The sequence below is a fragment of the Brassica napus genome, chromosome C9 (genome assembly GCF_020379485.1).
Source record: "Brassica napus cultivar Da-Ae chromosome C9, Da-Ae, whole genome shotgun sequence".
Classification (NCBI taxonomy): domain Eukaryota; kingdom Viridiplantae; phylum Streptophyta; class Magnoliopsida; order Brassicales; family Brassicaceae; genus Brassica; species Brassica napus.
In genome coordinates, this window is record NC_063452.1 from 15,319,781 (window position 1) to 15,391,869 (window position 72,089).

Genomic DNA, 72,089 nt, shown 5'->3' on the forward strand with positions numbered 1-72,089 from the left:
TATAAAAGGTCAGTATTCCATTTGACCAAAACTTTGACTTCGTTGAATAGGTTAGTTTTGTGTTTGACCAAAAAGTTTAAAAAGCAATCAAAAATTTATTAAATTGTAGACTTCATATGTAGTCTTCTTATCTTAGAAAAAAAATGTAGACTGCGTATAAATTGTATCTTTTTATTTTGGTCAATTGCAAAACCAACCCGTCGGATTTGAGAGTAGACTTCACAAGAGGTCTACACCCACGTAGACATTCATTTCAATCTACTGATTGGAAGTCAAACTTGGTCAATTGCAAAACTAACCTCTTTCAAAAAAATTCAAACATGTAGACTGCATATGAAGTCTAGTTCTGAAAGTCAAATCTTGGATGAATTCTGGTCAATTGCAAAACCTAACCTTTTTAAATTGTAGACTGAAATGAAAGTCTACATGTACAAAATCACAACTTTTTTTCAACTATAGAAAGCAACCCGTAAAATGGTCAATTGCAAAAACCAACCCAAAGCGTAGACCTATTTGACAGTCTACGTCTGTAAACTGAAAAGAACGTCTACATCTTCAGAGACTGAATATTAAGTCTGCATAGAAAAATCTATAAAAATGTGAATTTGTGTATTATTCATTAAGTTTTTTCTAGTTTTATTTGTTTGAAAGTGTGTGTTAGTTAATCCTAATGGGTTTGAATGATTTTGAAAAGATTTTTTTTTATAATGGTTCAGGTATAATTCATTTGATTTGACAATGTTGTTTAGCTAATAATTGTAGACGTATTTGTAAGTCTTCGTTTATAGTTTTATGAAACATGAAATATTTCTTTGCTGATTATGTAAACCTGTATTTTTTGCAGAAAATGGCTCAGATACCTGTTGTATACGGAGAATGGGTGGTGAAAGGCTCTTTGTGGGAGTTTGTGGTCAATAATCGGAAAGGAGGGAGAATGTTTCTTGTGCCGGATGGTTGTACACATGGTGAACTTCATGAAATGGCACTAGAAGATTATGGTCTGGACAAGAAAATCGAGAAGGTGGAGCTAACATATTCCTTACCAGACGTCATTTTACAGCAAATGGCTCCGGATACTCCTCCTATGCATGTCACGAGTGATAGACAAGTGCGGAACTTGATCGAGTTGGCTAAGACACACTTTGTACGCCTTTGTGTATCAAGCCAGAGCCATGTAGAAGCTGGAGTTGATGATGATGCGGATGTGTCTGATGGTGATGATAGTAATTTTGCTGATGAAGAATGAAGGAGTTATGCTAGTTGCTGCTGCCCAAGATGATAATTTTCAGATTTTCCATTGGCTTTTGCGATTGTGGATGCGGAAAATGATGAGTCGTGGGAATGGTTTTTTACCCAATTGTGGAGATGTGTTTCAGATCAGTATGCTTTGGTGATAGTTTCTGACAGGCACGATTCCATTAAGAAGGCATGTGAGAAGGTTTTTCCTTGGGCAAGGCGAGGAATATGCTATTATCATCTACAACAGAACATAGTCCAAAAGTTCAAGGGAAAGCACATGTTGTACTTGGTCAAAGGCGCTGCTTATGCACATACGCTTTTCGATTTTAACCGCTACATGGATGAGATACGGAGTATAAACCCAAACCTTGCAACATATTTGGAGAATGCTGACGTCTCTTTATGGTCATGAGTTCACTTTCAAGGTGACAGATACAACATAAAGACTAGCAACATCGCAGAATCCATCAACTCCGCACTTAAGCCAGCCAAAGGATTCCCAATCTGATTCCTTCTTGAATTTATACGCGAGAAGCTAGGAAGGTGGTTCTTTATAAGGAGAGAAGATGCTTTGAGTCTCACTTCACATCATAGTCGGGGAATCGAAAACTTGTTGGCTATTCGTGAAGAGTATGCAGATATGATGAATGTGGAGCGTATTGATTGTTGGCGATTTGTTGTGAGAGGAGGACATCGAGATTGTGTTGTTGACTTGGAACTTCGGAGGTGTCAATGTGGTGTGTTTGATATTGAGAAGATACCTTGTTCACATGCCATTGCAGCTGCAAAGGATGCAAATATTCATGTCACTACACTTGTATGCCCATCCTATTCAAAGAATTATCTTTATGCAGCATACGCGGCAAATATATATCCCAAAAGTGACGTTTTGGAAGCTCCCAACACTGATGACACATCACCTGCCAATGAAGAAGAAGCTCCCAACACTGATGACATAACACCTGCTAATGAAGAAGGAGCTGATAAGGCACGCAAATGTCTTCCTCCAGAGGTCAAGCGTGGAAGGGGTAGGCAAAAGAAGTCGAGGTGGCAGTCTTGGCTAGAAATTTCCAGGATGAGGGGAAACCAACCGCGAAAACTGCACAAGGATTATAGTTGCTCCTAGTGCAAACTACCGGGCCACACTCGTCCTAACTGTCCAGGTTAAACCGGTGTTGTCTGTCTTATTGCTTTAGATGTTGTCTTATGTATTGTGTGGAACTTACTAGTTGTATTGTTGCTTTGGATGTTGTCTTATTGCTTTGGATGTTGTCTTATTGCTTTGGATGTTGTCTTATGTCTTATGTGTGGAACTTATCAGTTGTCTTATTGCTTTGGATGTTGTCTTATGTCTTATGTCTTAATGTGTTAGTCTTCTGTTACAGAACGCAGACTTCTTTTGTAGTCTTCTTTTCCAGAACGCAGACTTCTTTTATAGTCTTCTTTTACTTACCGCAGACTTCTTTTGTAGTCTTTTTAAAAAGAAGACTAATACGTAAGTCTCTGAGTTGTCTCGAAGTTGTATTTTTGGTCGAATATGAGCTAAAAAGGACTAATATACTGATAAAAAGATGATGCCTAGATAGTAGTCGAGTAGCAGACTTCTGTAAAAGTCTTCTGTAAAAGAAGACTAATACTTAAGTCTGCTGCAAGCAAATTACATAAGTTTGTTACAACCAAAAGTGTGCTACATCAGCCTGTTACTCACAGCACAATACAATAGTCTGGTACAAAAGCCTACTACATCAACCTACATATATCCGATGAGGAAAGTCACCAAAAAACTTCATACTTTCCCTCAATTCTACCCAAAGAAGTGGATTAACCTTAGTCATAGAGACCGAGATGCTTGTAATCACGTTTCTCTGTGCCGTTTATCCTGGTCTCATCAAATATCTCACTCGCCATCTGAGACCTGATTGTCTTGATCTTCTTATCACACAGCTCATGAGGTGGGAATGGCATGCCAAGTGCATGACATTCTATATACTTCAAGCAATACACTCCACAGTCACCACTTTGTTTGTTTTGTGGCACCCCAGATTCACGCTCATGTGTGAAATCAACTGTGTACAACTCCCTCTCCGCACCGGTAGATAACATACGCAGCATATACGGCAGCATGTGTGCAATAGGATTCACGGCCTTAGCAATTTCTGCATCCGTAGCGTAAGCAAGATCACTATCCCAAATCACTATGCGTCTCCTCGGGATTGATATCCAGAAAGCTACCCAATGTTCGTTCTTAACCAATAATGGCACATATATATCATCAATCTCTAGTGCCTATGTCTTATTTGATCTGTTATACGCTGGTTCCTCGCCTGTGTAGTAGTCTAAGGCGCCAGGAGGGAGTAGTTTACCTGAGCCGTCAGGATTGGCAGGAGAGGCCAGAAACTCTGAGTATTTTGCTGTCCACATTTGAGTAAATACAGCATCCAAAATGCAAAATCTGTCGGACCTAAACCATTCAGGGTGCTTTGTGTATCGGAGCCTTAAGAGATTAATGCCAGCATCCATGTGCTGCATTTACAACATTAGAGACTTCTACATCAGAGACATCTACATGCGAGAGAAGTCTACATGAGAGAGAAGTCTACATACCGTGTCAATCAACCATTTTGTAGGAGTTAGTAGTATGTAGAACCAATGACTTGAAGAACCTTTGACCTTCTGTCGCCATTTGCTGTCAATAATCAAATTAAATAAATAAAACACTACAAAGTCTTTATATAAAGAGCAATTTATTTAGGAAATAGATGACTTACGGGTCAAGTTTCACCCAATCAAGAAGAGCAGAGAGCTTTTGGCGATCAGAATTAGCAAATGGGTTATATCCCTGGCCTTGCTTCGGCTGGTTAGGTATAATAACCTTTGCCGTGCTGTTTCCATCAAAAGGAGACTGCTGAGTTGCAGCAAGCCTACGTTGCCGCTCACTTTTAGCACGGGCCACAATGCGAGCAGCTCTCAGGTACATCAGTAGATGAATCAGCTTTGGTGTGGTCTTCCTTCCAACCTTCACGCACCATCTTCTCAACAGCTCCCACCTGAGTTGTAAGGCCCTCAATCATGCGGGATTGTGTTTTCAGAGTGTTCTCGCATCTGCTCAGCCCCTCAACCATATTAGAAGTCAGGCCAGTTAGCCAACGAACTATTTCTCCTTTCATGGTCTCCACATCCAGGCCAGGGGACTCACGAGCCTTCTTGCGTGATTCTGCATCAGACTGTGTGCGAGAAGGGGACACTGTCTTCAAGCTTCGCACCATCTGACCAGCTTCTGTCTTCATCGGAAGGATCTCCACCTTCACATTTGTCCACAGTTTTGTTCCAACAAGAGGCCAGTGACTTTGTTCCCATCCCCAGCCTGAAGAAAACACTGCCTTCACTATGTTATCAGCCTTCTCATCTTCCAGCTCACCATCCCAGCGAGAGAACATTTCAGAGTAATCCTTCATAGTAAAGCTCTTAGTCTTAGTCTCCAGAAGATAAAACTATTAAGTTAGTATAAAACCACTTTATATCAAATTAATGCATATATAAACATAAGAAGCATACCTGTTTCAGCATATTCTCCTGGAGCCTTCTCTTGCCTTTGCCACCTAAGAAGGCAAGTAGAGGTGGGGTCGGAGAACCTTCTATAGGGTGACCAAACCCAGCTCCGAATTCAGGGAGACAACAGTAGACCCAGACTTGAAGAACCTGAACAAAGCCTTCAATAGCATACGTCTTTGTCAAGTCTACACCCTTCACCGACTCCATCAAGAATTTAAAGGCTACTCTTCCCCACGGATAATCTTCAAAAGCATCTAGATCCATCACTAACCTAGTCAGGCTAGCCCGTGTGGGTGACGAGGTTCTTGCTGCTTCGATGAAGCCAGCGTAGATGGCTAGATACCCTAAACGCAGCCGATCATCTCGAGACCATGTTCTGCACATCTGACACGCTGTAGTTAATTCATCAATACTTGGCCCCCGGTCGAAATTCACTCCCATCTGCGCCCAAAATGCTTTCATGTCAGTCGTTACCTCAACCAACGGATTCTCGAGATTCTTCACATACTCGCAGTTCAGGCCAGTTATCTCTTCAAATTCATGCAGAGAAAACCTCAATGGTTCAACACCTACGAGACTCCACAACTCAAACTTCTTCTTGCAGTCAAGCTGAAAACACAGTATATAGTGCACCAGCCTTGAAGCCCATCCAAACTTCATTTCGTGGAACTTTAAGAACACTCCTACTCTCGAGTTCTTGAGCTCCTCCCATTCATCTGCCTCGAGTGCTTCTTTAAGAGCAGGGAAGAGCTTGCTGTCATCGCTGTAGTAGGCAATGCTTTTATTCGGAAAAGGTTCCTGGCCTACACTATACAGCCTCTGTGGGAAATCAAGTTTATCCATTTTGAAACCTGCAACAAAAAAGCACAAACAAAAAAAATTACACAAGAGAAGTCTACAAACGAATAAAAGAAGTCTACACGAGAAGTCTACAATTCAAAATGAATTCTATACGAGAAGTCTACAATTCAAAATGAAGTCTACACGAGAAGTCTACAATGCAAAATGAAGTCTACCCGAGAAGTCTATAAATCAAAATGAAGTCTACACGAGAATTCTACCATTCAAACTAAATTAATAACCCAAACTCTATCATAAATCGAGAATACGAAACCATCTAACCAAACTAAATTTGTCATCCTTCAACGGAAGCCAAAAACAGTATACAACAATTCAAAAAGATGTCTACATATCAACAATGATGTCTACCTTAAAGTAGACTGACTGGAAGCAGAAAATGGATTAGAGAAGAAACTAATAGGTTAGTTAACAAACTAAGAGAGAGGTTACAGGAATATAAGTCAACTAGTTAGGTTATTAGTTAAACGAGAGAAGACATAGAGAGATGAAGTACCGTTCGTTCCCTGGAAAGATGAAACACAGTTTGTTCGCTCGCTAGAGTAGAAGCCGTGAGACTGATAGGAAGCAGAGATTTGGACGATAAGCACCGTTCGCTAGAAGTCGCCGGCTCAGATCTGAAAAAGAAAAAGGTAAAGGTGGTTACTTTTAGCAACGGAGCGGACGAAGCCGAAGACAAGCCGGAGACATTTAACTTACCAGAGCGACGGAGTGGACAACGACTAGTTTAAGCGGCGGAAACGGTGTGGCTAGAGTTCGCCGGAAATCTCCCCGAAAATCGCATGAGAGAGAGAACGGCGGGGATTAGGGTTTTTTTACCCCAAAAAGCTTAACAAATCGTATTTATATTCTCGGTAACTTTTCTGGTTAGGTTAAAAGAGGTTTGGTTTAAATTCGATTTGGTTAATATTATATTGGTTAAATCCGGTTAGGTTAAATTTGATGTGTGGACTTCTTTGTAAGTCTACAACGATTTTTTTCTTTCCCTTTATTATTTGCGAAAAAAAAAAATAACTTACTAAATTTGTTTATTTATTTTTAATATTTATAATATATGATTTAACATTCTTATTCATAAATATGTAAATTTAATTTAAAATAAATTTTATGTAAACACCAATAAAATAGACTGAAAAGGACGTCTCCAGCTAATTAGACTTTTTTGTAGGTCTACGAAACCCTAAACCACAAATCTCAAACCCTAAATGTTTTGTTTGATAATCAAAAAGTCTCAATTATACAAAATATAAACTACTAAACATTAATATGCAGATTTAAGTTAATAAAACAAAAAAAAAACAAAATCTAAAATCTAACCCTATGAAATCAACCACTAAAAGACATAACATGTTAGAACCTTTTGTTTCTAAACTATGAACATTGTCTACCACATGATAACCAAATTAGTATATATTCTTGAAAATTGTTTAATTATATGAAATTTTAATCTATTTAGTTCATATTATCCATTATATTGATGATTAGCTAAAAATATCACTATAATTATTTTTATACATTTTCAAAATTAAATTTTTTTGATCAAATTAGAGTGTAGACTACAAACTAAGTCTGTAAGGTAGACTTTTTAGAAAGTCTAAACATTTGTAGACTTCGTTTTTTACATGTAGACTTCCAAAGGATGAAAACGTAAAATACATTTCTGTTTTTTTGTTTGGTCATAAGGGTTAAATAGTACTTTCACTACCCTTTAGGTTGGTTTTGCATTTGACTGAAAGTGGGGTACACTTTTAGGTTTGACTTTAATATTTGGGTTGATTTTAGTAAATGTCCCTGTTTTCAAACAGTACCAAAAGATACTTCAGTTTTAATAATATAGATATTCATGTTTCCAAACAGTATAAAAAAGTACTTCCGTTTTAATAATATAGAAATATACAAGATATAGTTGCACAAAAAAAAAGATATATACTAGATATTAGGTGTTTTCGTGCACTATGTGCATAAATATTTTTTAAAAAAATTTAAACTATATTTAAAAATAAATTTTTGTTAATTTGTAAATTTTATTATTTGCTTACACTATTTAATTTTAAATTTGAATCAAATTATATGTAAAATTTAAGAGAAAATAATATTTTATTTAGATTTATATTTATATTTCATAATATATTTGTATATATTTAAAAATTATAATATTGGAAAGATTTTTAATCTATTTCTTTTGATTAAAATATATTAAGTAAAATTCTATGAAATTAAGAGAAATTTTTTTCAGGTATATAACTATCAAAATGTAAAACGAATAATATTTTTAAAATTTGTAAATATTAAAAAGAAACAAATGGTATTGGGATTATAAATTATATATATTTTTTTAAAACTGCATATAATTTGGAAGAATTGTTTTAGGTGTAAAAATGAGATAATTATAAATAATACGATTAAATAATATTTAATTTTTAAAATATTATTATATATCTGTTTCTAGTATTATATTATTTATTGGTATATTAATGATTACCATATTTTAAAAGACTAACCAAAAATATAAATCAACATTAAATATAAATATCTATATTACAATTAAATGTAAATATCTAATATTATACTATTTATTGTTATATTAATGATTACCATAATTTTCAAAATCATTGTGGTAAAGACACATGTAAAATTAGTTCTCAAATAATATGTAGGAGATATTTAAGCTAAAAACTGATAGAGAATATCTTCTCTGAGATATGCGTATACGTTCAAACACGAGAACATTCCTTGCTTTCCAAACTTCATTGGAATGTTGGACTTGTTACTACAGTCTACAGTCTACAGTCATACAGGTAATGGAGTTACAAGATGGTACTGTTAGGAGAAAAGCCTGAAGGAGGCAAAGGGATCCGATACCTCTATGCTTTTGCAGCTCTCGTACAAGAGAAGAGTACATGGCATATCGTCCCCACGGAAACACAAGCATAGTTAACGTTCAGACCTCTTAATATCAGACGTTCTTTGACAGCCAAGGCACCAAAAATTGTTTCCATATACAGTGTTTCAGATTCGAATAAGTTTTTGATTTTCAATAGATTCCAATGCTTGTTTAGAATCTTATGTTCACCTGAAATGAGTACAAAGGATTCTATAACATAGAAAGTTACCACTATGGAACTAGGTTAATTTTATTATCGTGTTTAGAGTTTAAGACGTTGCTTGATTAGAATACCTTATCTGTTTATCTGCTTGTCAGAAATGAAATGATTTTCCTGAGAATACCATTCCTTAGCGCCTTCTCTATTGGTTTACAACCTCGTGTTCACTGCTATCTTTCTTATTTACTTTTATTTGATGTCCTTAGTCAAAGAAAACCAAACGAAACCTCTTTTATAGCTTTATCTAGTAGCTTGTCTATTTCTCTACTTGTAAACATTGGTCATTGTTGATTTGATTACATAACAATATTGCTTACTTTATTTTGCAACTGCAGTTAGTTTATCGAATTAAAACCTGAGTGATCAATTTCTCACGTCTGTAGAATTGAACTCCTTTCCAGAATGCACTCTTCTTTCTCACCATCGCAACCGCTGACATGGGTATTCTCCAAGAACTCGAGACATTTTCCTGTGCATCATGAATAGCTACGGTTCCTCCTCGTTTGGCAAAAAGGAGTTTGTAGAGTTGGATGTGTGATCAGTGAACAAGGCACTAATATTGCCGGGGTTACCTTGTTTAACAAATAGTGAAAAGGGAGAAAACGGTTTGAGTGTTGTACATAGAGACACCATAATTCTCGAGTACAGATTTTACCAAGTTGCGCCTTTATAAAGTTATGGGTGACTTATTTACCATTAAAAGATATTTAATTAGTTTATTTCTGATACAAATGATGACATATTTGCTTTAATGTTGCTGGGGATCACACCATGGTAACAAAGTTTGAGAGAATTATTAAAAGTTTATATGCTAATTTATGTAAGGACTTAAGGATCAGACCAAAGCTATTTTCTTCTTCTGAGCGTCACTAGGTAGCTTTACGTTAGTGGCCAAACCAATAGCCTTGAGAAAACTAATGATATACCACTACAAGAAAACAGCGGTATTCTGACGGACATTCCGACGGAAAATGAAATCCTCGGAATATCCCGAAGAATTTCCGAGGATATTCCGAGGAAACAAAAAATTTGGTTTCCTCGGAATTTCCTCGGAATATACCGACGGAATTCCGAGGAAATATCAATCCGTCGGAATATTCTTATGGAATACCGAGGAAAAACGTATTCCTCGGAAAAAACCGATGAATTCCGAGGATATATTATAGCCGTTAGACCGTTGGGGGATTTTAAAAATTCAGAGGAAATTCCGAGGAAAGAGCCGTTGCCGTCGGTATTCCGTCGGAATTTCCTCGGTCCGTCGGCATGATTTCAACTATAAATACAAGCACCCCTCTTCCTCTTCATTCACTCCATTTCTTCATCCTCCCTCTTACTCTCTTTACACACGAATTTGATTCATAAAAAATATGTCTTCTTCAAATTATTTTCGTTCTTGGATCGATCGACCTCATTTGGATCCGAACACGAGATTGCTTACGGAAGAATACTAACGAGGTATAACCGAATTCATGGGGTTAGTTCACCGACAACCGGAAGCAAAAACAGGTATGTTAAGATGTTCTTGCTCTAATTATAAAAATAGAAAGGTTATTAAAGAGTGGGATGTTTGGACTCATCTATATTTGAGTGGATTTACACGAAGTTACAAAATTTGGTATCATCATGGGGAAACTGATTATGAACATTGTAGTACTAGCGAACCTCAGCCAGCGGTTAGATTAGAAGAACCAATTAGAACGGATGTAGATTATGGTGTAGGTACTGAGCAGATGGTAAATGATCATTTTAGAGGGGAAGATTTACCCAATGCACAAGCTAAGAGATTTTATGATATGTTGGATGCTGGAAAGCAACCATTGTACGAAGGTTGCAGAGATGGTCATTCAGCTTTATCATCTGCTACAAGATTGATGGACATTAAAACAGATTATAATTTGGCTGAAGACTGTGTGGATGCGATTGCTGATTTTGTAAAAGGTATTCTACCCGAGGATAATGTAGCTTCTGGTTCATACTACGAGGTTCAGAAACTCGTAGCTGGTCTTGGTTTATCGTATCAGGTAATAGATGTATGCAGCGACAACTGCATGATTTATTGGAGGGCGGATGAACAGCGGGTTACATGCAAATTTTGTGGAAAGCCTCGTTATAAAGATACGAGTGGAAGAGTTCCAGTGCCATATAAAAGGATGTGGTATTTGCCTTTGACGGAAAGGTTGCAGAGGTGGTATCTGTCTGAACGCACAGCGCAACCAATGAGATGGCATGCGGAGCACTCAACAGATGGTGAGATCAGACATCCTTAAGATGCAAAAGCGTGGAAGCATTTCCAATCAAAGTATCCCGACTTTGCGTATGAGAGAAGAAATGTCTACCTTGGTGCATGTACTGATGGTTTCAGCCCGTTTGGCAAGAGTGGAAGACAGTATTCTCTATGGCCAGTCATTCTTACACCATACAACCTACCCCCAAACTTGTGCTTGCGACGAGAGTTTTCTCTCGATTCTCGTTCCCGGACCAGAGCATCCTAAGAGATCACTTGATGTGTTTCTTCAGATACTAATATATGAGTTGCTACAACTATGGGCTCAAGGTGCTGAAACATACGATGTTTCGTGTAAAGAAAACTTTCAAATGCGGGCAATACTAATGTGGACAATGAGTGATTTTCCAGCATATGGTATCTTATCTGGATGGACAACGCATGGAAGGCTATCATTTCCATATTGTCAAGATAACACTGATGCTTTCCAACTAAAACACGGAAGGAAAACGTGTTGGTTTGACTGTCACAGGAGATTCCTACCACCTGATCATCCATATCGTAGGAATAGGAATTTATTTACGAAGAACAAGAGGGTATTTGACAGTCCACATTCGGAAATTTGTGGGAAAGATTTGAAGACACAGCTAAGAGATTTTGGTGAAGAAAGGACGTCAGACGTCGGTGGACATGAGCGTTTTCCGGTAGATGCTGTTGGAGACCTACATAACTGGCACAAAAAAAATATTTTCTGAGATCTGCCATACTGTGAAGATCATCTGCTAAGGCATAATTTAGATGTCATGCATATTGAGAGGAACTTTTTTGACAATCTCATGAACACGATCCTTAATGTTGAAGGTAAAACAAAGGATAATTTGAAGTCAAGACTGGATTTAGTCGATATATGTGCTCGTTCAGAACTTCATGTTGATGAGAATGGTAGAACTCCTTTTCCCATATACCGACTTGATGCAGAGGGAAAAGATGCGTTCTTTGATTAGATTTCAAACGATGTGGAATTTCCAGACGGTTACGCATCTAATTTGCGTAACTGTATCGACATAAAGGAATGAAAGTTTACTGGCTTGAAAAGCCATGATTGCCATGTAATGATGCAGCGCCTCCTTCCGTTTGCCTTCAAGGAACTATTACCACGAAATGTTCATGAAGCAATTGCAGGGATAAGTGGTTTCTTCCGCGATTTATGCACGAGATCAATGACTCTTGAAGGTATTGAAAATTTGAAGACTAACATAGCCGTGATTCAGTGCAACCTTGAGAAGATATTTCCTCCCTCATTTTTTTGATGTTATGGAGCATCTTGTTATTCACCTGGCAAGAGAATTAGAACTTGGTGGTCCTGTGCAGTATAGATGGATGTATCTGTATGAGCGGTATATGTTCCATTTGAAGAAGATGGTGAAAAATTTAAGTAGGGTGGAAGGTTCTATAGTCGCACAGATGATCAATGAAGAAACTTCAAACTTTGTCGAGTACTACTTTCCAGCAGAAGTTCAGACCAAAAACAGAAGACCTGCTCGGCATGATGATAGAGGCGAACAGGCAACATATCATGTTACGGTTCCAGACATTTTCACAGACGTTAGACGACTTAGCGGAAAAGCAAAGGACCGTCGACTTACTGAGCAGGAGCGCAGTAATTTGCAAACATATTTGCTCACCAACTGCGAAGATGTTCTTCAATATGAGAGGTAAATAAATTAGCTTACAAATTTTTATTTTAACAAGTTGAAATTTAAATTTAAATTAATTATATTATTGTCATCATATGTACAGGATTTTCATGGAAGAAAAACGGTTTGAATATAGATACGCCACAGAGGACGAACTAGAAGAAATGAAGCAGAGAAAATTTTCTGGATGGATGTTTACTTATGTGAGTGCTTTAAACAAATTAAAATATCATTTATCACATATTTATACTAATTCACATTTATTGATATAACATATATATGTGCTATTAATAGGTGTCTGCTGGTTTGGCCAGAGGTGAAACATTTGACGATTGGATACACGAGATGGTCGTTGGACCAAACTTTGTTGTGAAGTCATATCCGAGATTTTGTACTCGAGGATATGCATTCACAACTCAGAAGAGGAGACGTTCGAGTACGACTTATGATGCTGGCGTTTGTTCTGCATCAGGAGATGATGTATAATACAGACACATACATGAGATTTTGGAAATCAAGTATTTGGGCATGGTTGGATTGCGCTGTACTGTTTTCTATTGTGATTGGCACGACAACACTCTGGATCGAGGTGTGAGAACAGATGCATTTGGTGTTACATCAGTAAATTCGAGGCAAAAGCCGCAATATTATGATCCTTTCATTCTTGCTTCTCAGGCCGATCAGGTAATTAAATGTTAATTATTCAGAATGATTCATCATCATGTGTATTAATTTATAATTTTACTAATAATCCCCTAGACTATATTTGCGAAGTGATTTTGCCACATGTCCTTTCTACAATCAATTTCACAAAATAAATATGACATGGCTACTGAAATTGATGACATGTCATATAGCTTAATATGACATGGACAATTGCATTTAATGTTAATTTATTTTTTTGGTAAACTTTTTAAAATATGGTAATAACTCATATATTACATTTAATGTAAATTTATATTTTTGGAAATTTTTTTAGAATATTGGAATAACTCATAAATCATCATTAAAATAAATATATTCAAATATGGCATTATAAATTTCGAAATATAATTTAATTATATATTTTCAAATTATACAATTTTATTACTAAAATTTTCAAAAATGTATACAATTTTTTTAGAAAATTATAAAAATTTAATCGTAAAATCATTATTTTCCTATATATCTACAAATTTTATAAATATTGTTTAATTTTAATTTTTGGTAATTATGCAACTTTTACAAATTTATTTAGTATATTTAATTAAAATAAATAGATAGAAAAATCTATCTAAGATTATAATTTCAAATATATACATGCATATTCTTAAATATAATTTTTATGTTTAATTAAATCAAATTTATATTAAAATATTGATACGAAAATTTTTTTTACAATATTAATGAAATTTTATTTTAAAATATAATTTATATTTATCTGTTAAAAAATATTTTAAATTTTTTTATTGCACATGGTGCAGGAAGACACCTAGTTTTTTTAATGTTACAGGTTTGTTATATCAAGTACCCCCGGGTAAGGAACAAAGATGATCCATGGGTTACTGTTACAAGACTCAACCCGAGAGGCCGAGTTCAGGGAAGTTCTGAGCTGGAAGACCCACTACAACCAAGCAAATCTGGCAACTTAATTAAGTGCAGCAGAAGATTTAGCTGAAGTTGGCCTTGTAGTCGATTTAACCGACTTCGGAGAGGAAGCCGTCGTTCATGTAGAGGATGAACCAGTGATTGGAGAGTTTCACCAAGATCCAGATTCAGATTCATCTGGTGATGATGACTCGGAAACAGACTAGCATCGATTTTTTTTTTCTTTTTTTAATAGAAATACCGAGGAAATTTTGAGGGAAGATAGGTTTTCCTCGGAATATTCCGACGGAATTCCAAAGAAGATAAGGGTTTCCTCGGAATTCCCTCGGAATATTCCGAGGAAATTCCGAGGAACTAGGGGTTTTTAACCGAAAACAACGTTTTGCGGATTGAATAACACGTATATAACCTTCATTACGTGTCTTAACCAGATTATGAAGTCAAACTTTGATGTTTTACCCAATAACAAACACTTTTACGATTGCATGAACGAAAACCACACAACATAAGAGAAACACTTATACACTTTAATAAACGGTAAAAGGAATACTTACAATTATTTTTGAATTTTTGTTATTTCATGGTTTATGATCATCTATACAAAAATCCTCAATGGTATGCATTACAATTGTATAAGAAATGAAATACGGCAAAGAAAAAATTGATGTTTTGAAACCCCAAACCCTAGTTCCTTGGTATTTCCTCGGAATATTCCGACAGAATTCCGAGGAAGATAAGGGTTTCCTCGGAATTCCCTCGGAATATTCCGAGGAAATTCCGAGGAACTAGGATTTTTAAACCGAAAACAACGTTTTGCGGATTGAATAACACGTATATAACCCTTATTAAGTGTCTTAGACTGATTATGAAGTCAAAAATTTGTTCATTACCCTATAATAAACACTTTTCCGATTGTATGAACGAAATCCCCACTACATAAGAGAAACACTTATACACTTTAATGAACGGTAAAGGGAATACTTACAATTCGTTTTGAAATTTTGTTATTTCATAGTTTATGATCATCTATACAAAGATTTCTCAATCGTATGCATTGCATTTGTATAAGCAATGATATAGGGCAAAAAAATTTGATGTTTTGAAACCCCAAACATGTGTTCCTCGGAATTTTCTCGGAATATTCCGAGGAAATTCCTAGGAACAATATAAACCAACAGAAATACATGCATAGGAAACCAGCCACGAAATATTTCGCGAAAATTGAAATTGAAATTCTGAGGAAATTCCGACGGAAACTATCCGTCGGACCCTAAGTTTTATAACGACGAAACGCTTCTTCTTCCCCATTTCTCTCTTCTTCCTATTCGGCTCCTCTCCCTCCTCTCCGGCGATCTCCCCCTTCTCTCCCGACGATATCTCTGGTGAATCCTCTCTAAACCTACACAAATCATGTAAGGACTCTATCCCACTCTCTTAGGTTCTATTTGTTAGGTTTTTGTATAGATTAGATATATTTTTGTTAGGGTGATTGATTAGGATTGTGATTTGGTTGTATAATAGGTTTAGAATTGTGATTTGGTTGAATAATTTGTTTTGTTGAATTGATTTAGAATTTTTTTATAAATTTTTTATTATTTTTGTATTTATAAAATCGATTTTTGTATATAAATTCGATTTTTGTGTATAAATTCCATTTTTTTATTTTACAAAACGATTTTTGTATATAAATTCGATTTTTTGGATTTTACAAAACATTTTTTTTATATAAATTCTATTTTTTGGATTTTACAAAATATTTTTAATATCTATAAAATTTTTTGTGATTAAAAACTATTATTTGGGATTTAAAAAAAAAAAATATATATATATATAATATAAATTTCTATATTTATTAAACATTTTTAATATTACTAAAACTATTTTTTGTAATTATTAAACTATTTTGTATTTATTAAAACTATTTTTTGTTTATTAGAACTATTTTTATATATTTATTAAACATTTTTAATATCTATAAAACTTTTTTGGTGATTAAAATCTATTATTTGGGATTTTTTAAATAAATATATATATATATATATATATATAATATGAATTTCTATATTTATTAAGCATTTTTAATATTATTAAAACTATTTTTTGTAATTATTGAACTATTGTTTATTTATTAAAACTATTTTTGTTTATTAGAACTATTTTTATATATTTATTAAACATTTTTAATATCTATAAAACTTTTTTTTGTGATTAAAAACTATTATTTGGGATTAAAAAAAATTATATATTTCTATATTTATTAAATATTTTTTTTTAATTTACAGGTCTAATAATGATCAGACCTGCCCTCGACAGCGTCGTGGTCGTGGTGGTACGGGGAGCCAGTCTCGGGATTCCAGCCATTTTCAGGATTCCCCTTCGCCCCACAGCTCCTACCATACATCTCCCTCTGCTGCACCCGCTCCTGCTCCTCTCGCTCCCGCTGCTGCACCCGCTCCTGCTCCTCCGGGTCCTCCGGGAGTGATGAGTGTTGCGGAGTTGGTTCGACAGCCCGGTCGTGACCATCTTCCCTATCTCACTCCGTATCCACATGGACGGGGTCAAACATGGTAATTAAACATATTTTTTTTTTCATTAAAATTTGATTCATTATTAAGCGTTTGTTCTTTTTATTAGGTTCAACCGATCCGAGAACGGGATCAGCGCATGGATCAACCGTATGATGTACTCGGCCCTCGACAAGAGACATCCGACTTTCACTGACTTCCCTACCGACAAGCAGCATCTGTGGTTTCGTCAGTTTGCGGTAAGTATTCTAATTTTTTACTTATATTTTTAATCTTTAATATAAATTTTCTACTAATTGTGTTTTTTTTTCAGCAAGAATTTAACTGGAATTCCGATGAGACGCTCTTTATCTATCACCACTTCGTCCATAAAGTTATGGACAACTATGGGAAGCAGATCCACGAGTGGAAGAAGAAGTGGGAAATCAACAAGGTTATTTTTAATTTATTAAACAATTTTTTAATTTATTAAACTATTTTTTAATTTATTAAACTATTTACTTTCTTTTATTAAAAGGTTCCAAAGTCGATAAACAACACGGTCTGGACGGAGTTGTGTGCGCATTGGGATAAGGAAGAGACGAAAGAAACTTCTTCTACCAACTCGACCAACCGCAGGAGCGACCGTAAAGGGAAGGGCGTCTTCAAGCATAACTTGGGTGCTCAATCTATTGCCTCTCTGGGGGATCGCATGGTAAGTTCAGCCGTTTTTTCTTCAATTATTTAAGTTTTGAAATTTTATTTTTTGTGCATTTCTTCTAATTTCTAATGTTTCTTTAATTTATGTTTTTTTCAAGGCGGAAGAAAATGATGGCGAGCCGGTTGATGATCTCGCCCTAATGAAGAGGGCGTATACCAACAAGAAGACCGACCAGATTGATGACGGTCTTGTGAGGGAAGTGGTCACCATGTTCCAAACTCTGGTGCAAGACGAAGTGTCTCATCTTCAAACCGAGGATGACGATTCGACGGCTTCGACCAACTTGTCCCGGTTTCGAATCAACGAAATCGTTGAATCCGTAAGTTCTTTTTTTTTTAAGTTCAATTCATTTATTTCTTGATTTAAATTTGGCTATTTTCTATTTCAGTCGGTTCCAAAGAAGAAGGGACGTTTGGTCGGTTTGGGTCGTCGCACCCGGTTGGTTCCTCCTTCTTCTGCACCACCGCCCTTTGTTGATCCAGAAGTACTTACGGCTCAGTTGAAGGACAAGGATGATCGCATATCTTTGTTGGAGACCCAGATGGCGGCTCAGCAGGCGGGCTATGAGGCACAGAGGAGGCTGAACCAGCAAATGATGGAGATGATGCAGAGGATGTACCCGAACGAGGTGTTCCCGAACGTGCAAGACCCGTAGTTTTTTTTTTTTCAAAAACTAGGAATGTTTTATTTTTATTTGTACAACTTTGAATATTATCTAATATGTTTTCAATTTTAATTTAATTTTATATTTTTGAATATAAATTTCAAAAATTTTATTTTTTTAAAAAAAACTAATTTTTTTTGAAATTCCGAGGAAATGTGCCTCGGAAATTTTCGAAGAAATGTTCCTTGGAAATTTCCGAGGGTTCATTTCCTCGGAATATACCGAGGGATTTCTTCCTCGGAATATACCGAGGGACCCATTCCTCGGAATTTTCCGAGGGCTCTGTTCCTCGGAATATACCGAGGGACTCATTCCTCGGAATTTTCCAAGTGCTCCGTTCCTCGGAAATTCCCGTTGAAAATTCCGAGGAACATTTCGTCGGAACTTCCGAGGATTGGACCATCGGAAAGTCCATCGAAATATCCCGAGGAAGTTCTCCCTCGGTATATTCCGAGGAGCTTTCCGACGAACTGGTGGTCCTCGGAGTTTCCTCGGAAATTCGTTTCCTCGGAATTCCGTCAGAAATTTTCGAGGGATTTCCGAGGAAAAATGAATTTCCAAAGAGTTATTTCCGAGGACTTGTTTCGTCGGTATGTCGTCGGAATAACGTTATTCCGACGACATACCGACGATTTTTTTCTCGGTATGTCGCTGTTTTCTTGTAGTGTACCAAGTAACGTCGAGCTGCCACCACTCGAGTCCATGCCTGGCCGAGAACTCAAATGCATGATGGTTGTTATGCCATCCCTCACCAAACATTAGAATGGCTAGCAACCTGATTCATCACAAACTTATTGTTATTCTCTCTGTTTCTAAATCATTTTTTTCTAAAGTGTTACACATATTAAAAGAAAATTAGAAATTTATTTATAAATATTTTATTTTATGATTAATTATTTTTAATAATTTAAACCAATAATAAATTCAGTTACTTTTTGAAGTATAAACTTTATCATCATTAACTAGTAAAAATGCATGATATTTAAAAAAAAAAACTGAAACAATTTTTTCGTAAGACATTTATCTTGAGAAAAGCAGAGTAATATTTAGTGAAATTACATAGACACATGTATATATATAGATAGTAGTACCAATTGTTTCTTGAGAGGTCAGGTGTGTTCCAAGCTCGTGTTCCCCATGTATGACAAACTGAGTTCACCAGAAACGTCGAGTGGCTTCGAGCCACATTTGACACACCCTGATATTGCCAATTCTCAAATAATTTTAATTTATTGATGTAATTTTTTTTTGTCAGCAACCTAAACAGACTCATGTAGACTCTGCAAAAAAACATGTAATTTTAAATTATTGTTAATTCTCAAATAATTTCTCAAATGTTTTTATATGAAACATCGATTTGACACTCAAGGTCTCAAACTGACTTTTCCCATTCTGTTGGGACAGTTTCCAAACCTCAGCTGTCTAAAATTAATTCCACTCTACTACTCCCTCAGTTCGGTTTTACATGATGTTTCAGAACAATTTTTTTGTTCCAATATATGTGATGTTTTCCAGAAATCTACGTAAAATATAGCAGTAATGACTTTATTTACCCTTTACATTATTCAATTCATCTACCTTCTACGTTAGTTTTTTTTTTTTTTTTTTTTGACGTCGAACGGCTATTCTATTACTCAAGCTTGAGGTGGTCTGGGTAACCAGACCGGAATAGAACAACCAATGAAAAGTAACTCTCTACGAAAGGTCCTAGCAGTTTTAGCCAAAAAAATCAGAAAACTGGTTGCGCACTCATGGCACATGGGTGATTTTGAAGTCCGGGAAGCAAATCTGCAGCGTCTCTATCTTCTCCAATTCTGTCGCGAAACTTGGCCACTCTTGGGGTTCCTTTATCATTGCTATCAGCTCCTTGCAATCTGTTCCAAAGCTCTGGCATGGCGAGTGTTGAAGCATATTCTCCATCGCCCATCGCAGTGCTTCTACCTCCGAATGCAATGCTGATTCACATCTCATGAAATTCCGTGTTCCCATAAGTTGTGTGTTCTCCCCGCTATCTATCCAGACCCATCCACATCCACTAAAGCGATCAGAAGCTGTCCAAGATCCATCTAATAAGCAAATATTACCCAAGCTTAAGGCTTGGCTTTCCTCATTATTGCTGACCTGAACTACTGGTGGTATTATGTCGTTTGCATTAAACCAGGCTTGACATTCACTTTCTGCGTATCGAACTAGTTCCAATGGGTCTCTGTCTATTCCCCTGAAAAGTTTATCATTACGAGCCTTCCAAATATACCATATTATCCAGGGATAAGGATCCATGTCTTGGTCTGGTTCTAAGATTTCATTCTTCCTCCAGAATAGATAGTCCATGTTCGTGTAGACGCTTGCCACTGGAAATATATCTGGGCTTGTAGGAGTTGCTGATAGGGACCATACTTGGAGTGCTGGAGGGCATTCAAATATTGTATGTGTTACAGATTCTTTTAATTCTCCACACCTTGGGCAAAAATTATCGCACCTCATATTCCGCCTTACTAGGTTCCTCGTTACTGTCACCTAACCCGTTATCAATTGCCATATAAGATGGCACATCTTCCTTGGTGCTTTTAACTTCCAAGCAAAGGCCTGAAGTGTAGTGATACTTGGTTCCAATATTTCTTTTACCTTCTACGTTAGTTAATGAAAGAGGATAGTAAAAGAAATATACAATATGTCTTGTTTTATGTAAAAAATCATAGAACGTCATATATATAAAAACGGAGGAGTACTAGTCATGTTATTATATCATTAAACATAATATATATGGAAAGGTGTGTTGTGTGTGCTTACCATTCCCCAGACAAGGAAGGGCATGCCTCCCCAAATATAGAGTAGAAATCCAAAAGCTATCAGATGCAAATATAAGGTTCGCTGAAGAAACCGATAGAAGGGCTGCCTCACAAGGTCATTTACATTCTCCTCTCCGCCACACTGCGTGCATACATGCACCCATTGATTTAGTCATGTCAGTCTCACCCACATAAACATCTCCAAACCACACTTCATTTTTCACTCAAAAATGAAATTTAGAATAAATGATTTTCCACTTCCATTTCATTTTTACTCTATAATATAATCAAACGACATTTTTTTCAAACGACAATAAAATAGGTTTTTCACCAAAAAAAAAAAAAAAGAAACTGCCCAAAATATATTTCATTAAAAAAAGTAAAAGATCATTCTACCAGTACTTTATTAGATATATAAATATAAATAACAAAAAATATTGTAACAATGTATGTGAGTTTTATATTAAAAAATGCAAAATACATAGTGTGAACACATTTGTGGATATTGTAATGAACGCGTTAGCATATTTATTATCAAATCATTGTGAGACTGTCACGTGTCTATTATAGTGTGAATGTATTTATTACAATGTTTCTTTTTTAATATCTTTTAATATATAAGGGATGTTGAATATCTTCGGCAATATTGTAGAATTAACGAGGCCATCAAAATATTAATTGGGCAATATTTAACGACTGATATATTCCACTGTACCTTTTTTTGGATAGAACCGAAATCAGATATCCAAGTGATGTGACTAAACCAAAAACCTTGTATAGGGCTGTGTGGGTCACGTTGTGTATCACGATGCTTATGATGGTACCGATGGTTGCTCACCCACTCTATTGGGTCTCCCTGCACAAACAATTTACAAGTTACGACTAAAGATATATTATAGTGGTCATGTCAAAGAATCACCTTCGGAATATATGAAAGTAGAACCTGAAAAGCCAGAACGCCACCATAAGCAAATAGATACTCGAGCCATTTCGGTAGATCGAAACTTCGGTGAGAAAGATTCCGGTGATAAGACAAGGTGATGCAGATTCCGAAGATCGTATATAACCAAACGGAAAGCCGAAAAGCTGCTCAACTGAAGTACAATGGAGCTGAGAGGCTTAGCAAATGGAACCCACCCATTATGACTACATTTCTCACGTCCGTAGAATTCCAACTCCTTTTCCAAAATGCACTCTTCTGTCTCCCCTTCACATCCTCCGACAAGGGTTTTCTCCAGGAACTCTCGACCGGATCCGGTGCATTATTATGGACAGCTAGAGCTCCTCTTCGTTTGGGCCGAAAAGAGTGTGTATAGTTGGATGTGTGATAAGTAAACAAGGCACTAGTATTCATGGAGTAACCTTGTTTAACAAATGATGAAAAAGGAGATAGCGGTTTGAGAGCTGTACACAGAGACGCCATGGTTCCTGAGAATAGGTTTTTCAATTCGTTGCCTTTACATGCATACCCAATCTATATATATACTACACATGACTATAAAGTTGTGGGTGGCCTTTTTTTTACCATTAGAAGATATTTCATTTGTTAATTTCTGATACAAATGATTGATATATTTGTAGGACCACAAAAATTATGTTTCTAAATTCTAAAACAAAATCGATTGAAATTAATAGTATAAACAAAGGTTTTTTTTTGCAAAATGAATCAAAACAAAAATAAAATACAAAACTAATCCATGATTTTTTTTGAAACTTTCATTTTCTATATTCACCCCAAAAGTTTGTAATATTTATGGAAATACCATTACTTTTTATTTTTATTTTTTTCGAAAATTTTGTTTTATTCAATCATCCTAACCTCTCTCTTTTATTTATAATATTTCAATTATAATCAATACACCAACCACCATGAACAACAAATTTTAAGCTCTAAATCCACCTAAAATTAACATCAACATTTTTATATTCTTCTTTCTTACACACACAAACCATTTCCCTTTCACTTCCTTTCTTATTTCATTGCAAAATCTAAATTTTTTTATTTTAAAATTTATAAGCTTATTAGAATTATTCAAGTTTATAAAGGGTAATTTTCATTAAGAAGTGATGTGTGCTTAGACAAGCTAACACATGAACCTCACTGGATTTTTTACGGAAGTTTTGGATATGCTCTTATAAAGTAGAATACAAAGAAATGTTTCTTCTATATTCTACCGTATAATTGAGTAATTTTATTATAGTATATTCAATTTTATAATATAGTTACTTTGTTTTAGTGAAAATATAGAGAAAAAATAGAATTGCATCGGAGAGATATTATACTTATAATTTTTACAACCAAATCTAAATAATATTCAAGACAATTATATTTAGAAAAATTAGAATACTTTTTTTCTCTCTTATTTTAATTGGGATAATATGAATTGCTTCTCACCCTCATATCCTACAGATAAGATTGGTGACAGAGACATAATTGTTTACAAAGATTTTTTTTTTGTAAACGATTGTTTACAAAGAATAAGGGGAGGGTGGGGGGGAGATATTTTTTAAAAACGTCATGTAAGCATGTGACTAACACAAACGTCACTGTTAAAACACGTGGCTAATACAATTGTAAAATATCTACTAGATTCTGCAAGTATATTTTTTGTTTTACATATTTTTTTAGTGCATATTTTTATATCTGTGTCTTTCTTTGTAACATATGTATGTAAAATATCTTTTTTTTCTTAATTATTACTAAGATTTTTGATAATTGTATTGAATTAGTAATGTTGCATAACTATATACTACTTCAATAGCCATTTCACACATTAATTTTGCACTTTAATCGTAAATATATATTATTGTTTTTTAAAAATAACAAAGTATAATTACAATTTTTTTTAATTAAATAGATAAGATTATATGTTTTTCATTAAAGTTTAAAGATGATTATGTTTGGTCCGTATTACTAGGAAACTGCATAAAAGATGGTTACGTTATTAGTTATCATTATTTAATTTTTGTTTTTGTTTGATTAAATAAAATATACTAGCTTCTGATCCGCGTGCATGTAAGCTTCATGTAAACACGTGGGGGGAGATATTTTTTAAAAACGTCATGTGACTAACACAAACGTCACTGTTAAAACACGTGGCTAATATAATTGTAAAATATCTACTAGATTCTGCTGGTATATTTTTTGTTTTACATTTTTTTAGTGCATATTTTTATATTTGTGTCTTTCTTTGTAACATATGTATGTAAAATATTTTTTTTCTTAATTATTACTAAGATTTTTGATAATTGTATTGAATTAGTAATGTTGCATAACTATATACTACTTCAATAACCATTTCACACATTAATTTTGCACTTTAATCGTAAATATATATTATTATTTTTTAAAAATAACAAAGTATAATTGCAATTTTTTTTAATTAAATAGATAAGATTATTTGTTTTCCATTAAAGTTTAAAGATGATTATGTTTGGTCCATATTATTAGGAAACTGCATAGAAGATGGTTACGTTATTAGTTATCATTATTTAATTTTTGTTTTTGTTTGATTAAATAAAATATACTAGCTTTTGATCCGCATGCCCGCGCGGATGTTTTTTTCCGATAATTACGTAAACATTTCAAAACACAACAATTTAATAGTTTCATTTGGGTTGGATCGGTTAGGATAATGTCGGGTTTGGATCAGTTTTCTATTATTATAAAACCCGAATTAGAACCGAATTATAAATAAATTTGGTTTGGTTAAAGTTTAAAACCAAAATCCCAAAAACATCTAAAACCTCGAATTAAACCCAATAAACTCGGGTAATTCAGGGGTTTTGGATATCTCTTACTTATGAATATCCAAAACCCCTGAATTCGAATAGTTAATATTTTATCATATTTTAAATATTGAAGTACCTCTTGGTTTTGGTTTTTCGAGTTTAAATAAATAGAAATCGATTGGTTTTTTTTTTTATGTAGATGATATATAGATGTCGTGAATCATGAATAATACTTCAAATCTATTATGTTAAAGAAAAGTGCATAAATTATTTCATGTGTGATTTTTTAGTTGAATCATCATTTTTAAATTTTATTAAATGTATCTAATACTATTAAAACATGAGATATTTTTAAAAATAATATTAAAACAACTTAAAAAAACGTCCTCTGCATTTTGAAATATAAGTTAACTAACATTTCAATTTCTATAATTGTATTTTATTATAATATCAACTAACTTCCTCCTATCATAATAGATTGTATGACCAAATGTAATACGTATAAATCCACTAAACTATATTTGCCAAGTGATTTTGCCACATGTCTTTTCTACAATCAATTTCACAAAACAAATATGACATGGCTACTGAAACTGATGACATGACTTCCAGAAAAATATGACATGGATAATTTCATTTAATGTTGATTTATATTTTTGGTAAATTTATTAGAATATGTTAATAATTCATATATTACATTTAATATTGATATTTCTTTTTGGTAAACTTTTTTAAAATATGGTAATAGCTCATACATCATCTGTAAAATAAATATATTCATATATAACATTTCAAATTTTGAAATATTATTATTTTGTATACTTATACAATTTGTATTACTAAAGTTTTCAAAAGTTTCTACAATTTTTTTAAAAATTATATATCTATTCGTTAGATCATTAGGCTTATATATCTACAAATTTTATAAATATTGTTTAGGTTAAATATTTGATAATTATACAATTTTATATTATTTTTATTAGTTTTATACAAATTGATTTAATATATATCAAATATATATTAAATATTAGTAAAAAAATAGTAGAATCTATAATATTTAATAAAATTTATTTTTAAATATAAGTTAGATTTAAAAATAATTTTACTGCACATGGTGCAGGAAAACATCTGCTTATACATTAACAGAAAGTTGTTATGCATATATCAGTTGAACAACATATATTGCACTACATAAACAGAATTGATTCTTTTAGGAAATAATAATAATTGATTCTAATGTATTTTGATAAAACCGACCTGGTTCATAACTTTATGCATATATCCGTTGAATTGTTATTTCCTTTTGCTACAATACAATTTTCAAGAAAACCAAATATCATAAAATTAATAATAATTCATAAAAATATACTGTAAAACATTAAATCATTTTTAAATAAAAAATTTAATAGGCTAATATATGAATATTACAATTACATCAAATTGCATCAAGTTATAAAATTATAAATATAATATTACGTACAGATAAAAAATTATTATCAAACTTCTATATTATAATATAATATATTCTACTCTAAATATATTTTTCAAAACATAAAAATATAAATGGACATTTTATAAAATCAATAGTTTATAAATTCACATTGAACGCAAGTTAAATTCAACATCCGTGCGGAGACGCGGATCAAGATCTAGTACTCTATTAAAATAGAGTCCTAATCAAAATCTACCATACTAAGTCTACATGGACCTATTCATTAGTAACTTAGCTAATCTCTTAACTAACTGTGCGATAATATATTAGATACCGTATTATATCAAATGTTGGTTTCATATATTATAGCGTAGATATATATGTCATAAATAGTATTCAAACGTTGCTAGGCTTAGACATTTAGATCGTAATGATTTGTATTGATTATTGAACACAATTCGTCGATGTTTTTACATAATATAATATTTTTATGTCAACCTATTTCAAAAATTTACACACAAAAAAACTATTTCCAAAATGTTATTCTGATACAATAAGTTACATATATTTTTAACCACATGTATCTAAAAAATGTTTAACACTATATGTTTTTAACCACATGTATATTAAAAATGTTTAACACAATAATTAATGTTGATTCTAAATATATCATCTACTATATATTTTGTTTGGAAATCAATCTTCATATTATATGGTCATGCGATTGCTATATATTTGTTTAAATTCATATTTTGTATTGTATCTTCATATTTAATGTTGGTTCTTAATAAATTATTTAATTTCATATCCTTTTCAAGTTTTCATAAATTTTTCCAATTATAAATTTATATTTGATTTATAAAATTACCATGTAAAACTATTCTATTTAAATCTCGACACTATATCTAATTTAAAACTAAAAATTTGAACAAATTCAATTTCAAAAAAATATTCATCCGAGATTTTCTTTAATTTAGTTATATGTAAACAAACAATTACTACCAATTCCTACTTCCATAATCTCTTTATACATATATTTAATAATAAATGTGTATTATATATGTAATTGAACTAAACTTGCTTATACAAAACCTAATTAATATTTCAAGTCATTTAGATAGGTTTATATAAGAATATTTACAAATGTCTCCATTAGCTCATTTATAATATATTCAATATGTGCCATGTTTCGTCGGTCGCAAGAGAAATTTAAATGTCTCGATTTTTTTTTTGTTTGGAAAAGATAAAATGATTACAAAATACATCTTTAGTGTGTTAAATGTTTTTACATGTATAACATTTTGTTAAAAAAATTGTATCTCCAAAAAGGAACTCTATTTTGAAGTTTCCAGAACTCTATATTTGAAGTTTACAGGTATTCTTCTCCAATAACAAAACTTCAAACTCAACTTCAAAACTATTTGTATTTTATAATATGAAGATAATATTTGTCATAACTAATTTGAATTCATAAAATTTTTGTAAATAATTAGCATATATAAAAACATATTAGAACAATATTAATTAATAAAATATTCTATAAAAATTTAAATAAAAATAACTTAATTAATATTTAACTTCAAACAAATACCATATTATTACATAAAATGATTTTTCGTAATGCATATATTATCTATTAGTGCATTTCGAAGTAAAAATGACTCTCCTCATTTTTACTTTGTAAATTACAAGCTAAAATTTGTTGAAATCGGATGATATTGATACTTGTAAATACAAAAGATTGGAACAAGAAAGTAAAAGAGAAACATAAAATTTTGCTAAAGACAAATTTTTGTCGATGATATTAATACTCGTGAATATATTCGATATGAACAATAAATAATTGTATGAAAAAGACATTAAAAACAACAACAACAACTATCTTCAGTTACACAAAAAAAAATTGGACAATATTTGAAAATTTTGAAGGTTCCGGATCAAACTTACCTGACTATTATTGTTGTTGTAATATTTAAATTTGTGTAATTGTTATGTCTTCATGTAATTTTAAAAAAAAAATTGTTAAGTTTCTTTTGTATATTATTGTTGTCTAAATCTAGTTTAAAATATTTTATATCTTATTTTAAAGTTTTATTTAATTTTATGTGTAAAATTTTAAATCTGTAAACAAAATATAAAATGTATATGAGATATAATTTTTTTAAGGTTTAAAACAATAAACAAGAAAGTATTTATGAATCATAAAGGTGATGTGTGATTGTAGAGATTCAAATGCAAATAAAAATAGTTTTGAGTAGTGAAACTTCAAATATAGAGTTTCACTCTTCAAAACTTCATATTTGAAGTTATAGAGTGTCTTTTGGAGATGCTCTAAGGGCATCATTAGTAGTGTCATGTTTAATAGACTAGGGGCATTGCCTCCGCGCAAGCACGGGGTGCAAGCGCGGGGTTGTGGACAGAGTTCTTGTTTCATCTCAATATTTGTTAGGGTTATTGTAGTTGTGAATTTTGCGGTTTGAGTTGTTTTTCAAGTTTTTTTTATTGTTATAGGGTTAGAGTTGTGATGATGAACTGTGTATGCATTGTTCTCCACTTACGAAGGACTAAACTGTGTTAGTAATGTGATTGATATAGTTTGTGGTGTTGTTTGCTGTGTCACTGAGACTTATTGTTTGTTTGTCTTTTTAATTTGTTTTTTTACTATTGAGAGTACATAAATTATATTAAAGTTGTCGAGAGTACCTTTTGTTTCTGGATATTTTTTCTCCAATTTAGTTATGTAAGTTGTGTGTATTATGTTTGTTATATGTTTTTATTTTATTTTTAAACTTGTTGCTCTTACCGGACCTTTAAAACAAATACATGAAGACTTGTAGAAATAACTATAAAATGAGTGACAGTTCTAAGGGTTTGAATTTGTAACCAAGGGAATGAAGATGAACACTATATTCCTTAACGTTCCTCAAAAATATTACCATTCATGAGGAATATTTTTTCCTCTTCATTCCTTTTCATTCCCTTTTTTGTAGAGAATTATAATTCAAATTTGTTCCTTATTAATTTTGATAAAGAACCCTCATTCCTCATCATTCCCAAAATTTTATTCCTATTCATTCATAATGTTCCTCGATGGTTACCAATCACACCCTAAGTATTTGAACCTTAATGGGTTTTAAACGAATTTATGTATTTCTCATAAGAATACAATAGCATTGACCTGTTGACATTGGGCATGTAAGCTATTTTTATAAGACAAGAGGAGTGAGCAGTTGAAGATGTTGTTCCCGCCTTTGTGTCTGCCGGGATTGTCTCTTGTATCTCCTGATGTGGCTGTGTTTGTTTATCTTTTATTTGATGGGTAATATGTAAACAAAAATAATTGTTAGTTGCATTTATCAGAGTTCGTAACTTACTCTGTTTTTTTGTTTAGGTAATTTCAGTGATCTTGGTTGTCGTCTTCGTCTTCTTCGTTGCGAAAGTAAGTTTGTAAATTGTTAAATAGCTGGCCGTGTAGTTTGTATTTGTTTAGCTGACTCGATGTATGTGTCGTTGAGTTTTAGTTGAGGTGATTGGTTTGGTATATTTGTTTTGAAGTTTATTTCCAAGATTAGACAAAAAAGAGAGGTGATCATTAATGATTCGTCTTTTTTGGTGTTTTGATTGTTTGGGTTGTTGTGGTTTCATTTAAGCTGTAAAATAAAGGCTTGTGTAAAATTAATTTGATAAGTAAGGAAGATAAATAGACGACCACAAATTTTGGGTAGGAAATATTTTTGATTATTGATGTTAGCACAATATAGATAATAATATAAAGAGGATTGTGTGTTGATTGTTTCTTACGGATCAATGAGGAGACGGATAACTACTCGAGTTGTTTCTCTGGTAAGGTCAGAGCCCTGGACAGAACGGATTTGCCCAACCACATCTGCGAGTTTAAATATCAGTTATGATATCAAAACATAATATAAACCCAGATGCAATATGATAATATACCTGATAGTTCTAGGTTTGTGTTCGCAATCACTTGGAAATTATCGAACAGTCTAATTATGACTGGAGATTGATCTCAGGAGCACCCGTGATGACTTCATCAATAATAGTTGGTGAGATGAAACAAATGAGAAATGGATGATCAATTATCTTGTACATGCTTGAGCACCTAGCAACCTCAAAATGATCGACTTTCACAATGGAACCGTCTTTCAAAGATGTCATGTAATGATTAGCACGTCCGGCGGGAATAAACCCATGAATCACGAAATCTGCAAATAAAATTATTCAACAAAGAATCAGGAAATCAATTAAAAACAATTTTATTAAATAAGTGTGATAAATCTAAGATTAACTTACCTTTTCATCAAGGAAGAGAACCGTGATTCCCATAAACTCATTGTCTATCTTGAAGTTCAGGGAATCCCAGAAGCTAGGAGGTTAGATGCGATGCTCTGACTACTACGACCAAGATGGAGAGACTCGAAGGTTGAGTGACGGATGCCGGGGACGCCGGTTTGAGGAACTGGAGAGACATAGAGAGACATTTTCTAGAAGATGGTTAAAGTTAAGAGGAATCAATGAGTTTTATGGAGATGCAGATTGGGTTCATCAAATATGAGAATCATATATATAGGCTTTACAGAAGGGCTACAAATCAGGAACATTAATGATCAAGCGATTTAAGATAGGGAGATGAAGAGTTCACCGGTGAAAAAATAAATTACGAACAGGCACACAGCGCAACTCTGTAACTCAGACTTGTCTGAGACAATGATGAAAAAAACTCTAACTCATGTTAAACGAAGACAATTTACAAAATGGAAAACCTATAATTGTTGCTTTTTCATAAAATGTGATGAATCTCATTGATAAATGAAACTCATAATATACTTGTAGGCCCGACCCACAGAGAAAACCGATGAAATAAGGGCTTCCGACCTTCATAAATATATATTAGGTTTGGCTATCAATGTACAAAGTATCCTTTAGTTTAGGAGAGACTTACACAAAGAGACACTTTTTGTCTTCTCTTTTCATTTGAAGACACATTGTACATTTGAAACACATTATAAGGACAACTGTCTTTTTTGAGACAAAACTAGCCTTGCTTTTATGTAAATAGAAGGATACAATTTTTGAAAAAACAACTGTGAACTAACCAAATTTGGAAATGTGTTGAGCCAGAGAACTACTATCGTTAGACTCTACTTCTTTTTCAACAAAAAATAATAATTTTATATTGTAATCAACTCTTTATTTCCTTGATATATTTTAGTTGTCATTATTTTATATTTCAATGTATAAATAGATATATAAATATACATAACAAAATACAGTTTTTTTCTTTCTATTTTGATACCCATATATTCATATGTATTTTAAAATTTTAAAATTATAGAATTTGAGTTTATATTTTGCGTGCAATGTTTTGTGGATAGATTTTTATGGACAACATTTTGTTATCTGTGGATATGTGTTTTGTAGATACTTCTTCTAAGTTTTCATGGATGGACAATATTTGATTGTCCATAGATCTTTCAACATAAATTTTAATCAAATCCATATGATTGTGTCCGTATGACATGCTACACAACACTAGTTGTTGTAACACAATCCACAACATCCTAGAACACCCTAATCTCAATGAAGAAATTATTGTAATTTATCCACAAAAATCCAACCCATCTCCAAATAAATAATAACAAATACACTAAAACCACATTCAAGGATAAACAAAGATGTCGTGAAGTACGATTTCAAAAAAAAAGTTATGAAACTACTGTGTAGACAAACCAGATACACTAAAAAGGATTTGTTCATTAGATACAAAGAAGATATGAATATAAGGCAAACAACAAACCGACAAACACTGTGTTGTAGACACTTAACAGATACTTATGGATGGATAGGAATGGACACAATGCTTGTGGTTTTGGTGAACAGTTGACAGGGAATAAACTATTCTTCTCTGTTCTCTGCTAATTTTAGAACAAGGAGACGAAAGTTGAGATTTATCCTTAGAAACAAAACAAAGCTAAAATGGTTCGATTTTGAAGCAGAAATTGCACCTTGCATGTCAAGTGTTTGTGGACACGAAAAGTTGTGGACAGGTTAGATATGAACATACACATTGTGGATGGTAAAATTATGGACACGGGAAAATGTGGACACATGAATCAAGGTTTTGTGGATGAAGATCTTGTGGACGAGGTCTTATGTTCAAGGTTTTGTGGATGAAGATTGGGCAGCCACCTCCACCAATCACCACCATTGTATCCATACTCACGTCTTCCACCACCGCCTCCATAACCACCACCGCCTCCACTGCGGTATCAACCGCTTCTTCCACCACGCCCTCCACCGCCACCGCCATCGTTTCCACGGGACTGAGCCTCGTTCATGGTGATGTTGCGACCGTCAAGCTTCTGTCTGTTCCTCCCTTCAATAGCATCCATGTAGAAGATAGTCTGGGAAACAACAGAAGAACAGTCGGCAGTGAGGAAGAAAAGGAGTTTGGGAAGACCACGAAAGGAGGATTAGGGGACTAGGGACATTTCGGATCTAGAAGATTATGGTTCAGTTTCTCTAGCCTCTGATGTCGGAAGACCGCGAAAGGAGGATTTTGGTTTCGAAAAGATGTCGAAGGAGAACGGGACCAAGGGTTCACTTTGTGAGTTTTTTTGTCAATTTAGGGATTTGAAGAGATAAGGTTATTATTTATTAGTTGGTAAAGAAAAGGAAGAATAATTGTTTTTGTTTTGAAAAAGCTAAAAGAAGATTAGTTATGTCTTAGTTAGAAAGGCCAACGAAAGAGACATCCCATTAGTGATGGAGGTTATCTTAGTAATATTGCTAGAAGAAAGTGTGTCAACTAGAAATGTGTCTTCTAATGTAATTGAAAACTCAAATTGTGTCTTCGAGAGTAAAATTTTCTTAGTTTAGTGGTATAAATGTTGGTGTTTATATCTCAATAACCCGGGTTTGAGCCATGGGTTTACACTTTTTCACACTTTTTAAAAGTGTGGTCCACAAAACGCTGACGTGGCGCGCTAAGGAGAGAGTAAAAACTCAACTATTATAATATAGATAGATTCGGGTTTACGAAATACTTTTAACGCGGGTCCTTACAATTAAGTGAACATTTGTTGATTTCCAAAATGTCCCGAAGCTTTAATTGCTGGCATTTTATATTTAGACTAGATTGGGATCCGCGCTCTTGCGTGGGGTGAATATATATCAAAAAATTTGTGTTATAAATTTTTGAAAATTTATATTATACTATATTATACTAATAAAATATTTCTTTCATAATCCAATTGTATGGTGTTATAATTTATTTCGTGTCATATCATTATATGCTTGCTTGCAAAGTTGTGAATATATGATTGGAAATACCAATAAAACCTTAAAGATATTCATATAGAAAGAAACCAGCTTGTATAGCAAGTCAAAGATTTGTTTTTATCATTGCAAGTTTGCAACGTTTTATGAAGGTCAATTGGAATTTTTAACTTTGTCAATAGAATGATTCAGGCTTACCAAATTAAATTGGGTTTTCTTAAATTTGAATTTAAAAAAAAAATTCAAACTTTTGTAATGCGTTTGCACTCATATAACTTTGAAAAGTAATTTTAATAAAAGGTTCCATACGTAATATATTTTGTTATGAATCATCGTGGATCAATGTTTTATATTTGTATTGAACATAAGCAATATGTCATCTTAGTTTGATCGAATTGTTTTCTCTTTGAAGATGTCTACTCCATCTCATCCTCGTGAGACAACACTCGACCATCAAGTGATTATGCTTTCTTTATTTCATCATGTGTAAGTGTTTTTAATAAACCGTTCGTAACATGGGAGGAGAATCCTATCGAAAGTTTGTTATTTTAAAATTACGTAGACGCATTTCTAAATAAATAATGATTTTGTAAAACAGTAATTTAATGTACTTCGGACCAAAACATTAATGAATTGCATACTCTTGCAATTTTTCTAGTAACCAAAGAAGCATTAAATATTTAACCTGAGAATTGATATGGTGTTAGACACATCAACATTGATACAAATGTTATAACTTAAAAAATGCTTGTCAAATAATATATAGGAGATTAAAATTAAAACAAAATAAAACATGATCCGCGTTCAACGCGGGTGATTAAGCTAGTTAATGCTAAAAAACGTACGGGTCAAGCTCTAATTTTAAATTAAAAACAAAAAAAAGAAAAAAATGACGTATCTTGGCCAAAAATCAGTTAATAATTTTCCTTTTCCATTAAATGATGTAAAATGAGAAACTTGGGGTTGTCACTGACTTAAACGTGTGTATATTGGGCTTGCGTAATTTGAATGAGAACTTGGCCCGTAGCTTGTGAAAGCTGTGATTGCTCAATACTAATGATGTGTCTATACGTTTCTTCTCTTTTGTTTTAATGTCTCTTCGATTAACGTATAAGTCGGGGCAGTCCTGAAGAAAGCCATTTCTTGTATATGGATCTATGTCCTCGTTTAATAAAGGCTCCCACGTTTTCAAAAAAAAAAAAAATATATATATATATCGACATACATATTAACAAAAACAATTATTACATTTACACCTATAAGAAAGGGTATAAAAATAGAATCTTGGTGGGATCTTAATAAAATAAAATAATAATTATTTTTAGCTGGATTCTTTTTAAAAAATTTCCAATACTTAAAACATCATATTGGTTGAGAGATTCATCAGGTTTCTCACGATAATTCTTAATATTTAATATTATTGATTAATGAAAATTTAACCTTTTTTTAGCAACAATGAAAAATTAACAAATATGAAAAAAGCTTTTTAAAGGTGTGAGAAAGTAACAACTCTGGAAACAAAGCATCAATCTTGTTTTGATTCCAAGTCTGCGAGTTCTCATGTTAGGGATGCCAATAAGCCGTCTTTTGAACCATTACGGCGCCAAGCCCATGATATACTCACTCCGATCGGTGGATAACCATGAGTCCTTCAAGATTTTCACCAATTCTACGTCACCTAAGATGCTTTGAGATGAGATCTCGGCCGACTATTATGCCACGCAATTAATGAGAGCAATTAACAGTCGCTTGTACCTCTACAAAGGTTCTACTAAGAGAAACGATGTGTTGGTTAGCAATCTCCAACATAGTTTTCCCAGTAACGCTTCACTGAAACTTTGAACGTCTCAAAAGCCTAACCTCATTCGCTTTTAGCATTTGTAAGGCTATCCCAAGCTGTCCATGACATCTTGCGTTGATTAGGTTTACAGTCCCATCAAAAGCACATTAGCGCAGATTGGATACGATTACAAAGAAACATTTGGATCTTAAAATATCATTGCCGTCAAAATGCTCTTCACCATAACTAGCTTCCCCGCCAATGACAACTGTTTTGAGGCCCAACTAATTGTTTTTCTCAAATCATGTCTACAATATCGGTAAATAAGTTCTTTTTCCTCCTCTCAAAGCTCTCGGGGAGCCCTATATACTTTCCTACACACTCCTCATTCTCTATTTGTAGCTCATTCTTGATTTTCTCCTTCAGGTTAGGGGTGCTTTCCTTGAGAATGTGGTTACTTATTTTTGATTAGTAACCTGCTGCTCCGAAACTTGCCCATACAACCTTAGAATCTCTTTCAGCTCTGAGATATTTTGTGTATTTGTTCAACAAAAATATATTGTATCATCAACAAATGATTTACTCTCGGGATATTCCTTTCCACTCTAATTCCTTAGAGATTTCATGCAGTTGTGATTTTAAGCATATCCTCGATAAAGCTTCACTATAAAAGATGAAGAGATAGAAAGAAAAAGGATCCCCTTGTATGATTTCTCTTGATGGAATGACCGTCTCTTTTGCTGATCAAATAACTAAGAAGGAGAAAGAAGCAGTTCTGACGCACTGCATGATCCAGTTTATCCATTTCCAATGGAAGCCAAGCCTTTTAAGCACCATCCCTACAAAGTTTCATTCTAGCCTGTCATACGCTTCACTCATGTCGGTTTTCACGGACATCAAGCATCATTTACTAGCTAATGACGTCTTGAGGAAATACATAACCTCATGTGTGATTAGTACATTGACGGAGATACCCCCTCTATATATAGTACAAAAGCTGATTGATTCTTTGAAATCAGCTCGGACAGGATAGGTTAGCATCTTTTTGTTGGAAGCTTGGAGATTATTTTGTAGAAGCATAACATAGTGTATAGTGTAATTGGTATATAGTCTAAAATCCTGCTTGGTCTTTGCGTTATCAGGATCAATATGATGTGAGTGTCGTTTATTCATGCTGGGAGCCGACCAAACCAATCGTGAAGAACTCTTTCACTTCCTTGATTGCATCCTCTTGAATCATATGCCAATTAGCCAAAAAGAAACAGCCGACAAACAATCAGGCCCTGGTGCTTTATCAGCATGGATAGAGAACACAAATTCTTAAATCTCTACTGAAGTCGGTTCTTTAGTTAACCTTTGATTCCGGTGATACAACAATGTATCCCGGTTCCATATATGAAGTTGAGCCTCACCGCTGAGAAAATGAACACAAAAGATCTCTATTACTCTAATCACATCCCAATAGTTCCATTTCCACCTTCTTTTTTCGTTTTCCCGGTTCCGTTTAAGTTAGGCTTATAAGAAGAAGGGAATGTATAGGGGTACTGTTAGGATTTTTTGTTATTTTATTTTTCAACTAGGGTTTTGTACTCTCTGGAGAAGTTCGGATGAAAGAAAAAGAGGGAGTAACTTGAGTAAAGTAGCTATTTTTATATGTTAAAGAACTAGAAATGGAGATGTTGAAGTGGGAAGATCTTACCTTAGCTATTGCCAACATACCGTGGAAATCAAGGAATGAAGTGAAGATAATAGAAAGTGAGGACTTCTTCATATTTTCAATTCATGTAGGCCATGTTCGCTTTTGTATCCAAACGCTGCATCTTGATGCAAATAATATTATAACCCCGGTTTCAGATTTTTTTACAGAAACTAAAAAATAATTAAATGTACTGTATTACCTCTTACTAATGTATTAATTTGTTTATACTTTTTCCGTTTTAAAATAATGTATATTTTAGAGTTTTCACACATATTAAAAATTACTATACATTATTTTGTGATTAACTATTTTCACAATTTTAACCGGTCAAAATTCAATAAACATAATTAGTTCTTTGAAGTTTATAATTCAACGTTATTACCTAATAAAAATGCATTAAAATAGTGTTGTATACCTTCATAAGCGATTGTGACCTGTGCTGGTTTATGGTCTTAGTTATTGGTTCTGTTTGCGTCTTGGTCTTGCGATTGTTCAGCCGAGCTTGTACTCTTTGGGTTTGTGGTTGTGACCTGTGCTGGTTTATGGTCTTCTCAAGTCTGTGGTTCTTGTGGTCAGCTCGAGCATCTCTAGGTTCTTCGTAATGGTCGTTTGATTGTCGTTGCTATGGAGTTCAATATCAGTTTCTTCGCTTCCGTAAACACTACAAGTGGTCTCTTTTATTTCAGTATGTGGTTTAGTTTCATATTTCGAATGTGTTAGTAAGCTTCTCCATTATGGGGCTTTGTTCTCAGGATGTGCGGTTTTTAATTCCCGACTTTTGGCTCTAAAAGGATTGCATTCCTTGTCAGCTTTGTGTTGTAACAATGGATCAAATGTTCTAATAAATTCAACAGATGCCAAAAAAAAAATCTTCATAAGCTCTTCGGGTAAAGCCAAACCATGGCCTCTGATTTTGACTGCTACTGCTAGTATAAGCAGCTAGTTTACTCCTAGAACTGCTAGCTATATCGATAGTATAGGAATTCAATAAATTCGCTTTCCTCCAAGGCACTAACCTCCATAACTTATTTACCTACGCTGGAATCTTTTTCGCTTTCTCTTGCCTCGTTTTCTGAAAACGTTCGGTTTGAGTCATAGAGTATCGGTTTCATTGCTTTCAGATTCCAGACTCTGAAGCTTGGATTCCGATGACCTGAAAACAGAATATTATAGCACAAATGATTGAACATTTTTATTCAGTAGAGACACAAAAGACATTAGCTAGAGCTCAGTGATTAAAAACAAGTGCTTACCCGACGGAGCCTCCGTGCTCAGCGAATCTTCAAGCAACAGATGCAAAATCGCCGCAAGGAAGGAACAACTTCGGCAGATCTGTAACCTAATTTCTCAATTTGTTTTACTTTTCCGATAATATGTGTGAGAGAATGTATGTCATGAAGACAACAGAGGAGCGAAAAATAACCTTTCTTCTACATGGAGATCAACGCAAACACTTCCTCGTGCCGAAACAGTTGACTGTACAATTGTACCGAACACTGCTACAAGCTTCAAGGAGACGCTTACATGCCTATAGAAAAAGATGAAATGAAATGTGACTTTGCTGAAAGACATAGTTGCTTTCCTCTGTTCAATGAAGCATTTTATCTTGAACTCAAAACATATCCAATGCAAGAATTTCTGTTAGAATACTTAATACTGATCACATCTGCTTGAACCTGTTCCAGTTTAAGTGAGTCAGCTCTTTCTAGAGATCTAAGCATTACAAGAACAGACAAAAGTAATCTACTGGGATACTTGCAGAGTAATATGACAACTTTCTCAAGGCATTGAGCGGAGATGTTGAGTTCATACCTGAACTGCAATGATATCTATAAATGGAGATAAAAAGAAAATGTGAAACTTCCAAGGGAGAAAATGAGATTGCAAGAACAACTTACAAGTGCTGCTGATGGAATAGAAAAGGAAAGGGAAGATTACAAGGAGTTTTGTCAAAGCTGTGGAGACAGCAACCAGGGAGACAGGATCTTTCAATATGGGACAGATCTGGGTTTAGTTCTTCAATTGCTCATGCATGGAGCTTGGTGAATTAGGGAGTTGTGTTTACATATTGAAGCGTGGATTTTTAGTTTGATCGTGATCCAAAATAAAAATCCTCTGTAAAAGTTCTTTTTCCTAAAAGCATAAACCATTGTTTGAAAAAGATACAAACACTACGAGAAAACGTAAGTTTTACGAGGGCGATTTTTGATGTTAAGAGTTTTCAAGGCTCTTCAGACAAATGTTGTACTATAATTGATTGCCGAACCAGTTTTGAGGGATATCAAAGCACCGAGAATGCAAGTACTCACTTAATCTAAGTGCAACCAATGATTTAGATGGGTTTTAAACTACTACTAATACTATAAAACAATTACAAAACGATACTTTCTTGACTAAGGGAAAAGAGAACTCATGGGCATAGGGATTAGACCTTGGGTGATCAAGTTTCAAACTAAGGATGGCAAATGATCAATCAAACTATCAACCTTAAGCCTAGACACAATTCTAAGCAAGCTCTATGTCTAGATGAATGCTCATTTGCTAACATATCTCAAACATCAAATGTCTTTGGTTGAATAATGTGAAAGCAATCATTACTAACAAGTCTATTAGCTATCTTAGCACCTTTAACAATAAATGTCTTTGGCAAAGTATACTAAAAGCCTAGGAGAGTTGTCTCAGGCATTTCATCAAACATCTTTTGGGTGGGAAATGCCTATTGATCAACTCTTGAGTGGCCAACTCAGAAGATGCATTATGAATATTCTACTAGCAAGGAACAAGAATGATTTACACTAAAACATCCTAGAACTAACCTAATCACCTTTGATCTCCCTAATCCATGAATTCAAAAGGTGATTACTCACTAATCTCCATGATTTCTCTTAAACCCATATTGGATTTCAGATTAATCATGTAGAGGAATAGATAAGAAATCAACAAGAACACAAGATGAAAGCAATGAAATCTGAATCAAAAGAAGTTTTACTAGTTGTTCTCCAGAAAAGAGATAATCTGCCTGGTGGCTACCAAAGATACTTAAAACATAGGTTTTGAAAAGTAAAAACGTGCATAATGAAATGACCAAAAGGCCCTTGAGAAAACATGAATTCGGCCAAACAAATAGACGTGGAGCGACCTTGGCATGTCGCTCCGACAAGTCACTTCGGGCTTTGGGAGCGACCTCAGTGGGTCGCTCTGAGAGGTCGCTCCGGCTCCATTGTGTTGTCGTCACGCGATAGAAATGCGAGCGATCTCGGGGTGTCACTCTGGCCAAGTCGCTCTGGGCTTCGGGAGCGACCTGGAGTGGTCGCTCTGATAGATCGCTCCGGGTCAGTTTCCGGCTTCCACCGGGATGAAATGGCGAGCGACTTCTCGGGGTCGCTCCAGCGAGGTCGCTCTGAGAGGTAGTTTGGAGCGACCTCATGGCGTCGCTCCCATGCTCTGCTCGTCCAATGATCACCTAGATCACCTCTTTTGAGCTCCAAATGCATCCAAATGTCTCCAAGAACTCTATGTGGTACTCCAATACCTAATAAAGACTCATGTATGCAAAATGCAACCTAAACATGGCTAAATCCTAGTCTATATGATCAAAATGCACATGAATAAATGGATAAAACAATGTAAATATGCAAGATATCAACTCCCCCAAACTTATTCTTTTACTTGTCCTCAAGTGAACTTTCTAGAACTCATAGGGAGAGAGGTTTGAAAGTGGGAGCTCATAGCCAAAAGAAACACACAAAGCACTCAAATCAATATCTAAATTCAGCATTAGTACACCCTCTCTTATTGTACTCTAGCTTCTCTAGGCCTATCTCAACTCTTTTTATCCCTACACTCATCATCATGCATTCACACATGCAAATCAACCAAATCTCACAATCATTAAGCATAAAACATTAAGTGAATTCTTGCAAATGGTCAATTGGTCCAAATCATTTGGTTGAGTAAGGGAAGGCTTTTATTCAAGTGGGTCAAGAGGTTCAAAATCCATGATCTTTTAAAGTGGTTTACTCTCAAAACAAGTAGCCTTGACATTGCACATAATATATCTAAGAAAGGGACCAACTCATGCATACAATGCTCAATCTCCATTGTTCTACCATTTTTCCAAACGTACAAGTTACACAATCACTTCTCAATGTCAAACCCAACTCCCATCTCTCACCAAAAGATCCCAAGAATACTTTGCACATAAAACTCTTTTTCTTTGAAATCTATAAAGGATTTTCTCAACTTCTAAATAAATCTTAGCTCTAAACAACTTTGCTAGCCCTCTTTTATTTTTTTTTATTTATTTTTAATATATATATATATATTTTTTTTTTCGGGGGCCAAGACTTTTCATAAACTCGAGCCAGACGTTTATCTATTAATTCCAATAAGATTATCCATTTAAACACAAAGAGTCTATTCTTTTCCTTCGAACTTTTCATGCTTCCAAACCATAGTCACAACACTCACCCCCACCTATAGCTAGAAAATAGAGTGTCTAATCTAGCAAGAATGAAGACCAAGCATTGTCGTTCCCAATACTCTCAACATTATGCACATGTAAGGCTTTCCGAAAAAGGCCTCACTCATCAAATAATGAAAGGTCAAAAGGAGGGAAGGGTTTTGGGAATGGTGTACCACTCGAGTTTGTCAAAAAGATTGGCATAAAGGATGTGACAACTCAAGTGTGTATATCCATGACTCAGTACACAAGGGACCATAAGCAAGAAACATTAAGTTCGTTCAGTTCAAACAAGGTTGTAGTTGGCTTCAAATGTTGAGTTTCAGCAATCAACAAGTTTCAGGAAGAGTTTTCAAGGCTCGAAGCATACAAGTCTTTTTGAGAGGTGCATAAGCTACTCAGGTGCAAAGTAATGTTCTTTACAAGGCATTTCAAATCATTGCTCCCAATACAAGTAAATGCAACCTATATGCTCTAGACTCTCCTAGAAATGCGAATGATGCAAACTAAATGATTTTTTTTTGTGTTTTTCAAATTTTTTTATGCAAATAGGTATGCAATGCATGACTCAATGAAATAACATCAAAGCAAACATGATCAAATACTTGGTACCTCCCCCAAACTTAAATGACACAGTCTCTGTGTTGTCAAGGAGAGAGAGATACCCAAAAAGAGAAAACTAATATGCAAAAAGGAAATAATATATACAAAGGAAAGTAGTGGGTTACCTTCTATGGGGAATGAGTAGAGGGAGATGCTCCCTCGTCCTCAGGTGGTAACTCTTCAAGGTGCTCATCAGCAGGAGTGCCCATCTCTTCAATGTAGAAGGCTTGCCCGAACACAGTTGGTTTCTTCATTTTCCCCTTGATGTCAAAGTGGAGAACATGCCCTTTACCCAAATGGAGATCAATAGTGCCCTCTTTCACATTAACAATTGCTCCTGCTGTAGCTAAGAATGGTCTTCCAAGAATCAATGGGTTTTGAGCCTCCTCACCCATCTTAAGCACCACAAAATTTGTAGGTATCTCATACTTTCCAATCTTCACAGGGCGGTCCTCTAAGATGCCCACAGGGTACTTCACTGAACGATCAGCTAACACCAGAGAGAGTCTACACTTCTTGTACTGAGTGAATCCAAGCTTTTTGCAACAGACAAAGGCATCAAGCTGACACTAGCTTCCAAATCGCAGAGACATTTCTCAAATACCATAGGTCCAAGAGCACAAGGTAATGTGAAGCATCCTGGATCCTCTAACTTCTCTGGAACATCAAGCCTCTGGATGATGGCACTGCACTCATGGGTAAGAATCATCATGCCTTCCATCTCCTTCTTCTTTGCAGCTACAACATCTTTCAGGAACCTGTTGTATTGAGGAATCAACATGAAAGCATCGATGATGGGCATTGCAACCTGAGCTTCACTCATTTGCTTCTCAAACAGAGCTTTGTACTTCTCTAACAGCTGCCTCTTGAATCTACCAGGGAATGGAAGTTTGGGTTCATAGGGAGGAGGAACAAAAGAATTCTCACTTGCTGGAGCAACAACTTCACCATCTTTCACTGTTTTCTTCTCTTCCCCAACCTTTCCTTTACCTTTAGCTTCCATAATCTTCTCCAAAATCTCATCATTGGTCTTCTCATCAACAATTAACACATCATCATCTAAGTTGATGGCCACCTCCTCACCTAGTTTCTCAGCATCCCTGGTGAGGGTTGTAGGAGATAACTGTTTACCACTCCTAAGGGTGATAGCTTTGGCCTCCTTGGGGTTTTGGTCAAATTTTCCAGGTAGAGATCCTTGCTGGTGATTCTGGTGAGTGTTCATAGAAGCAAACTGATTCTCTAAATTCTTGACTGTAGAAGCAAGATGTGAGAACTTGTTGTTGAGCTCATTGTAGCTCCCATCAATCTTGGAATGAAGGTTCTTCAACTCATAACCAACATGCTTCTCACTTCTAGTCTGAGACTCAAAGATTTTTTCACTAAGGTATCAGTGCTGCTCTCTTGAGGAGCAGAGGAACCAGACGAGGGGTTTTGCTGAGGCTGATAGCTGACTTGCTGGTTGTTTCTAGGCGGATAATCACTCTGTTGGTTATTGGGATAGGATTTCTGTTGGTAGTTGTTGTACTGAAAGTTGGGCTCTTTTTTGTACCAGCTACCATTGTTGTTGATGAAACACAGCACTTCGTGACCTTCCAAACCCTCAACCTCATGGACAACAGGTGGTGTCTCTTGGCTTGGGTTACCAACAAAGTCCAGCTGCTCTTGGGTGGCTTTATCAGCAATGAGGATGTCTATCTTATCCTGTAGAGATTTCAACTCCTTCCTCGTCTGCTTATCATCTGTTCGACTGCCTCTGTCGTGGTCTCCACTATAGACTGCGTCACTCTTTACCATGTTGTCAACCAACTCCTCTGCATCTTCCTCAGTTCTTCCCAAGAAGAACTCATTGCTAGCTGTATCCAATCTGGCTCTGTACTTAGGAAGAGCTCCCCTGTAGAATGTGCTCAGCAGGCTTTCCTTAGAGAAACCATGGTGAGGGCATTGAGCTTGGTAGCCCTTGAATCTCTCCCAGGCTTCACTGAATCCTTCCAAGCCCTTCTGTTGAAAGCTGGAGATCTTATTTCTCAGCTTAGCAGTTCTTGAAGTAGAGAAGAACTTCTCCAAGAATGCTTTGCTTCCTTGCAGTCATCCCAAGTGGTGATAGAGCGCTGGGTAGGGACTTCTCCCACTGACGCGCCTTATCCCCCAAAGAGAAAGGGAATAACTTCAGCTTTAAGGCATCCTCTGACACACCATTGGTTTTTGACAACCCACAGTAGCTGTCGAACCTGTCCAAGTGATCGAATGGGTCCTCTAAAGCCAAGCCATGATATTTGTTGTTCTCGATCACGTTGAGGAGTCCTGACTTGACCTCAAAGTTGTTGGCTACCACAGCCGGTGCTTGGATTCCCAGTCTATGACCATGAATGATGGGCCGGTCATAAGTACCAATGGGTCGAGCTGCCCGCGGTTGGTATTCTGCCCCTTGCGGTGGATCTGCCATATCAATATCCAATCTCTGCAAGTGGGCTTGTTGTTCTTCTTCTCTTCTAGCTCTAGCACACTCCCTCTCTAAAGCTCTGATGTCTGCTACTATTGGAACTAGGTTTGATGGACCCCTGCTCCTCAAGTTCATACACCTGAAAGTTAAAGGTAGGTGAAGAAGAAGAATGAGTAACAAAACAAAATTAAAATGACTTTGGCAACGGCACCAATTTGATGTTAAGATTTTTCAAGGCTCCTAAGACAAATGTTGTAGTATAAGTGATTTGTCGAACCAGTTCTGAGGGATATCAAAGCACCGAGAATGCAAGTACTCACTTAATCTAAGTACAACCAATGATTTAGATGAGTTTTAAACTACTACTAATACTAGAAAGCAATTACAGAATGATACTTTCTTGACTAAGGGAAAAGAGAACTCATGGGCATAGGGATTAGACCTTGGGTGATCAAGTTTCAAACTAAAGATGGCAAATGATCAATCAAACTATCAACCTTAAGCCTAGACACAATTCTAAGCAAGCTCTATGTCTAGATGAATGCTCATTTGCTAACATATCTCAAACAACAAATATCTTTGGTTGAATAATGTGAAAGCAATCATTACTAACAAGTCTATTAGCTATCTTAGCACCTTTAACAACAAATATCATTGGCAAAGTATACTAAAAGCCTAGGAGAGTTGTCTCAGGCATTTCATCAAACACCTTTTGGGTGGGAAATGCCTATTGATCAACTCTTGAGTGGCCAACTCAGAAGATGCATTATGAATACTCTACTAGCAAGAAACAAGAATGATCTACACTAAAACATCCTAGAACTAACTTAATCACCTTTGATCTCCCTAACCCATGAATTCAAAAGGTGATTACTCACTAATCTCCATGGTTCCTCTTAAACCCATATTGGATTTCCGATTAATCATGTAGAGGAATAGATAAGAAATCACTAAGAACACAAGATGAAAGCAATGAAATCTGAATCAAAAGAAGTTTTACTAGTTGTTCTCCAGAAAAGAGATAATCTGCCTAGTGGCTACAAAAGGTACTTAAAACATAGGTTTTGAAAAGTAAAAACGTGCATAATGAAATGACCAAAAGGCCCTTGAGAAAACATGAATTCGGCCAAACAAATAGACGCGGAGCGACCTCGGCATGTCGCTCTGACAAGTCGCTCTGGGCTTTGGGAGCGACCTCAGTGGGTCGCTCTGAGAGGTCGCTCCGGCTACATTGAGTTGTCGTCACGCGATAGAAATGCGAGCGACCTCGGGGTGTCACTCTGGCCAAGTCGCTCTGGGCTTCGGGAGCGACCTGGAGTGGTTGCCCTGATAGATCACTCCGAGTCAGTTTCCGGCTTCCACCGGGATGAAATGGCAAGCGACTTCTCTGGGTCGCTCCAGCGAGGTCGCTCTGGGAGGTAGTTTGGAGCGACCTCATGGCGTCGCTCCGTGATGTCGCTCCCATGCTATGCTCGTCCAATGATCACCTAGATCACCTCTTTTGAGCTCCAAATGCATCCAAATGTCTCCAAGAACTCCATGTGGTACTCCAATACCTAATAAAGACTCATGTATGCAAAATGCAACCTAAACATGACTAAATACTAGTCTATATGATCAAAATGCACATAAATAAATGGATAAAACAATGTAAATATGCAAGATATCAGTTTTTCCCGTGAGTTCGTCGTAAAAGAGACTTTACGAGGAATTAGCGAGGAAACACGTTTTGTCGTTACTCGTTCGTCGTAACACATATTTCCTCGCCAATTCGTCGTAAATTAGCAAGGAAAATATTTCGTCGTAAAGACGAAGTAATCATTTCGTCGTAAAGACCACGTAAATATTCCACGTAAGGAGGTCGCTAGATTTCCTCGTAAATACCTCGAAACGTGTTCCTCGTAAACTACACGTAAATATCTCGAAAGATATTCCTCGTAAAGTACACGTAACAACCACGAGAGTATTTCCTCGTAAAGTACTCGTTTATCTTTCCTCGTAATATCCTCGAAAATGTTTCCTCGTAAAATACTCGTTTACTTTTTCTCGTCATTTCCTCGTAAAGTTTCCACGGAAATAGGTCGTAAATTAGCTACGAATTTACTTCGTTATTTTATTTTACAGAATTTAAAAATATAATTTAAAAAAATAATTAAAATTATTTAATTTATTAATAAAATTAATTTTTTTTAAAAAAAATCAATACCAAAATATTTTATATAAAAATAAGTTTTGAATTTATAATTCAACAACCGGAAAAAAAACTAAGGGTCGTTCATAGTCCGGTAGAATTCATCATTCCTCCTCGGGATGTGTGTCGGATGATGACTCGCCTAGAATGGGATTTTGTCATCGTAAGTTCCTCAACAAGGACTCCCATTCCGGATTTGTGGCCGCTACAACGTCCAAGAAGCCCTCGAGTCCACCCATACGAGCTGTGAACGCAGATCGCATCGATTCCATCACATTACGCATCCGAGCGGACTCTCTACACAGCTGCTCGGACTCTCTACGCAGCTGCTCGGACTCTCTATGCAGCGCAGTGACTTCATCTTCCCGTGTCTGAGCATAAGACGATTTCGCTCTCGGAACATCGTTGACGGAACCAATCCCCAACGTACGTCCCTTTTTCTTAGGGACCACCTTAAAAACAAAAAAAAATATTGTTAGTAAAATTTAAAGTTAAATTAAATGAATAATAAAAAAAAATTAAAATTTTAAAAAATTTACCTCCTCGTAAATCTTATCCACTTCATTTGTGGATAAGGTGACGGGTAATCCGTCGGTGGACTGCTGGGTCAGCTGGGTCTGGCGGTCGTCAACCTGAGCAACCAAGTCGTTGAAGATTTGCTCGAACTTGCCAACTAGAAATTGGCCCGCCTTATTCTTGTGGGTCCTCTCGTAAAGTTGCATAAGAGACGGGAGTTGTCCCGTCTCTTTGGCCTAAAAACATTTAAGAAAGTTAGAATATACATATATATATATTAAAAAATTAATTAAATAAAATATTTAATTACTATTTCCAAACGGACACCGGCGTGGGGTTTTTGGCCCGTAGAGTGAAGCATCGGCCCATGACCATGCTCATCTACCGTGTTACGGGAGGCAGAGCAAGACTGGGCGATTCTGATGGACTCAAGATCCCGCCAATAACAGATGAGGCCATCCCACACATCCGTGGTGAGCTCAGCGGGTTTACCACACTCATATCCCTTCACGATCCAGTCACACTTCCAGTTGGAGACCATGTCCAACAAGCGAACTTTTGCCTCCGCGTAAAACTGTTTCTTCACCCTCTCAGTGACCTCCATGGACCAATAATATTTTTGCTGCAAAAAAAAAATTAAATTAATAATTAGTTTAAAAAAATATATATAAATCATGAAAAAATAAAAGTACATATAATTAATTAAAAGTAACTTACAGCGTAAATTTTGAACCACGTCTTTCTGACGTAGATCGGCGTCTTTCTCCAGTTCGGATATGGCATGGAGAAGTAACCCCAAACCTGAAAATTAAGAATTTTGATCGTGTCGGTTACGTCTGATGCAAGACAAATGTCAACCCCAAACCTGAAAAAAAAATTTAAAGTATAAATTATTTATTAATGTTATAAAAGAATTGAAAAAGAATTGAAAAAAATTAATGTAACATACCACAAAGTTCCGTCCGGTCGATCGGAGTCTATGACTGATAAATCTTCTCTGCCTGGCTGACGGAGAAGGTCATCGACAGTGTACTGCGAGTAAGGAGCACTCGGAGGCACCATCAAATCAGGATGAATCTCGGCAGATAAATACAAAAAGAAAATGAAAACATAATCCAAGTCAACAACACAAGACATTCCACAGAGATAAGTATGTAAAGAGAAAACAATGATACAATACACTCCACATGTACGTAAGATGGAGTGAGGAATCCCAGTCCAGAGTAGCAAATTGAAAGACAAACATCAGAAGCATAAACAAAGTTAGTGACATAGGGTTCTGTTATTGAAGTTAAACTTGATTTTGGGCTATCCTTAATTATGGGTTCCAATAATCTTATTTGGCTAAACCCAAAGTTAAGTTAAGGTTGTAGAATCTCTCTAGAAAAATCATAAAAGATTATCACCTCTTCAAGTGTTCTAGAGATCTCCTTTGGATAAGTATTAGTAGAAAAAAATCTAGATATTATGGTAGAGAGTTCTAGAGATTAAGATAAGGTTTGTAAGATATTTTGTACTTTTGGAGCCTATAAATAGCTTCCTCCTCTCTCATTTGTAACAATAATACAAGAAGTTGAACAAGAAAGTTTTCTTAAAGAAAAAAAAAGTGTTCTACTCAAAGTTCTCTAAATCTCTTTGAGAGTTCTTCCATATTATTCTTCTTACTTAGAAAATCTCTTAGTTCTTTCGGGTTCTTGGGTATTACGGTCTTGGGCTAGTGCTAAGCACTATCAAGGGTGGTTTCCTTACATGGTATCTGAGCTATTCTAATCTTATACTCATCAAGATCGGGGTTTAAAGAGAGCTTGGGTTTATTTTAAGTATGGAATCAATGGGTCGTGTTGTTGGATTGGGAATGGAAATCTTAAACCAATCTAACTATCGGTTATGGAAGTCATGCATGGAGTCATACTTGGTGAGTGAGGACTTATGGGATGCCGTCGGTGGTAATAGCACAACACCACCAAGGGGAAATGCTGCAACCCCGGAAGCGACAAAAGAGTGGACACGGAAGAGTGCCAAGGTAGAGTTTGCTTTGAAGAAATCCATATCTTCAAGCATATTTGAGCATGTCTCAAGATGTACTTCCACTAATTCCATTTGGCAAGCTTTAGATCAACTGTTCAACAAAAAGAATGAGGCCAAGCTACAATTATTGGAGAATGAGCTTGCGAATGCGAAGCAGGGGGAGTCTTCAATCTCAGAGTTTTTTATCAAGGTAAAGAACCTATGCTCCGAGATTAATACTCTAAATCCGGAGGAGTCAATTTTTGAAGCATGGTTGAAGCGGTCTATCATTCGAGGTCTACGGCCTGAGTATACACCATTTGTGACTTCAGTTCAAGGATGGGCTACACAGCCTTCCTTGGAAGAGTTTGAAAATTTGCTAGCTTCGCAAGAGTCATTAGCCTTGCAAATGTCAGGAGTCAAAATCAATGATGACTCGGGAAGCGCTTTTGTAGCTCGGAGACAACAAAGCTTCAAGGTGAAAAACAAAGATGGAGGTTCAAGACACAATGATGGAAGTGAAAGATCTTCTATGGATAAGAAAAAGTTCAAGTGCTACCAGTGTGGAAAGCTTGGGCATTTCAAAAGGGACTGTCGAGTCAAGTTGAAGGAAACAAATATGGTGGAGTCAAAAACTCATAAGGAAGATGAAGAATTGGGGAAATGTTTCACGGTGGAGGCTACACATCCAGGTACACCCACAACTAAGAACTTGAGAAATGATTGGACTGTAGACTCGGGTTGTAGCCATCATATTACCGGAGATGAGAAGTTATTTTCTAGTCTTCAACGTCATGACGGGAAAGAAGCCATTATTACCGCTGATAATTCAATCCATCGAGTTGAGAAGGAAGGAACTGTTGTCATTAAAGGAGATGATGAAGAACCAATCACCCTCAAGAATGTGTACCATGGCCCTGGAGTAAAGAAGAATCTTCTTTCGGTGGTGAATGCGGTCGACTCAGGTAACTATGTTCTATTTGGCCCAAGAGACGTTAAGTTCTTAAGGAATATTAAAGAATTAAAGGCGGATGTTGTTCACACTGGAGCACGCGTCAAAGAATTATATGTTTTATCGGCCTCACACGCCTATGTGGAGAAAATGAGTACGAATGACAATGCTTCCATCTGGCATGCCAGACTTGGCCATATAAATATGACCAAGCTTAAGGTCATGGTGAATAAAGACTTGGTACATGGGCTTCCAAAGTTGAAGATTCAAGATGGAGGAAGAATTTGCGAAGGTTGTCAATATGGAAAGTCACATAGACTTCCATTTGATCATTCAACCTCAAGATGTAGCGGTCCATTGGAGAAGGTCCATAGTGATTTGATAGGTCCAGCAAGAACATCCTCCTATTCCGGATTTCGCTACATGTTGCTGTTCGTAGATGATTTCTCACGGTACACTTGGGTATACTTTGTGAAGGAAAATCAGAAGTATTTCAAAGGTTTCAAGAATTCAAGGTTACCGTGGAAGGAGAGTTTGGTCAGAAGCTAAAGACTCTAAGGACAGATAATGGAGGAGAATTTATGTCAAAGGAGTTCCTCTCTTTTTGCCAAAAGAATGGTATTAAGAGAGAATATACATGCCCGTATACACCTCAACAAAATGGAGTAGCAGAAAGAAAGATTAGACATCTAACCGAGACGTGCAGAAGCTGGCTACATGACAAGAATTTGCCTAAGGCGTTATGGGCAGAAGGCATGAGATGTGCAGCTTATGTCATCAACCGGATGCCACTCAGTCCAAACAACATGAAGTCTCCTTACGAGATGATTCACGGGAAGAAGCCAACGGTGAAACATCTCAGAATATTTGGATCACCCTGTTACGTCCATGTGTTCGACTCTCCAAGAACAAAGTTGGAAGCAAAGGCAAGGAAGTGTATCTTTGTCGGTTACGATGAACAACGGAAGGGCTGGAGGTGTATGGATCCAGAGACACATAAATACACAGTGTCTCGTGATGTTGTCCTTGACGAAGTTTCATCCTACTATGGACCACACCAAGTCTTAGATGAGCAAGATGGTTCATGTTCCTCTAAGACCAATGAACAAATAATTCAAGTTCCAAGTGATAATGAAAGCTTTGAAAAGGAGACTCAAGGTGAAAGGGGGAGCGATGACCAAGATGAAGAAGAGGAGCATGATCATGGTTCTGTCATCAATCAACAAACAAAAAGAAACATTGTCAAACCCGCTCGGTTCACAGATGAAAGGTTCGTCACCACTTACTCTTGTTACTTTGCAGCTCCTCTAGATGAAGATGAGCCATCATCTTATGAAGAAGCAAAAGGAGTTGAGGAGTGGGTGACCGCAATGAAAGGAGAGATTGATGCTCTCATGAAAAATGAAACATGGGATTTGGTTCCGAAACCAAAGGATGCTCAACCTGTTTCTTGTAAATGGGTGTATCGACTAAAGCGAAAGGCGGATGGGAGCATGACAGATACAAATCAAGGTTGGTTGCTCGAGGATTCTCTCAGAAGTACGGAGAAGATTATGATGAGACCTTCAGTCCAGTAGCAAAGATGACTACGGTACGCTCACTATTATCTTTAGCTGCAAGCTTTAGATGGAAACTATGGCAGTTAGATGTGAAGAATGCTTTTATCTATGGTGAGCTTGATAAAGAAATTTTTATGGAGCAACCACCTGGTTTTGAGTCACGAGAGTATCCTAACCATGTGTGCAAGCTAAAGAAGGCTTTGTATGGATTAAAACAAGCTCCACGAGCTTGGTATGGAAAGCTTGCTCAATTTCTCCAGTTTTGCGGGTATATGGCATTAAGTGCTGATCCAAGCCTATTCTTCAAGAGAAGTGGAAGAGCTCATGTAGTAGTTCTCCTCTACGTGGATGATATGATCATTACTGGAAATGACGATGCTGAAATTGCTCGTCTACAAGAGGATATGTCGGTGAGGTTTGAGATGAAGAAGTTAGGTGAGCTGAATCACTTTCTTGGTCTAGAGGTCCAGAGGGTAAAGGATGGAATATTCATCGGCCAACAAGGTTATACAAAAAGGATTGTTGATAGGTTTGGAGTACACCAAGGAAAGGTACGTTCTACTCTACTGGATACTAACATAAGGCTCAAACGCGATGAAGGATCCTTGTTAGCCAATCCTCGACCTTATTGCTCTTTTGTTGGAAATCTTCTATATTTAACCATTACTAGACCAGATATTTCCTTTGCGGTTGGCCTTGTAAGCCGGTTTATGCAGAAACCAAGGAAGCCACATCTAGAAGCGGCAAAGAAGATATTAAAGTATGTGAAGACAACTCTTGGCATGAGACTGATGTACAAGTATAATGCCAAGGTTTCTCTTCATGGTTTCACAGGTGCTGACTTTGATGGAGATTTAAATGATCGAAAATCAACTTCGGGTTTTGTGTTCTTGTGTGGAGACACAAGCATTTCATGGTGAAGCAAGAAACAAGCAACGGTGTCTTTGTCTATGACCGAAGCAGAGTATAAAGCTTCAACACTCGCAGCCTAAGAATGTATATGGCTTCGAAGACTCCTTGAAGACTTGTTCGAGCCAATAAATAAATCGGTTACCATCTATAGAGATAATCAAAGTGCCATCAAGCTGGCCAATAATCCAGTATTCCATGGAAGGACGAAACACATTGAATTGGAACATCATTTCATAAGAGAGAAGGTGCTTGATGGAACAATTGAAGCATTGGAGGTTCGAAGCGAGGACAACATTGCTGATATCTTCACCAAGTCATTACCAAAAGGTCAGTTCGAGATACTCCGCTCAAAGCTCGGAATGATGGACAAAATCAAGTTTAAGGGGGAGTATTGAAGTTAAACTTGATTTTGGACTATCCTTAATTATGGGTTCCAATAATCTTATTTGGCTAAACCCAAAGTTAAGTTAAGGTTCTAGAATCTCTTTAGAAAAATCATAAAAGATCATCACCTCCTCAAGTGTTCTAGAGATCTCCTTTGGATAACTATTAGTCAAAAAAATCTAGATAAGTATTAGTAGAGAGTTCTAGAGATTAAGATAGGGTTTGTAAGATATTTTGTACTTTTGGAGCCTATAAATAGCTTCCTCCTCTCTCATTTGTAACAATAATACAAGAAGTTGAACAAGAAAATTTTCTTAAAGAAAAAAAAGTGTTATACTCAAAGTTCTCTAAATCTATTTGAGAGTTTTTCCATATTATTCTTTATACTTAGAAAATCTCTTAGTTCTTTCGGGTTCTCGGGTATTATGGTCTTGGGCTAGTGCTGGTGGTTTCCTTACATCTGTCTCTCGAGAACTGGGTCTCTTACAGCTTTGTGTCAAGGATACTGGGTCTCTTCATCCTCGGGTCTGTATGTCACAATATATTCCTCCTTGCGTATGATATAAATCAGACGAGTCTATCTCACCACCACTGCAATTCGTATAAGAGACATGCATACTTGTTACCCTGAGCTCTCGAAGATTCTCCATGCTCACCAGCAACGACAGATTAAATGGCTTTTCTTGAAAATCGTGAATATGCAGACGGTAGATGCAGTTCATCAACCTTTGATCTCCTAATATTTGCTGCAAACCCAACTCTGAAGATACATCTATGGTTAGAACTTGTAGATGCTCCAAAAGCTGCAGCTCCTTCACTAAGTTAACATCCCCTCGAACGTTAGAACCAAATAGTTTCAAACTTCTTAAACTCGACAGCTTTGATATCCCACTGATACTACAAAGTCTGTATGTACTAGCCAAATTCAGGTGAGTTAGCTTTATCAACTCTTGGAAACCAACAGGCAGTTGCTCTACACGTGTATCGGACAAGTCAAGATACTGCAGTGAATTCAGCTCCGATATCCGATCTGGAAGTCCACTGATGTTGAGATTACTTGATAAATCCAAAACAACTAGCTTTTGCATATGTTGGATAACTTCACCTGAGAGGTTCTTCAAATAATGATTATCCTGGAGTAGCAGAGTTGTAAGTTCAGAACACTTGGAACTGCAAGTCATCTCTTCGATCGTATTAACCATTAATGACATCCTTCTCACAGCTCCCCAATCTTTGACTTTTTGGTACTAGTTGTATTCCGAGTACCCCCATAACCCTTATTAACTGCTCTTCTTAAATCTTGGTACTCCCCCATGAATCCTTCGCATATCCAATACTCTATCAACCCTTCTTTGTCTATTCGACCATCTTCTGGAAACAGAGCACAATAGACAAAACATGACTTGATCTGTTCATCTTTCAAATTATCGTAACTGAACTTCAGAACTGGAAGAATTTTTATCTTCCATGTCAGAAAACTCGGAAGCGTTTCTAGTTAAAACGTCAATTGCGTCCTCCCATTCTTGAACCATAGTTTTAGATGCCATCGTCTCACCAATGATACTGAGCGCTAGTGGCAAACCATGACATTTTTCCGCAACCTTTCTAGCGAGGCCGTCAATGCGGGGTTCTCTTCTTAACTTTTCATATCCTATTTTGAGTTTAAATAATTCTCATGCTTGATCTTCTTTCAAACACTTGACTTGCATGGGTTGATGATCCCCCATCCTCTTACGTACGGGTGGTGAATGCTACTTTGCATCCATTTTCTATGGTTGGTTCCGGAACTCCGATGGCTTCTAAATCCACTTTCTCCCATATGTCATCTAGCATCAGCACAAATCTCTGCCTTTTTAAAACTGTGTGAATCTCTGCGGCTTTATCACTTTCATTTTTGTTTGTCCATTCCTCGCCACAAAGGTGTAGCTTCCGTGCAATATCTTCTTGAAGCTTTGAAATATTTGCGCCTTGAGACACCACAATCCATATCAAAATGTCAAACTTTTCAGCTGTTCCAGCAAACCTATTGTGGATTTTCTTGAAAAGGGTAGTTTTCCCTATACCACCCATACCGTGCAGACCCATGATTCCAGCTCCATCTTCCATAAGTCGATTCCATGCCTGCTTGAGCATTTCTTTCTGACCAACCGTAGGCTGAGTAGGCCTCTCCACCACTACATATGTCGGGGTCAACTCGGTAACCTCTTGAAAATTACCCTCTGATCTGAGTTTCTTAACCTCTTCCAACAACAAGAATATGTTTCTCCCATATTTGTAGCTCGAACATACATTTTTTGAGCATAAACCACAGATACACAGCTTTTGAAGCTGATTAGAACTAGTACTAAGTATATCATCAACCCGTGTACCAATTCTCTCAACACGGGTAAGCCATACCTGGACAGTTTTAAGCTTCTGTCGTTGTTGTACCTCCTCTCTAGCTACTTTGTCTTCAACACATCTTGACTTGCTCTGAGATCTTCCATTTCCCTCTCCAGATCCCTGAGATTCTTCTTGAGGTTTCCAATATAACCCTTACGACATAAGCATCCAATGACACGATTCACCACTTCATCGCAAGAAATTTGAAAAGACCCACAATTCCCCATGGTGATTGAAAGAGTGAAAGAGAAAATATCAGTAAAGCTAAGGCTGAGGAAGTGTTTTAGGCTAAGCTTATTATTGGAGATAACATAGTGCTCTAGTAAGACAAAAGACATTAGCTGTTCTAGTTTCAGACCGCTCACTAATATGAAAAGAGTTGGATCATTCTTATTTCAAAGTCCATACGACCATTACTGACAACAATTTCGGTTTGACTTTAGTGTTCTTAAAATAAGAAAAATCAAAGCCGACTCCTATAATGAGAATAGATTATTCATTTTATTACATGTGGCTGCTAGGCCTGGGACGGATTGGATATCCGGGGTATTTTAAGATATCTGGATCTTTATCCGGCGGATCCATGATTTTATTATCCTTAGTCGGATTTGGGGTTCTCGGATATCCGGGTGTCGGATATCCTTCTAAAAATTATAATATCCGGATCCAGATTTAGATTTTTAAAATAAATAAAAAATAATATTAATATATATAAAATATTATCAATGATTTAAAAATAAAAAAATGTATATAATGTTTTTAATTATTTCTATGTCTAATATTACAAAATTTATATTAAATTTATATATACTATTATAAAAATGAAAATATAATGAATAAAATTAGTTTTTATATTTTTAAAATAATTATTGATAAAAATTACGGATCCGGATATCCGGACTAAAAAATCAAGATATTCGGATCCGGATCCGCTTTTGACGGATCCAACATTTTAGTATCCGGATCCGGATTCGGCCCCTCCGGATATCCGGATTTTCGGAGCGGATCCGGATTCGATCGGATCCGGATCGGATCTCGGATCGAATCCGGATCTCGGATCGAATCCGGATCTTAGATCGAATCCGGATTTCGGATAATAAGTCCCGGGCCTGGATGCAAATGATAACTGAAATTGTAGATAAGGTTACACAAACTTTACTGGATCAGCCAGTTAAGTTCATAAACCGAGTAACATTATAAAAGAGAAGAGAAGAGATCAGCATGGCTGAGAGGGCCCCACAAGAAGGGAATCTGAGCTTGTGCTTGGCTTTGAGATTCAACTTCCTAATATTATCTTCCTTTCGAATAGTGATTAACTGCAAAAGATACAACTTTATTAGCCTGTGTTACTTTTAAAACCTGCCCAATGATAAACATCGAAATAAAATCGTACCTGCCTATGCATACTGTTTGAGTTCAACAACATCATATGATCAATAAGTCTGAAACCATACGAACACCACAAGCTTTATGATACAACAATGCAGGTGAACCAAAACCCTCCACCTCAGATCACTAATACAGACGACTCCAAGAGATTCGATTGCGTTTTAATCATACGCACACTCACATAGAACAGAACGGGTCAACAAATTGAGAAAGATAATAGCAGAGGAAACAAGCAACCCAGATATCAAACAAATGTAGATATTCACAGTCAACATACACTACATATTTGTCTTGAAACCAAGCTTTAGGGTCAATATTGTAACAAATACAGTTAAACTTCTCAACTATTATTTCTATATATGCCTCAGTGATACAAAGTTACAAATTAATCAAACCAATAATAGGGAAACAAAGAAAACCCAATACAAAGTTTCCATCTTTCAACTCCATCACCACTAGCTAGAGAGGTAACACCAGAAAGAGAGCTCTCTTCTCAACCACTATTTCTCTTCACAATAGCGGTGGAAGCATGCACCATTGGAGTCGAGCTGTTTCAGCTGTCGGAGAAGGAGAAGCTTATGCTTTGATAGGTCCTGGAGTACGAGGAGAAACAGAGCTGCTTATGCTGACGTGGAAGAAGACACGTGAAAGAATCAACAATGGAACAGTTAAGAGTGACATAGTGTGAGAATGTAACAGTGGTTTCTACTTGTATAGCTAGCACAAATCAATTTGAGAACAGCATAGTTTCTAAATCTTTCACAATCACACACTTACAATTTCTTTAAAATTTAGACAAGAAGAGAACACTTGTACCTTTTATACACGTAAATACGTAATGATTATTTCACTAACTATATAATATAACATAACATACAGAGATAGTTAGAGATATTAATCAGTAGAAGCAAGGAGCGAATTTTGTTGGCATCATTGGTACCACTATACTCTGCGAGGCAACGATCTTGAGAGGCTGTAAGGCAATGCCGCGTTTATGAGCATGAGATGTTCTTCCCAAGCACATGAATGTTTTCAACGCCCTGTATTCGTCCTTCCTCTTAAATTCAAGAATCTTTGGTGACAGGTTCATCAGCAGAGGAAGCATCCGAAATTCATCACCATGTACCATCTGTGGCTTAGGCTCGATCTCTGAGCGTTCATTTACATTCACGGGATCGTAGAAAGCCTTCTTAATGTCTTGAAGCATCTCTGTGTCGGAATCATAACGATTTTTCTTGTTGAAAAACATCTCAAAGACTTGGCAACAAGACATGTGAATCTCTTTGCACGGTTTGGGTAAATCACTTAGTCCATCCATTAGTACATGCTCCAGAAACTCTTTCCTGTTTGAATCGATTATCTTTTCGATATGAGCGATTGAGTTTTCAATATCGAGACCTGAAGTATTCCTCATGTGGAGTAGCACGGAATTGATCTTCCCTTGTTCTTGTTCCCTCTGTGAATTTACGTTGCATGAACATGTTTGATCGTAAGTGCAAGAACATCATATGTGAGTTTTTAAGTTTTTAAATAAAAATTCGTTTAAACATTTATATATGGCGGATCCAGGAATTGTTTTATGGGATGTCAAAAATTTAATTACAAAAATCAGAGTGTCGAGATGGGTTCGAACCCAGATAAAAGGGGTGTCAATAGCTGAATCCCCTATATATTATTTAAAAAACATTACAACTTCTTTGGGTAGCCACGTGTCATCACTACGATGATTCTTAGAATCATTAGAGAAATAGGTTGGTCCATTTAATTATATAATAAGCTTTTTATTAAACTAACCATAAATTCATTATTAATGTTCTTTATTATTTCCTTAAATAAAAGTTACAAAATTTCCTAATATGACTAAACTATATATGGCAATTAATCATTTTGAATAATAAAGATTTGATAAAATTTAATGTATCTTCTATCATAATTGTTTAATTTTAAACTATAAAAATAAGTTAAACAACCACATTAACTATATAATAAAAATTTAGATTTTTATGTATATGTTATAATTTAAATTTTAAAAAACGACTATAAATTATTAAAACTGTTAAAAGTCTCACATTCAAATTTTTGTGATCCATGGTTTAAAAATTTTGTTATGAAAAAATATAAATGTTTACAAAATTATATAAGTAAAAAGTCTAATTTAATTAATTATTAATATTAAAAGATATATATTTATATATCGTTTTAAAATTTTAAAATGTTAATTTTTTTTAAAACATAGTTTCAAAAATAATTTTAGAATTTCAAAATAAAATTTGAAAAAAAAAATTATAAAAAAGTTTAAATTAGAAAAAATATAATTTGAAAACATAAAAAAAATAATTTTTAAATTTTTTTAATGTTTTTATTTATTTAATTAATTATTTAAATGTATGTTAATGTCATTTAAATGTTAATTTTAAGACATACATAAATGTATGTTAATATCATTTAAATATACTTTTATATCTTATCAAATAGAAAAAATATTGTTTGGATTAATAAAATTGATTTATATGTTCGCACCAATTTAATTATATATGTAATAGTTATACATTTTTAATTAAATGTATATTTATTTCATTATATGTTAAAACATATAATTCATAAATAATTTATATATATAATGTTTATCCCGCACAAGACGCGGATCTTAACATAGTATATATTACCTTAAACCTGATGCAACTTTTACACACAAAATATTTTAGGGCTGTCATGTGACACCCCCACCCCTCCCATCATTGTTAATGAATCCGCCTCTATATTATATATATAAATATTTTTTAAATGGATGCCAAAAAAAAGTATATATATATGTGTGTGTCTATATATATCCTTAAACGTTACACTTTGCCAAGTTACCAGATTCATACCCCTTAGGGTGGGCGTTCGGATTCAGATCCGGTATTTCAGATTTTCGGGTATTTCGGTATAAAAGTGTAGAACCCGTCCGGGTATTTCTGTACTTCGGGTCGAGTTCGGGTATTCTTAGTTCGGATTCGGTTATTTTGATTCGGGTTCGGATATTTAGATTTTGAAAGAAAAAATATTAAAATTTCATTTTTCAAGTTTCTTGTATTTAAAAATATAACTTTCACTTCTAATTTTTTATTTTTTTTAATAGATTGAAAGAATAATAGATTTGGACATAACATTTTAAAGCTAAAAAAACACTAATTTGGTTATTGTTTTTAAATTTCGGATGTAATTTTTGTTAACTCTTAAAACAAAAATTTGACATGCATTTTAAATGAGTAGCAAATTATATCTTCGGTAATTATATGTATATTATATGAACTTAAAGTATGTGTAGTATCAATATTAATATTTTAAATAAAATGAGAGATATAAACTAGAAATATACGGTTAGTAATAGATATGTTCGGTTATCTTCGGATATCCATTCGGGTTCGGATATTATTCGTTCGAGTTTGGATATCCAATATCTCCTAATTTAATACCCATTCGGGTATTTTGCTACTTCAGTTCGGATTTTGGATCGGGTTTGGATACGGGTTCGGTATCGAATAAAATGTCCACCCCTAATACTTTGTTTAATTAAATTTAATACCCATAAATTGAAGCTGGCATGTAAATCGATCCTTGATCAGTTGATCTTGACCAAACAAAAATTACTACTAGAAGGGCTCTAAAGCCAACAAAATTATAGTATTTGAATCACCTGATAACTTTGCAGATCATTTAAAAGTCGAGGAATGATCATGAGCGATATGGTTAACGTATCATATTTTCCAGGGTTGAGTTTTTGTTGGGGAAAACAAGGTTCCATGAGACACGAAACTGAAAGAGCCATGGTGTGTGCTGCAATTGAGATCATTCCACTGTGAAGATATTCTTCCATCGATGGAGTATGTCCCTTCTTACTCCATACGGCTTCACGTAGCCATGCCTCAAAAGTTTCACCCCACTGCATATATATACGAAAATGATGCAGAGTAATTTGTAAAATATTTCAGAAGTATTTTTTAAATGTTGTTTCTTTATGTAAACTAGACTTTATGTTTTAAGATTCTGATAATTAATGACTAAAACGATTGATTATTTTCTTATGTTTAGTAAGTCAACCATAAGAATAAATATATGCAAGTATAAGTTGACGGTATAAAGAAAAAAAAAACTATAATGTTGATAAGTCATTTAATTTTGTGGTCAAGTTTATGAAGAAGTTGTTGTTACTTTAACGAAATTTCTAAAATATAACTTAGTGACCATTGAGTTATTAATTCATAAAAATAATTATGCAGAGTGAAGTAAGCATAATCACAGAAAATATAGGCCACCTCATAGTATATGATCAATCCTTCGTTCACTCTTTTGAATTGATAACGCAAAAGAAATATAAAGCGGTGAATAAAGCAAGTTGGAGAGAAACATACGATGTTGCGAAGCTGAACTGTAATGTCTGTTCCGTGTTGCTTACGGCAAGCCTCTGTAGTCTCTCTTACTATTTCATCAAGTGCCCTAAATATGATTTTGCCGTAACCTTCAAGCTCGTCTCCATCCCACCTATAAGAAACAATAATTCAACTAATTAAGATTCAACAGTAATGATAAGATTATAATATGAATGGATTCCTAATATGAATCTATATGACTATATACATAACTAAGTTACTATTTAATGACGCCAGCAGGACCGATATTTTAACTAATTTACCTTATAACGGCTTTAGTAAGAGCTTCCAAATCATCCAAAGAACCTTCTTCGTCGAACAAATCGTCGGCAACTGTGATGAGGATGGCAGTCTTCGCTGTAAGCTTTCCAACTTTAATGGCAAATTCAAAGGGCAATGAAGTCGCAGTTGCAAAGTAACAATATGTTGTCTTCTCTCTACCAAAACCAAAATCATTAAGTCCCCATTTCTTGACCCATCTGTCACAAATGGCTGTATTGTTAGACCAAAAACGCAATTTTGCTATAGTGAAATGTTTTGTTTTATTCTTCTTTTTCAGAAAAAAAAAAGAAATGCTTTTGTTCTTGCAAATACCACATAGTTCTAAACTAGAATCTAACTTACATTGTTAATTCCTCTAGCTCGCGTCTATACATTGCTTGTCGAAATAAGAAGTTTCTTGTTGCAAGATAAGTCAGCTTGTTGATGTTTCTATTATGTAGTCTGATTCATAAATCATAAAAATAAACTGGAATTAGCTTGTGAATGAAGTATTCAATATTAGATAGATGATTTGCATATATAGTTTTTATACCTTAAAAAGGAGGCTTTTCCGACTGAGAGAACATTTGAGTTTTTGTCCTCAATCCACATCCTATGATCAAGATGTCTGAGTCGAGCTATCCATGGAGTACTTAATTCATGCTTAATCTAAAAACAGATTATCATTTATTTGAATCAGGCCTTTGTAGTCACTTAAAACATTTCCAACTTTTTGATTTTTTTATACCATTCGTTCATCGATGGACCGACTTTGCTCAAGTAGATTCCGAGTATACTCTCTTGCTTCTTCAAGCTCTTGCTCTCCTGGAAACATGAGATCTGTGGCTCTGTTAACACTAAGGATGACGAGGAACAAAGAGTCTGTATTTCTTTCCAAATGATTTCGAGTTTCCTGATCATTCAAGAACCAGCAAAAGCTTCCTGAAGAGTATTATACAAACAATTTTAAACTCGGTAAAGAAAAGAACATATAATTCTCTTTAGTTTAATTCAAAAATACAATAACTACTTCTAATCGAAATAAGAATTAGTTCTTGTCTTACTCGGTGAAACGGTGTGACCTCGCATTCTTAACATCCGAAATGCAAGAGAGTCTTTGTGCAGTTTATCTGCTAGGTAACTGATAGGCATTCTCTCTATATTTTCTTCCTCGTAACTCCTTAATTACACACGAAATAAAAGAAACAGGTCTTTGGTACATAAACTATATATCGAAAAATAAATGTAAAAATGGCGATTATTAATATAGCCTCACCTGTAAACTTGTTGAAGAACATGTTCAATATCACTACCAAAGAACTCTCCCAAACCGATATTCTCGATTACATTAACCATGGAGAGTTTTATTAGTTCTTCATTGAGAGGATACTTTTGTGGCACTGAGACAAGAAATCATACATATCTTGTTAACAAATATTATAATTAAATATATCATATTTAAACTATCCATAGCTTTGGGATAACTAGAAGTTTAAATTTTACCTCCATTGGGGCATCTTTGAACGACATTTCGAAGATATGCAAGACACTTTGCATTGCGGGTGATCATAAATGCTGATGCAGTTGCTGAAGGCGACTGAAATAAAGAGCCATCGATATTGTCGAGGCTCTTAACTATCATGTCTTCATGGTTTTCGACATATAACATCGATGGCAAGACCTCTAGATATGCCAGTAGAGGTATATGGTTACAATCATCCAACAATTTTTCTCTGGAAAACAAAGAAACCCGATTATGTTTTATATATTTATTTGAGGTAATTATTTTGATCACGATTTCTTCTCATGTAACGTTACCTTTTGAGAATCTCTTGGCGTTGATAAAACACCTCTTTGATCATTTGAATACAGCGACTAGAGAAAACAAAGTGTAAGTCAAGTTGTTGAGCGTGCTCAAGGATTCCTGTGAATTTGATAATGAACCAACGAGGATAAGATCCCTCTTCGTTGTTGTATTTCTCAATTATCATCTCCGTTCTTCTTTCGACATATCTCTTCCCTAGTTAAATTTAGTTTAAAAAAACATATCAAACGGTAGAATAGCTAGTTTTATTAGTGAACTTATTTTTTCGGTATAACAATTTTGTAATTAAATCATCTAATAATGGCAAAATACTTAATATAAAAAAATATTAATATATGATTTTAATTTATTCATAATGTATTAGAGAGATAATTTTATTTTCTAATGTATATAACACTATTACAAATATACAAACTATTTAATTAAGTTTTAAAATTTTGGTGTATTTGATTTAATAAAGAATATATGAACATCTTGTAAAAGACATGTTCTTCGGAAGTTTTTATGAGGTTATTAAAGTATTTTAATTTAAAATCTAAACTGATATATTTAAAATATATCAGTTTTATATTATTATATTATTCTGGTTACTTATTTAGATGCTATCAGTAGATGTGTTTTTACATTTTTCACATAAGATCTATATCTTTATCTTTTCTACGATTTTTATTTATGAAAAACTAGCAGTAAGAAACTAAGAATATTATAAAGAAAATAAAGAAATGTGATGTGGCTGGGAAACTATATACCTCTTCACAAAAATGTATAAAAGGGGATCAGATTATTGACATTACAAGGCAATACTATCTAAGAAAATAAAATAAACTAAATACATAAAAAAAATATTAAAATAAAATTAGAATATAAAGCCTCAAAATTTGTGTAAGAAACTAGAACGCAAAATTAATATTTTATGTTAGTAGATAAAAAAAAAAGAATTCCAGCTTTATGGCATTCAAATAAACCCAAAATAGTAAAGAATAACCATAATCAATCTTTTTGTTATAGTCGTATAATTTTAAGAAATAAAATACTATTGTTTTTTCAATTGCAGCTTACAGTAAACTTTATAATACAAATTAAGAAAAAAAATTAATGTTCATTTCCGGGTACAACGAATTTTTATGATAGAAAAATACTTTTAATACTTTTGCATGTTCATTATGATCAAATTAGCAAAGACACGCCAAAAGTCTATTTATTGTTTTTGGAAACAGAAACATGACAAAAATGCGACCAACAGTAAATATATAATTTTCTGTTGAACAAAACATATTTAATTGTATATGCACGTGAAGAACGAAGTAGGCCATGCATGATGAATGTGATATGTATGTAGTAAGTCAAGTTTTACATTTACAGATAGTTGTTCAAAGAAAAACATTTACAGATAATTTTCTTAAAGGGCAACAATAATGCGAAGTCAGCTCAGTCAGCGCACCTTTGTGGAGATGAAAACCCCCAATGTTCCATTTGTGAAGAGCAAGAACACAAGCAAGAGTGGAAGTTAGAGTGTACATGTCGTCTCTGTCTTCTCCGGCTTCAGACACTGGAGTAGGACAGCCGGAGTTTCCCCAGTAACCCTCTCTGGCATTTTGATTACACAAAATCCAATCTAGAGAATCTTGGAACATAGGTTTAAGCTCATCATCATCATCTACGTTGTGGTCTTCTTCCACCATAGCTAACCAAGCCATATCGTAAGCAGAAGGAGAGACAAATGAGTAAGGATCAAAATTAATGGTGGACAACTGAATGTCACTCTTGATCTGATTGACCAAAGCGTGGAGATCATCATTAGAAGAACCGTAAGGGAACTTCATTGTCTCTCTCTCTCTCGCTTTTTTTTCTCTTCTCAAGATGGTCTTTAGATTATGTGTGTTAATAAATGGCTCACTAATTCGGATGTGTTTATATAGAGAAGAGAGTATGAATATTGATATTAAATATAACAATGTGAAAAATGTGGTTTGAGATGAGTAGTTTGAATGACATCGAGTCTTTTACAAGAATAGTCTACTCATAGTCTCCCAATAATATTAAATGGAGATCCAACGAGTTCACTTATATTAGTCATGTTCTTTTTGGAGACGCCGCGGCAGCGTCGGCGTTTCAAAAAATACGAAGGAAATAAGTATCTTTTACGGCATCGTCATTAATTGATGTCGCTGAGTTTTGGTAAAACAACCGCATCCTCCATCTTTTACGGTCGCTGCGTCAAATTCAAACGACGCTCGAAATTTCAGCGGCCGCGGCGACTCTATTTTTCGTTTCTCTGATTGTCCGTTGCGGCTGTTTTTAATCAGATCATCGAAGAATTTCTTCCTGTCCTAACTTTATTTTCTGCCGCAGCCGCAAGTAGTGGCGTTTATAAAACGAACAAGCCTATTGTTAAATATGCCCATGTTATCGTAGCGTCATAGTGGGTCAGTTTTCTTAAACAAATATCTTATTTAAAAACTAGTTTTTAGTTTTTTTTAATTAAAAATTAAGAGACACTTTCTTATATTTCGCTAACAAACTCCACCCTAAAACCCCCACTAATCATGCTAGTGCCCTCGTCTTTTTTAAAAAAAAAACAATTGTCATAATTAAGAATTTCCAAAAGAAATCATGAAAATAATATTTATATACGTGTATATCTCCACATATCTCTGTAACTTGTGTCAATATATCTTTTCTCAATTTTAAACTTTAGCGATATGTTAGCAAAAAAAAAAAACCTTTATCGATATGTCTTAGTTATAGAACACGACTGAATCAATATAGTCGTGTGGTTCTCCGTTGAGACAGACCTACCCCAAAGTGGGTATGGAAAGGATCACGAGTTTCCATGAAGAAAATAAGGTATAACTGTATAAGACACGAGTAAAAAGTACGTTTGTACACTCGTCTATTTACTTTGAACCAAACAAAAATCTAGAATATGTTCTCTTAATGGAAGTTCTAGTTCTTAAAATCCGTCTCTTAAATTTTGACTAAAAAACCAAAGAACCGGTTCTTAAATCTCATTAATCATGGTCTTACTTTTCTCATATTATTATGATACCTATTGGGTTTGATCTAATTATGTACCTATGTGGTATATATATCTTTTACTGCTTCATAGTTACCAATCACAATAGTGAAGCTTCAGAGGAATGGACTTCTGTTTCATGTGATATGCTGAATCGGCTTGCTGTTGGTCGTGATTTCTTCGGAGTTCTTCCTACCGGCTAGATCTCTTACTTAAGTGTTTCAAGTTTGTATCGGTTACTTATTTCATGTTCGCTACATAGCTGAATGGACGAAGTATCGATTGTTTTATTACTTCTACATTTTTAATTGCTTTTTGCCATGGAATCAATTCTGTATGTTTTACATTTGGTGAATCACTAGCTATATCTAAACATCATTCTTCATTTTTTGAAATTATATTGACCTTCTTAGCAAAAAAAAATATAGTGACACTTAACCTATTAAACTATTTTCTCTTATTACTATTTATCATAGTTTTCAACCAGAGAAAATTACTAGAATGTATAAGAAAAGTTGGTTTATTACTAGAATGTTAAACATCTTTTAAAAATTACTAGAATGTTGAGATACCCATAGTAAATGACTGTAAGAGCCTTTGGTTAGTTTTTTTTAATTGAAATTATTTTTAAACATTAAATCCACATCACTAATTAAATATCACATCATCATAATAGAAACCAAACCGTCTATTCTTCATCATAACTACATAGAAGTAAAAAAAAAAAAAACTAAATAAGAACATTGTCTTTGTCGTCTCGAAGAAGGAACCGTCGAAGAAGGAACCGCGAGGATACTCCACACTCTCCGTCATCGACATTGTATGTGTTTACTTCCTCTTCCTCGAACTAACTCTCTGTCGTCATACTCTGTTTTCTCTGTTATCGTCGTGCCCGAAATCGTCGTCTTCAATCGTTTGTACAAAATCGTCTTTGCCGCCGTCTTCGCCGCATTCTTGTCTACGAGTTCATCTTTTCCGGTAGGATATCGCGACGTTATATATTATATTTTGTTGCGACTGAGATAGGGGTATGTTGCGGCTGTAATATGGTTTTGTTGAGGGTTTTGTTGCGTATGAGTTAGGGTTTTGTTGCTACTGAGTAAGGGTTATGTTATGGCTGAGTTATCGCTGTGTCGTGACTAAGTTAATGTTATGTTGTGGCTGAGTTACTTTTATGTTGTGACTGAGTTACTGTTATGTTGCGACTGAGTTATTCAAACATTTTTTGGCTGAGTTATTGTTATAGTACGGATGTGTTATTGTTATCTTGTGGCTGATTTATTGTTTGGTTATATGATCAGATGGATGTTGCTGAAGTTAAATCACGGGATTACCCTCCTAGACTTTACCCTGAAGGGTCTTCTAACCTGGAAAAAAAAGATATTAATCAAAATTTCCATCTAGGAACTTTCCCCCACATTAGAGAAACAATTGGACTTAATGTGTGGGAAGAACTGGTGAACTCTCCCATTGGAGTAGTTGCTAGGCTAGCTGGACGCGAAAGCATTTGGTCTGGTAGGACCGTACACTATCTACTATGTAGACAGCTGCGAGTACATAAGAAGGAGATATGGTGTCTCGTGGTTGATGAGGCTATCAGGTTTACCTTGCTCGAGTTTGGTGAGATCACTGGGTTAAACACAGGTCCATTGCCAACAGAAAGGTTTGAACCTGATCAATACAAAGAGTTTTGGGAGGAGTTGAAGGTGCCGCTTGGGATGGGACCCAAGTTAGATGAACTGAAGGAAGCATTAGCGTTTTGTCCACTTTGGAGTTTTGAAAAACGTAAGTGGTTGGGGCTGCTACTTCTTCAAGCCATGGGAGTCTATTGTTTGCATCACAATTCAAGGATACCTTTTGAAAGTGCAATAAGGGTATTCGACGATGAAGCCATGGGGTCGTATCCATGGGGTCGGACTGCATACAAAGTTCTCATTGACTCTATTAAAACGTTGGCTCCAGAAGGAGGGTCATACACAATAAGCGGCATGACCGCCGCGTTATTGATTTGGGCGTATGAATCCGTCGCCTGCTTCGGTGAGAATTTTGGGAGGGTGGTGACTAATGAAGACGTTCCACTTTTGCGATGGGGTGGAAAGCGTACACGTGCAAGTTTTGATAACTTGTTGGCTGCCAAAATCAAAGAGCATGGCGAGGCAAGGTTTAACGCTGAGTTTTTAATTTTTTTATAGCTGATTTATTATATTTGATGGCTGATTTATTATTTTGATGGCTGAGTTATGTGTTATAACCTGGTGTCTCAGGTGCGTGTGAGGAGAATGGTCTTGAAGGACTCAATTGAAGAGATGTTTCCTAAATGGCCGGGTGAACCTGACGACCCACAACTCGTTAGCTTGATAACAAACATACATGCAGGTAGATTTGTGAAAGGTTTTTGGGAAGTGCATGGGAATACGCAGGGTAATGCGCAGGGGAATGAAAAGAAGAAGAAAATGAAGGGTGGAGTTTCGTCAGAAGCTGAGCCACCCACTAAGAAGCAGAAGAAAGTTAAGACACAGAATGAGTCTGAAGTTGCTGCAGCGGGAAAGGGTTCTAGCGAGAAGGAAGGTAGCAAAGATTTGGAGTTGGAGAACAAAGCAACTCTGAGGACCATTGTGAGTACTCTGGATAATATTTCTAGGAAATTTGAGCAGTTTGACTCACGGTTGGAAGCTTGTGAGTTAGACCGGAACAGACCATTGATGGACCAAAAGACCATTGATGACAGCGTGAAAGCTTTACTGGAGGAGCGTCTGAAAGTTATGGGAATTGGGAAAATTCCCAAAAACAATGATAACCCCTCTCCACCATCAGCAGATAAATCTTTAACGTTGGTATCACTGCGGGTTCAAACGCAGCAGAAGTCTGTCAATAGTCCAACGTTAGCTGCGACTCCTGGTAAGGTTTTTGGACCAAAAAAGAATTTGGCAAAAGAGCTTGATAAGGAATCAGGGGTGAAAAGGACTTTGGCTGAGGAGTTTGGTAGTGTCGCTAAAGCTACTGATCTTGATAGTCAACATGTTTATTTCGTATTAGTTTCTCTTTCAAAGGCTACTAAGGATGATAAGGATGCTAAGGTTCCAGCCTATGGACGCGGCTACAGGGGCAAGCGTATTGTTAAGGGTGAGGAAGCCGATGAGAAGAAAAAAGCAGCGCAGGCAGATGCTGCGTTTAAGAGGAAGGAGAAGGCTGAGGCTGAGAAAAAAGCGGCTGAGGCTAAGAAAAAAGATGCTAAGGCTAAGAAAAAAGATGTTGAGGCTAAGAAAAAAGATGCTGAGGGTAAGAAGAAAAAAGAGGCTGAGGGTAAGAAGAAACAAGAGGCTGAGGGTAAGAAAAAAGAGGCTGAAGCTAAGAAAAAAGAGGCTGAGGGTAAGAAGAAACAAGAGGCTATGGGTAAGAAAAAAGAGGCTGAGTTAAAGAAGAAACAAGAGGCTGAGCTAAAGAAGCGAAACAGGCTGAGTCAAAGAACAAAGAGGTGACTCCATCTGGAGACGACAGTGTATTTGCTGATGTGACTGACGAAGTTGTTGGGGGAGAGAACGAATTCGCGCCGGAGTCTAACATCGAGGGATCTGAACTGATTAGATCTGCCATAATTAAGGAATATTGGGAGAAAGTGTTCAGTTAACTCCAAAAGGGTTTTCAAATGCGGCAGTTTCTTCACCAGCAGTTTTTCCGTACGTAGGAGAGAATGGAACGACGTGCATGAGGAAAAATGTTACTCCTTCATCTGTAATATATGACCCTCTAGCACCTGTTGATCTGGTGCTACTCGAAAAATTGATGCAACACATTAAGGGAATTCCACCCAAACCACCAGCACCAGCAGATAAACCAGCAGTCCTCTCTACTGATCATGAGGGTGATTTCTACAGCATACTCATCCATGAAAGAAATATGGATGGGTGTTTGATAATGTAAGTCTTTAGTGCGGCTGAGTTATATATTAATTTTATTATATTTCGGCTGAGTTATATATTTGATTACAGCTGACTTACATATTCTTTTAGTACGGCTGAGTTATATATTATATTACGGCTGATTTACATATTCTTTTATTATATCACGGCTGACTTGTTAATATTATTTGTGTAGCATGTCGTTGCGTATTTGAACGTCCTCATTAAAAGGTCCATGCGAAATCCCACTCCATTCTGGTCCAAGCGGATTGCCTTCGTTGACGTTTGGTGGCAAAGTTTTTTGATTCACGATTTCACTCAGTTCAAGATAAAACCCTGTATGTTCAATTTCAAAGGAAATGGTTATGAAGATATGTTAAAGGGTTAGCTTCCCGAACACTGTCCAACAAACTTGAAGTGGTATGAAGATGTGAATCACTTGCACGGATGTCTTCAAACCGGCGGAAATCACTGGGTTGCGTATCATGTGGATCTGAAGAAGGAGAAGATTGATTGCTACGATCCAATCTTTGGAGAGGCAAAATCCGAAAGTGAGCAGAGAATTCTAAATTCATTTAAACCGCTGACGCACATGATTCCGTATATATTGAGTGATCATATTCCTGCCAATATCCGAGCCCCTAGTAAGAAAAAGTTCTCATTCAGAAGGAGGAGCAAAAGATACACTCCACAAAACACCCAGATTGGCGATTGTGGGGTGTATTCGTTGAAGTTTGTGGAGTGTCTAGCGCTAGGTGTAACGTTTGATGGGATAAACGATAAAAATATTCAAGGTTTACGGATGAATATGGCAGCAGAGATCCTCGATGAAGAAGGAAATTCTGTGATGAGCAGTTGGCTGGCTAATTGAACATGTGTTTGTTATTTTGTACTTGACTTATGTTATCGTTTTGTACTCGACTTATGTTATTTTGTACTTTATTAAGTATTTGACTCAGTCTTATCGTTTTTATAACCCAGCCGTGTCGTATATGTGTAACTCAGCCTTACCCCAAACATACCCTAGAATCGTAAAATGTTTATATAACTCAGTCGTATCGATTAGTATATACGATATTATAACTCAGCCATACCTCAAACATACCCTAGAATAAAAAAAAATTAAATGTTTATACTTTAAAATGTTAAATTGAAACTCCAATTATAAATTTGAAGTGAATATATAATCAACTAAATGTGTCTTCTTTATTGAATTTACGAGTTTAGAATCAATCATGATATTGAGGTATATGTTGTCTTACAATTACTCAAAAACTTAACTGATATATATAAGGCGTGAGCATAATTCAAAACTCATAAACTATTATTGTGTTATTTATTATGAATTTTTTTTTTATAATATTTCTTACACCATAAATCCAAATTCCAAATCTAAAAACACAAAAAAGCAAACCTAAACCCTAAATAAGCAACCCTAAACCCCATTTACTAAGTCAGCCGTAAATGTTAAAGTAACTCAGCCGTAAATTGTAACTTAATCTTGACGTTTGGCGGGAAAAAGATAACTGATTCTTGGGAAATTTTAACTCGAGACGTTTGACGTTCTATACATCCCTATATATTGTCTCCTCTCTTACACCTTTCTCTCTCTAGAAAAAACCTAAACAATATCTCTCTATCCCCATTAAAAGTTATGCCGATTGTTCCTGGTTATTCAACGATGTTAGAGAACAGTGTCAATGCGATACTAAGCTCTGCAAATCGTGAAAACCTCCCTCTTCTATACCCTGGTCCGGGAGAATTGCTTGACACAACCAGTACTATCTGGTTCAAAATTTTAAGTGATCTCTCCCTCGTCATCCTGTCGATTCTTGCATAAGGATGAGTTCATGATTGGCCGACATACCGCACCATTCCCGATCATTTTAAGGAACGCTGGTTTCTTCAACTCGCTGTAAGAACACTTTGTCCACTTAAAATGGCAGCATAGCGTCGCTAAGTTATTTTTATTTTGTGTTCTCAACAGTTTTGTAATCTTTT

General features: G+C 35.4%; 3 protein-coding genes, 1 non-coding gene and 1 pseudogene across 4 annotated transcripts; 1 reads left to right on the plus strand and 4 right to left on the minus strand.

The window, feature by feature from the left end:
- Positions 1-3,066: 3,066 nt before the first annotated feature.
- LOC106393939 lies at positions 3,067-32,431 on the minus strand. Its single transcript, XM_048767686.1, has 7 exons — positions 32,311-32,431; positions 4,795-5,642; positions 4,215-4,730; positions 4,008-4,141; positions 3,844-3,925; positions 3,603-3,762; positions 3,067-3,467 (listed from the first exon to the last, which is right to left on the minus strand). Exons 1-7 carry the CDS (start codon positions 32,429-32,431, stop codon positions 3,067-3,069), a joined length of 2,262 nt encoding a protein of 753 aa, XP_048623643.1.
- Positions 32,432-43,867: 11,436 nt separating this feature from the next.
- On the plus strand, positions 43,868-43,974 carry LOC125593566. The gene has a single exon (XR_007329469.1). It is a non-coding gene; the product is annotated as a small nucleolar RNA R71 (small nucleolar RNA).
- A 2,541-nt stretch (positions 43,975-46,515) lies between these two features.
- On the minus strand, positions 46,516-49,743 carry LOC125593448. Its single transcript, XM_048770092.1, has 5 exons — positions 48,040-49,743; positions 47,808-47,955; positions 47,401-47,712; positions 47,114-47,326; positions 46,516-47,026 (listed from the first exon to the last, which is right to left on the minus strand). The coding sequence occupies exons 1-5, from the start codon at positions 48,225-48,227 to the stop codon at positions 46,733-46,735; spliced, it is 1,155 nt and encodes a 384-aa protein (XP_048626049.1). The 5' UTR covers positions 48,228-49,743; the 3' UTR covers positions 46,516-46,732.
- A 3,457-nt stretch (positions 49,744-53,200) lies between these two features.
- LOC106393936 lies at positions 53,201-55,624 on the minus strand (annotated as a pseudogene).
- A 1,479-nt stretch (positions 55,625-57,103) lies between these two features.
- On the minus strand, positions 57,104-66,162 carry LOC106394830 ((E,E)-geranyllinalool synthase-like). The gene is made up of 12 exons (XM_013835389.3): positions 64,615-66,162; positions 63,167-63,368; positions 62,852-63,081; positions 62,625-62,748; positions 62,413-62,528; positions 62,097-62,290; positions 61,902-62,017; positions 61,712-61,810; positions 61,351-61,566; positions 61,070-61,199; positions 60,355-60,600; positions 57,104-58,131 (listed from the first exon to the last, which is right to left on the minus strand). Exons 1-12 carry the CDS (start codon positions 64,994-64,996, stop codon positions 57,574-57,576), a joined length of 2,613 nt encoding a protein of 870 aa, XP_013690843.2. The 5' UTR covers positions 64,997-66,162; the 3' UTR covers positions 57,104-57,573.
- Between the last annotated feature and the right edge of the window lie 5,927 nt (positions 66,163-72,089).

Excerpts from the sequence above, each read along its gene's own strand:
- LOC106393939 (XM_048767686.1), bottom strand. The coding sequence starts at position 32,431 with ATGGCGGTGGCGGTGGAGGGCGTGGTGGAAGAAGCGGTTGATACCGCA. Across the intron at positions 4,731-4,794 it reads AGGAGAATATGCTGAAACAG|TTTTATCTTCTGGAGACTAA; the intron begins GTATGCTTCTTA and ends CTAACTTAATAG. Across the intron at positions 3,468-3,602 it reads TGCCAATCCTGACGGCTCAG|CTTTCTGGATATCAATCCCG; the intron begins GTAAACTACTCC and ends AACATTGGGTAG.
- LOC125593448 (XM_048770092.1), bottom strand. The coding sequence starts at position 48,227 with ATGTCTTGTGTTGTTGACTTGGATTATGTTTTCATTTTCTTTTTGTAT. Across the intron at positions 47,713-47,807 it reads CGTGGTTCAAAATTTACGCT|CAAAAATATTATTGGTCCAT; the intron begins GTAAGTTACTTT and ends TTTTTTTTGCAG. Across the intron at positions 47,327-47,400 it reads CCGGTGTCCGTTTGGAAATA|GCCAAAGAGACGGGACAACT; the intron begins GTAATTAAATAT and ends AAATGTTTTTAG.
- LOC106394830 (XM_013835389.3), bottom strand. The coding sequence starts at position 64,996 with ATGAAGTTCCCTTACGGTTCTTCTAATGATGATCTCCACGCTTTGGTC. Across the intron at positions 62,018-62,096 it reads GGTCCATCGATGAACGAATG|ATTAAGCATGAATTAAGTAC; the intron begins GTATAAAAAAAT and ends ATCTGTTTTTAG. Across the intron at positions 61,567-61,711 it reads GAGCTAGAGGAATTAACAAT|ATGGGTCAAGAAATGGGGAC; the intron begins GTAAGTTAGATT and ends CATTTGTGACAG.